General features: G+C 38.2%; 2 protein-coding genes and 1 pseudogene across 2 annotated transcripts in view; 2 read left to right on the forward strand and 1 right to left on the reverse strand.

Moving 5' to 3' along the window:
- Positions 1 to 8,189, reverse strand: part of CNGA1 (cyclic nucleotide gated channel subunit alpha 1) — a 14,161-nt gene extending 5,972 nt beyond the window's left edge. Inside the window, exons 1-5 of the mRNA XM_058546382.1 lie at positions 8,074 to 8,189; positions 7,202 to 7,318; positions 6,172 to 6,234; positions 648 to 689; positions 447 to 557 (exon numbers count right to left, since the gene is read on the reverse strand). Coding sequence (XP_058402365.1) covers positions 447 to 557; positions 648 to 689; positions 6,172 to 6,234; positions 7,202 to 7,318; positions 8,074 to 8,180 — 440 coding nt within the window. The 5' untranslated portion in view covers positions 8,181 to 8,189. The remainder of the gene's footprint in view (positions 1 to 446; positions 558 to 647; positions 690 to 6,171; positions 6,235 to 7,201; positions 7,319 to 8,073) is intronic.
- Positions 8,190 to 8,222: 33 nt separating this feature from the next.
- LOC131409223 (glutathione peroxidase 1-like) lies at positions 8,223 to 9,164 on the forward strand (annotated as a pseudogene).
- Positions 9,165 to 36,712: 27,548 nt separating this feature from the next.
- NIPAL1 (NIPA like domain containing 1) lies at positions 36,713 to 59,633 on the forward strand. The gene is made up of 6 exons (XM_058547006.1): positions 36,713 to 36,831; positions 46,021 to 46,287; positions 49,183 to 49,239; positions 52,023 to 52,113; positions 54,524 to 54,684; positions 55,214 to 59,633. The coding sequence occupies exons 1-6, from the start codon at positions 36,786 to 36,788 to the stop codon at positions 55,819 to 55,821; spliced, it is 1,230 nt and encodes a 409-aa protein (XP_058402989.1). The 5' UTR covers positions 36,713 to 36,785; the 3' UTR covers positions 55,822 to 59,633.
- Positions 59,634 to 60,948: the final 1,315 nt, after the last annotated feature.

The following is a 60,948-nucleotide window of genomic DNA, read 5'->3' on the forward strand; positions in this document are numbered from 1 at the left end:
GTCAAGCCATGCTGTGGCAGTGTCCCATATAAAGTAGAGGAAGATGGGCACGGATGTTGGCCCAGGGCCAATCTTCCTCAGCAAAAAAGAGGAGGATTAGCAACAGATTTTAGCTAAGGGCTAATCTTCCTCACAAAAATTAAAAAATAAGAAACTGATAGTAAGATCCTAGGAACCCAATTCTCCTTGGAGCCTAAATATCTCCCAGTGGTAAGCTTATCTTCACCAGTGCTTGGTGAAAGTGAAAATTCTTGATGAAAAAGCTAAGAAGAAGGCTACCATTGCTCATTTTAAGAAAATTAGAAAAAAGTTTTAATTCACATTTGATAACAATTTGTTTAGTCTTTACACAAGGCCTCTTTACTATAAAGTTTCAGGAAATTATCCCTACATCCAAAACCTACCACAAATTCATTTCTAATCTTAATGTCAATAAAAATACTTACTCTCCTTTCTTATCTTGGCCTTTCTCCTCTTTCTTTTTCTTCTCTTTGTCCTTTTCTTTCTTCTTTTTCTTCTCTGGGTCCTTTTTATTTTCATTCTTATCATCTGACTTGCTGAAAAAGTGAGAGATGTAGTTAGTAGTAAAATACAAAAATGTTGTGAGCAGAAAAATGTGGGGTCACTCATGCCAAAGTCTAACTTACCTCTTCTTTTCTTTTTTCTTTTTCTTTTTTTCTTTTGGTTCTCTAAAGAAGAAACAATATCTCTGTCACATAACCAAGTTACATTCTGACTTCCATTCTTATCTACTTTCCTCTCCGTTGAGCAAGAATTCTCAGCCTTGAGTTCAAAGACCTTGCCCCGTGCTCAGAAACCAGAAATCCGATCTCCTAATGGAGAGTTCTACAAAAAATGGACATGCATCCAGATAATAAAACAGACAAACATTCCTGGATTAATGCATGTGGAAAATTGAAGAAAATGGAGGGGGATAAAGGTGTAAACGTAAGGAGGTAAATTTTTGAAACAATAGCCCCCAAAAAAGTGCACCTTTGAAGTCTCAATGTATACAAAAAACTAGTTTCTATAATTTAAGCTTCTTTGATATTATTTATATTTATCCTTGAATAAGAGCTTCGAGAATTTCAAGAAAATGCCATCAATTTTCTTTAGAGGAGTAATCCTGACTGAAGCAATATTTTACAAGTAGTTAAAAAGCTCTGTGGTAACACAGTGAAATCCTTAATCTTAGAATCATTCATTGGATTTGAGATCACCTTTTTTCGATATACAATTTCTTCTTGAATGGAGATTATATGATTAGAGGCTTCTTTCTACAACTGGCTTTCTCTATCAGCAGAGGAATGGATTCTGGGGTCAGACAGGCCTAAGGTCATAGCAGACTCCCATTGTTGGCTCAGATGTCTTGGGAAAATTTATTATTCAGACATGAAAGAACAGGCATCACTCTGACTATCACTAGGATTGTCAGAGAAGGCTGTTAGGCAGGTAGGTCTAAACCTAGGCCTCAAAGTATGGGTAAGAATTGGAGAAGTTGAGAAGAAGAGGGAGGATGCTAAAGGGAGGGAAATTTTTAGGTGCAAATGTACAAATGCACTTCATCTGGGTATGAATGACCCAGCAGAAGTGGAAAGCTGTTACTGAGGAGAAATGGGAGATAAAATTGACAGTGAGGTGAGGGTTGGCATCTAAACTTGTCATGTACAAACAGGAACAGAACATAAAGTTGAATGAGGGAGAATTGATCGCTATGGGAGCACATTCCTGTGATACAGGATTTAACACCCTAGCATAGATCCTGGGAGATGGTGCCGACACGCTGTTTGGATGGTTCTTGGAAGCTCAGAAAAGGTGATGGCCCACACTAAGTGAAATAGAAATTACAAAATGCCATGACAGATGATGGAGGAAGGTATCAAAAAGACTCAGAGAAGTGGTACACTAAAGTGGATATACTATGTAAAGAAGATAGACCACCAGCTGATTATGTTCCCCAAGAGGGCTCAGAAGATGCAAAAGTGATAAGGAATGTGCTGGTGACAGAGGCACCAGCATTACTGAGAAGTGGTGCTGTCCTCTGTAGGCCGGGGCTAATAGTGGGAGAGCTGGTACAGAACTGGATTCCCTGAGAGCAATAGGGATGACAGGATCTAGAAATAACAGAGACCAGTGGCATGCTTCCCCATCAGAAGAGAGATGGGTCCCGTAATTGTAATTTGCAGTAAGGTGAGCATGGTAGTAAGGGTAGGGGTCTTAACCCGTAGAGAGCTATGGAAGAGGTTAGAAGAATATTGTATTTCTAGACAGATGGGCATCCAGTTGGCTTGTTAGGGTATTATTTAACATACAATCAAAACAAATCAGGAACGGATGATCAGGAGGTTGAGAGCAACTTACCCAATAAAAAGTCACAACCCCTTGAACAGTTTCTAAACCTGAGCCAGTTCTCAGAAATGAGACCACTGACTGGAAGAGAAGCCATGCCCCTGTGAAGAAGGACACTGCAACACCATTACAAGTATATTCAGTAATAATTTCCCTGATCTTTCCCCCAAAGAAAACCTATGGTCATTTACTTGGATAACTGTACCTTGAGGAAAAAAGAATACCTAGATACATTAAAGACTTTTTGGTACAGGACCCAAGTTGATATTGAGACCCAAGGATTGAAGCATCATCATGCCCCCTTATTAAAGTGAGGGGTGAAGGGTAGCCTGGTAATAATAGCCTGTATGATATACAACTTTTGGGGCTTCCACTGGGTCTACAGACCTTGTGGTCATTTCTCCAGTTCCTCAAAGTAAAAGTATATATTTAGTCATCGGCAGAACCCTCATCCTCACTATTTGTTTGGCTTGTGAAGCAAGAGTTATCATAATAGGGAGGACCAAGTGAAATGCCTAAAACTGCCTCTTACTTGCTGGCCAAAAATAATATTGCATCCTGGACAGGAAAGGAAATGCAATCCTTAAACACCTAATGCACACAAGGGTCATGGTCCCCCATCATATCCCCATTTAATTCAATGTCTGGTCCCTACAAAAACTAGAAGGATTTTGGTGGATGGCAGTAGACCACTGCAAAATCAACCACGTAGTAGCCCCAACTGCAGCTGCTGTGCCGGATGTGGAAAATGATGCACTCACCAGAACTATACTATATACCTAAGGTTCTGGGCCAGTCATGCTGAATGTGTCATTTTTCATCACTGTCAGGGAAGAGGATCAGAAACTATTTGTATTCACATGGCATGGAAAACAGTACACATTTACAGTCTTTTCCAGGGCTGAGTAACTCTCCAACGTCATGACACAGTCTAGAGGGGCCTGGACCATCTAGACATTCCTCCTCACATTGGTCCACCATATCCATATCAATGATATTATGTTAATTGGGTACTGAAAGAGGATCATCTAACCATAGGACAGAAAATGACTGCCTACCACGAGCTGGAATCTGTCAGAACTACCAAGTCATAAGGTTAGACAGCAATCTACCATACGATGTAGTGTTATATCTGGGATTGAGCATGAACTAGAGGGCATAAGTAAGCTGCCCACGCAGGTGGCTCAGCACTCTCTCTCCACGTCATCTACCACTGTTGCATCAGCACCTATCCCTCAACTCCCACCTATGCCCATATGTGGGTCTTTTAGGAACAACTGATGGAGCATGGTCTATAGATGGATCTGCTTGGCATCTGCATGCAAGCCAAAATGGGCTGTGTTTACACCATAGCCCCACTTAGGGGTAGCCTTCACAGACAGTGGTGAGGTTAATTTTCCCAACGGCACAGCTTCAAGCAATGCATAGTTATCTGCTTTGTGTGGAAAAAGAAACAGCCCAAATTAAGAACATACAAGGACTCATGGGTAGTCCCAATGCCTTGGCTGGTTGGCCAGGCTATGGAAAGAGATTGAAAGATCAGGAAAAATAGTTCTGGAGCATAGGCAGACTCAATGGACTTACAGGCATGAGCACAAAATTTGAAAATCTTTGTATCCCATGTTAATGCCCATCAAATAGCATGCACCATGAAGAAGGCACAAAACAACCAAGTAGACAGAATGACTCAGCCAGCTGACGAAGCCAGTTTCTGTCATTGGCATCCCCAGTACTGGCACAATGTGAATATTAATGGGGCAACCATGGTGGCAGGGATGGAGGCTATGTATGGGCCCAACCCATGAGTTCCCATTCATCAGGGTGATCTAGCTGCTGTTGCTGAATGTCCAGCCTGCCAATTATGGAGACCAATGCTAAAACTCCAATATAGCACCATTGCTTGAGGAAAGCAGTCAGTTACTTGATGGCAAGTTAATTACATTGGATCCCTTCCACCATGGAAAGGGCATTAAATATCTTGATTTGAATCAATATATGTCGTGGGTATTAATTTGCTATTTTTGCCACAGGGCTTTGACCAGTGCCACTAGCCAGGAGCTTACAGAGTGTGATGCACTAACACAGAAAACTGCATAACATCACTTTGGGACCACAACATCACCAAGGGACTCACTTTATAGCAAAGGAGATGTGGCATTGGACACTGATTGTGGGATCCAATGGCCTTATCATATGCTGCACCACTCAGAAGCTGCTGATCTGATAGAGTTATGGAGTGGCCTTTTGAAGGCACAGCTGAGGTGCTGATAGATTTGATACCCAAGGAAGATGAGGTGCTATCCTCCAGGATACTGTATATATGCTAAATCAATGACCATTATATGGTGCTCTAGACCTATACAGAATGCAGTGGTTAGGAGCCAAGGAGTGTCTAAGTAGGAGTGACTCACATAGGGAATGTGTGCTTCCCATCCCAGCAACTTTAGGCTCTGCGGATCTAGAGGCCCTGGTTTCCAGAGGGGTCATGCCTCTGCCAGGGAACATAGTTAGAGTCCAATTAAATATTAAGCTATGACTACTCCCCAACCACTTTGAGCCCCTCATGCCATAAAACCAATAGGCGGGGAAGGGAGTCACCATATTGGCAAAGGTAATTGACCTTGATCATCAGTAGTAGATAGTGCTGCTGTTACACAATGAGGGGAAGGAAAATACATCTGGCACCCAGGTGATCCATTGTGGTGTCTTTTGGTATCCCCCCAGCCCTGTTTTAGTGGTAAATGGATAAGTACCATAGCTATGACTTGAGAAAGGCATGGTAACCTCAAATCCTTCAGGGATGAGGCTCTGTATCATTCATTCCACCAGGTAAGTCATCTAGACCAGCAGAAGTGCTGGCCAAGGGTGAGAGGACTCTAGAATGACTAGGAAAGGACGGGAAAAGGAGTTTCAGTTGAAGCCTCAAGACCAGCTGCAGCTATCAAGGATCCTGTTAATTAACCTTCCTCTTATAAGCTTCCCTAGGAAAGAAGAACAACAAGAATCTTGGAGTGAGTATTCCCAAATGGCGTGAATTTTCTATAGGAAGAAAGTGGATCTGAGCAGTGCAAGAGGTGTGCTGTATCAATGCAGTGGTGCGTAGGACTTGAGCACTCATTCCCCACCTCCCAAGAGCACTGGTTGCTGACAGCTCACAGTTTCCCTCTTCCTTGGCTGGCCTTGGCTGAAGGAAGCCGCTATGTTCAAAGTTACACCCCTAGGTGCAGCCCTTATCCAATGACCGTGCATGGGTACAGGCCCAGTCCTATTGCCCAACTATGGGATAACTCTGAAGGATGATCCCTGCTCCAGAGCTCCTCAAGGGATCACATGACATATCAACTCTCTCTATTCTCTGAAGTTCAACTCTCCCCTCTGCCCAGTCCTGCTCCCCTAACTCCCTTCTAGGTATTGTTCCTGAGAGCACTCCCAATAAACCTCTGCACACAAACCTCCATCTCAGAGACTGTCTCCTGGGAAACTTGACATAAGACGCATTGGCTCAGAATGGAAAGGATTAATAATGTTTCATTTATGTTTCTCAGCCACCCTATCCACAAGGAGGAGCAATTGTATGTACACCACAGACATGGTTTTTCTACATGTATTCAAATAAGTGAATAAATAAATACTACTTTTAATATGGGTAGCTACATTTTTCAGAAATAAATAACCAAACAAAAAATTAATAGAATATCAGTGCCATTGTATTAGAATTTATCTAGCAAATATCTGCTCTCTAACAGATTCAAATATATTCCTACCTTTTGACTGCTTTTCTTTAAAAACAAAGCTTTGATTTTCTATTGTAAATGTACTTACTGGTCCTTATTGCTGCTGTTGTTAATGTTGAAAAGCGCAATGGCACCAGGCAGGTACTGATCCCTGGGAAATGAAAAAGTACAGTGAAATCATAATAGTCGCCATCTGTATAATGTCCGTGGTAAGCAAACAGTTTTAAAGAACAAATTCTTTTCAGTTTCTACTCATTACTAATGATTGCCCAGACAGCTTTCGAAAAGATAGAGCCTCCATGAAGCATGAGTTGACAAATATCAGTGCCATGAACCAAAGTGATTAGAAAATGCCTACTGATCAATGTTCACACCAAGAACTAGCATCCTTCTTGGCCTTGAGTGAGCCAACTTGGATGCCACTAACTCTCAGCAAGAGACCTAAGACTTAGATTGTCAGGGAAGCCAGGAAGAGAATAAAAGACAAATAAAAATGGTGGAAAAGCTGGAGGTGGTCAGTGGGAAGAGAAATAGGAGGAGAAAAAGGAGGGAGAAAAAGTAAACATGTCCCATAGGATGGGAACCCCCGATCCACACCAACACCACACTGCTTCCACACCCTCATGGTTGTGTGTTTGAAGTTTCCATGACTCTTTATTTCCTACTAAGGATTTTGAGCTTTTCTCGTCTACTCACCCTCCAGTGCTCTACTTCCCTGAAAGTAGGGTCAGATGGGACAGAGCATTTTAGAGAACGACAGCCAACCCCTCTCACATACAATTGCTTCAGGACCCTGGAAGAAGGATCAGAAAGGAGGAAAACAGAGAAGACTGGGGCATGAGGTTTCTTAAGAGACAGACGCGGGTCTCAAGGAAAATGATCAGCAAGAGTGTTTATGAGTTGGAGCCCCATGGCCATGAATCATCATGAGGCAGTGGCAGTTTCCCAAGAGAGGAAAAGGAGAAGGAACAGAAGTAGCAAGTTACTCCCGAGATCCTCCACAGTGGCTGGGTAGCAGGAGCATTGGCCAAGCCCACTAAATGGAGGAATACAATATCTTTCTTTCATCTAAATAATAGTTTATAAACAGATAGGGAGGGATAGATTATACTGCTCACCTCTGTGATGGTTGTCCCCTTTTGTGTGAATTTTTTCTAAAGGAATGCCTTGCATGGGGGTTTTCACTCTCTGATTCTTCAACCATAGAGGCACTGTCATCATCATCAGAAAAGGAGCTTATGGTCCAACAGGAGGCAGGGATGAATTAGATCATTGTTTTAAACCATTGCGGAGGAAGAACATTTCTCATTAGGGGGACCATTGCCTCATCTCTTCTCCTTCCCTCTCAAACTAACACATATAACAAATTTTAATTAGAGTGAAATGAGAACTGTACAAAATACATAGTATTAGACAGAGTATATGCACAACTCAGTAAAATGCGTGTAATTAAGAAACTACTTTCTAGGTCTTTCATATTTCATTTGTTTGATGAATTGGTTAATGTTAATATTTATCAAGTAGAAAGTATGCTACTTGTGCTTTAGGTCATATCATACAGTTGTATGAACTAACTTGTGATAACATTCCCTTCCACTAAAAATAAGTCAACCACATTTATACATGTTCTATTCATTTATAGGGTAACCACTTTAAATTATACTTTTAAAACATGCTAGCATTTCACCCTCAGTATTTTTTTTCACATTTATCTACGGCAATGTTATCCCTTTAAGATGTGAAATGTCCCATGAAGAAAGGTCTTGCCAGTGAATAAGTAAGTATTTGGCATAGATGCTTCTAAATAATGACCACAATAAATATCTATGTTCATTTCGTTATGTTGTTCCAAAGTATAAACAAATTCACTAAATTAAATAAATTACAAAGTTCAAGGTTATAAATAAAAAGTTAAACAGAAATTAAACCTAGTTAAATTTAAGAACTGTGGCTGGTATTAAAAATGGATGAAAAAAATGCATGGATTTACCTGCATGCTCCATTTTCCATCCTTCTTATTTCCTTTTCAATATCTGGTACAATCACATTGGGAATGTTTACAAAAGAGTGCTGTGTATTGATAATATTTTTCTTCATGGTTAGTTTAATATCTGGGGACAAAGAAGTCTTATTAGTAGGATGATTTTTTATATATTTACCTATATAATCAAAAGTTTCACTCAACCATTCTGCTAAGACTGTATTAACAATTTTATTTCTAGTTATATGTAGGAATTATTCTTTAATAGAATACAGTCTTGGTCTAAGCCCTTAATTACCACTAGTTAGTTTTTTCTATACTTTTTTAAATTCAAGAATATACTAGAGGTGTAGATTTTTTTTTTTTTTTTTTTTGGATTTACCCTGACTTTGAAATATTCATGTAATGTAAGTGTAGAACAAAAGTATAGGGACCTCACACACACATCAAACAATCAAGTAACAATAAAAAAGTAGTAAAATAAAATACTAAAACGAGTGTAATCAGCTGTGAATTTCTAAGGCATTCAGAAAAAAAGGGTCAAGCTTTGGAGTGAATAAGGAAGCCCTTGATCCACATTTTTAGCAAGTCATTTTTAGCAAGTTCCCTAAATTATTCTGAACCATATAGTGCTCGGCTTCCCGTGCAACCAGTTCGGGCATCAGGAGAACCAAGAACGGAGAGATCCTAAATTCTCCCAAGGACGTCCGACCCGGAGGCGGGTTCGAGCCCAACTTCATGCTCTTAGAGAAGTTCAAGGCGAATGGCGCGCTGGCGCACCGGCTCTTCGCCTTCCTGCGGGAGGCTCCGCCCGCGCCCCGCGATGGCGCCGCTGCTCTCATGACCCACTCCAGGTTCATCACCTGGTCACCGGTGTGCCGCAACGACGTCACCCGGAACTTGGAGAAGTTCCTAGTGGGCCCGGACCGTGTGCCTGCGCGCAGGTACAGCCGCCGCTTTTGACCTTCAACATCGAGCACGACATCAAAGCCCTGCTGTCCCAGGAGCCCAGCTGTGCCCAGGGCGCCCCTCCACCCCCGCTGCTTGGCAGTCATAGCGCTGCCCTCTGGGATTTCATCCATGGAGGTGTTTTCCTCTAAACCTGCACGGAGGAAACGCCTGATATCCAGGAAAATCCCCCGAGGTGGGCGCTGGGTGTCCATCCCAACCTCCCCTCTCCCAGACCAAGGCTCCTCACTAATAAAGTGCCGGGTGTCAGCAAAATAGACAAACAAACAAACAAAAACAGTATCTGGTTACGGGTTCCAAGAGCAGTGCCATGGTTTACCAGCGCTTGTACTGAAGGTCCCGTGCCATGGTCGTGCTGGTGACGACCCAAAGAAGAACAACGTGCTGAGAGGGTGACCTGAGGATGCTGGACAACTTCAACACGTCCCATACCTCCACCTTACCCTGGATCGCTGCTCATCTATCCATCCCTCCCCCTCCCCCACAACACCCACACCTAGCCTGCGCTCCCAGGTTTTTATTACATGGCTTGGGGATTTTTCCTTTGTTATTTTTCTCCCACTCATTTCTGGATTTCCGCGGGAAACTTGCCTTTGTTATTAATAAAATAGAAAAGCAAAAACCAAAAAAAGAAAGAAAAAGAGGAAATCCTTTGGTGTGGGAAAACGTGTAAAATACATTTCATTCCTTATAGTAAAATAATGAATGACTCACATTTCGTAAAATATTAAATCTCCAAGTGAGGATAGCAATAAATAGTGCTCTTTATTTCACTCTAGTATTCAAACAACTAAGGAAAATAACTAGCAGCCAGTAGTTAGCAAATAGTAAATAGAGAATTCTTGTGATGTTTGTTAATGAAAGTGTACGTGTATTTTAAAATATAATTAAAGCAATTTCTACTAAGAAATAACAGCTTTTTAAGATGAGAGTTGCTTCATTGGCTCCTTTTTAGCATCAGAATGTGGCTATTCTGGTTATATTTACAGAATGCCAATTTCCTATTGTCATCAATAAACACTCTCTCTGAAAGACTTCTTGCCTTATGACTAGGAAAGGGAGAATATATGATTATTTCATCCATCACAACATAGAAAAAATTGTGTAAGTAACAGATTAAATAAGCACAGAAAATATTATCCAATATTTAAGAACAAGCCAAACCTGGCTTTGCTTGGACCTGAAGAAAAAAAAGAGTCACTTCCTTTCACCTATAATTTCTTATTGGCCTAAGTGTTCTACATAGGAAAAAAACTTTTTTTTTATTACACTCACTTTTTTCATACATAACCACTCTAGGGAAAAAACCAGAAAGTATAAATAGAAAAATAAAGATACTCAAAATTCCACTCCAGACTTTCTAATTATTTATGGACATATTTTCCCCACTGCTTTTATGGTTCTCTTTTTCACATTTAAATTTTAATCTACCTCAAATTTATTTTGGTGTAAGGTGTGAGGTGGGAATTAACTTTCTATTTTCTGAATGGCTAGCCAATATTCTAAATAGCACTTAATCAATACTCAATAGTCCATCTTTTCCCTACTGATTTAAAATGTCATCATCCTATACTTGCCTTGTCAGCCATAGAGATTTTGATAGAGTTTGCATTAATATCATAGAATAAGTTGGGAAATTATTTTCCTTTATGTTTTTGAAAAAGTTTTTACATTTAGGTCTTGCATTTTTACTAATTCCTAGATGATTTATATTTTTGTTTCTATTGTCATTAGGGTAGTTTTCTCCTGATATATTTTAACTCATTACTTTTGCTATGTCAGAAAATTACTTTTCTTTATTTTGAGACCAGCCACCTTAACTGGCCTTTAGAAAAATTATTTTTAATAGTTTTTCTGTTAAATAATTTGTTTTCAGTAATACAGTAATATTACTTGCACAAAATTATTATTTTCTTTCCTCTTTTTTGAGAAGTATTTAGCTTTGATGTCTAGTTACCTTGACTAAAAATTCCAGAAAATAATAAGTAACAGTGTTGTTATTCCAATATCAAAACTGTCTTAACAGATACCTTGTGTAGTTCTTGGCTTTATGAGAATGTTTTTAGAGTTTCACTCTTAAGCGTAGTGTTGACTGTTGGTTTGAGGGAGATGCTTGATTCATGTTGAGGAAGTCTCCATTTATTCCTATTTTACCAATTTTTTTAAATTGGAATTAATTTTGATTTTGATTAATGGCTTTCTTGCTTTTGTAGAAATAATCATATTTTTCCTTTTAATTTTTCCTCTTAATATGATGAGCTATATTTGTAAATTAATAGTTATGGAATAAACTCTTTTTGATTATGGTAAGTTTTTCATTTCATATGCTATTGGATCCTATCTGCTAATATTTTATTTTGAATTTTTACATTAAAAATGTTTGCATTGTATTAAAAGGTAAAATTAGTCTGTAGTTTGAGAAAGAGATTTTAATAGTAATTGTTTATTTTTTTCATATAATTTTCAACTCTTTTGGTATCGTAGGATTGTTAACAAGACATCGGAAAAGAACCAAAAGATTCTTCTTTTAAAGAATTCATTGCTTTGCTGGTTTTTCCAAACATGAATATTTAATCGAAATTTATGGATCAAAGAGAAACAATTGCTTTTAGAAAGTAAGTTACAGCTTTCATTTTTAGCTGAATCACAAAGCCGATCACTTAAGTGAGGATGTAAAAAACTGCACAAAAATAAAGCAAAGCAAATGACTGAGAAAACCTTATGGGTAATTCAGGCAAAATTAATTTGGAACATGAACTATGAACGCCCAGGAAGCAGTCTATTCTATTGCTTGACATCAGGCTCTGACTTGGGTTCTAAACTTGGCTCTACCACTTAATAGTTGAATGAACTCAAGTGAGTTTTTTAACCTTATTGAACCTCGGTTGTCACATCTGTAAAATCAGAATAATAATATCTCTTTCATATCAAATAGCAGAAAAGATATGCTGTGCATTCCCACACACACAAACCCATACATACAAACATAATTAACTATGTAGCAGTGGTTCTCTAAAGTTAGTATGAATGATACCTGGGAAGCTTGTTTAAAATGCATATTCCAGGTCTCTGCACTCGGAGTATGAATGAAGTATGATGTGGGACACATGGATCCACAATTTTATCAAGCCCCATAAGTAATTCTGCTTCAAGTGATTCCCGAATCACACTTAACGAAACATTACTTTATGCTATTGGCCTTTGTGCATTACCTCAATCATATCTGTTTTTCTGAATACAGTAGTGGGAGAGATAAAATAATGCTCAGGAAAAGCTTCGAGGTTGCTGTTACCTCTCCAACATTTCAGATCTACAAATCTGAAAACTTTAGGATCAATTCTGGAAGACAAAACTCACAAATGGCTATGATAACAAAAAAGTCAATTTCATAACGAGAAATGTAGATTTAAATTGAAAAACAATCAATGAAATTCACTATATTAATAGAAAAAAAGATGAGAAAAATCATATGATCATTTCAACAGATGTAGAAAAAGCATTTGACAAAATTCAACACCTATTCATAATAAAAAACCCTTAGCGAATGAGGAATAGAAGGGAACTTCCTCAACCTGATAACAAACATGTACAAAAAACCTACAGCTAACATCATAAGAACAAGGCAGGGCAATTCTAGAGTACATGCAACATTTCAATGTTATACTGGAGGTCCTAGCCCTTGCAGTAAGACAAAAAAAAAGAAAGAAAGAAAGAAATAAAAGGCATCCATATTGGAAAGAAGTACAACTATCTTTATTTGCAGATAACATGATAGTATATGTAGACAACACTAAAGAATCTATTAAAAAAAATGTTAGAACAAATAAGTGAACTCAGCAAGTTCACAGGACAAAAAGTCAATGTAAAAAATTAATTTTATTTCTGTATATTTGCAATGAATAATTAGAAAATCAAATGAAAATGAAAGCTATACACACCAAGCGATTAATGTCTAAGTCCAGTTCAGTAAAAAAAATACCATGTACAAAGTTCTCTGCCAGATGCTGTGAGAAAGAAGCCCAAATATGACTCTGGCCCTAAAGAGCTTACAGCTAGTAGTGGGGAATAAGACAAAAGCACCACACTGAACACTGAATGGCTTGGGACTTATAAAGGCAACTAAAAAAAGGACTTGTAATTGTCAATCACCTCTTCCATTTCCAAGAGTATCTTTTCTTTGTTTCAAAATTAGTGGACATTGTAATAGTGTTATATTATGAGAAAAATATGATAGCTGGAATAACAGATATTTTTACAATTCTAGGGGAGTTTTAAAAAAGAAAAGAAAAAAAATTCTTTTTCAGCTAGATAATGAAGAGAGGTTCATGAGGAAGACGGCACAGTATAGAAGCATGGTCTATAATCAGGGTTCAATCAGAAAAATGGCCAAATCAGATGGTTCAATAAAGACAATTTAATACAGAGAATTAATAACAAAGGTGCTGGAAAAACCAACACAGGGAAAGTGAAAAAACCCAGGGATGAGCAATAACAGGGCATTGCCACCACCCGTAGAGAGGAGAGATAGAGGGCAGAGGAAACTTACTAGAGCCTACAGCCGGGGCTGCCAGGCTGGAAGATGGAACCACTGTGGGAGATGCCTCCAGAAGCAAAGAATAAGTGGAAGAAATGACTTCACCACTCCTCTGCCCTCCATCTTCCACTAGTGCCTCCCAGTGACTGAACCTAGAACAAAGCACTGGAGCCTGGGAAGCATAGGTTGCAGAGAAGAGTGGGCAAGGATCTAACGGCGAACAGAAAATGCAGGGGTAGGGTTTAACAAGTGGAAATGGGCTAGGGAAAAGACCTTTCTTTCTAGGTAAAGGGGAATTCCTGAGAAAAGTCATGGAGGTGAGAGAGGAAGCCTGCCAGGAGAATAGAGAGTCATCTGGTTTAACTAGAGGACACAGAGAAGTTGTGGGATATAGGTATGGGAAAGTAAGAGGATTTTGTCAAAATAGGTGCTCACTCTTCCTTCCACAGGAAATAGGAATTGAAGATTTTAAGGCGTGAGAAAAACATTATCCCAATATACTTTAGGAAGATTAAACTGGTAGCCAAGTACAGAAGAAATTGGATTAGATGCATTGTAAATTCTTTCTATGGAGTCTCAGCTTGGCCCTTAATATTGCTCACCCTCTTCTTATATCCACAGAAGCTATTCCAAGCCTCCTCCATTAGTCTAAAGCCCTACTTCCAACCCCACCGCCAAGAGACATCCCCTACTTTACTAAACTCCAGCCACACTGGTCCATTCACTGATTAAAAATTGCTAGAAGACGGGGCTGGCCCGGTGGTGTAGTGGTTAAGTTCACGTGCTCTGAATTGGCAGCCCAGGGTTGGCAAATTTGGATCCCAGGTGCAGACCTACGCACCACTTATCAAGCCATCTGTGGTAGGCATCCCACATAAAACAGAGGAAGGTGGGCACAGATGTTAGCCCAGGGCCAATCTTCCTCAGCAAAAAGAGGAGGATTGGCAACAGTTGTGAGCTCAGAGCTAATCTTCCTCACACACACAAAAAGAATTGCTAGAAGAATGAACCAAGTCTTACTTACCAGCCGGCATCCCACAGCACCTAGTGAAAAGGTTTTGCACAAAGCCGGCACACAGAAAACGACTACTGAATTGACTTAAGAGTCTGGAGGAAGAGTCTGAGGCTGTCAGAAAACTAAATTAAGACAAGAAAACTGCTTGGTGACTATAGTCCTTCCATCCTTTTGTCGTTCCTTTCATTCTCCCTTCCCTCTTACCAAAAACATTTATTCAACACCTACTAGCAGCAAGAACTGTGCTAAGTGCTATGAATACAGAGATTAACAAAAATATATGATACATGCCTTCAAAAATGCATATTATAGTTAATAAAACAGATAAGATATTTAATAGATAAGTAACACTTTTGAAGGAGGTTATCTTTAGAGTTAAACAACAGAAAACAAAGGCACACTCAAAATGGGGTAATTCCATAAGAGGTTTTTTCATGGACTATTTACAAAAGTGTTAGTGTAAGGGAACCACAAAGCATAGTGCAGTAACCTGGGGATGGTAACAGCCAGTCAGTTACCACCCATCCCTAGGCTCTAACTAAAAGCAGAGGAAGTGGTCACCAGCCCTGGAAGAGTAACTGCCCGTGAGGCAGTGACTTAGCACTGAAGGACACAGCCAGCAGAGGACAAGCCCACAGAAGGATGCCACTAGGGCACTCATTACACTGACCTCATGTCTCCCTACTGCCCCCCAGTCTCCTGCTGGAGTTCTACACTGGATGACCTCAGAGAGCATGTGGATGCTTCCATAAGGGGCAGTTCTCTCCTCTAGAATACAGAATGGACAAGGGGTGTGTTATGGATTGAATTGTGCCCTCCAAAAATGATATCTTGAAGTCCTAACCCTAACCCCCAGTACCATAGAAGGTGACCTTATTTGGAAACTGGGTCTTTCTAGAGGTAATCAGTTTAAAATGAGGTCTTTAGGATGGACCCTAATCCAGTATGACAGATGTCCTTATAAAAAAGGGAAACTTGGACACACACACACAGAGGGAAGACTATGTGGCGATACACAGAGAGAACACTGTGTGAAGATGGAAGATTGGAGTGATGCATCTACAAGTCAAGGAATGCCTGTGGCTACCAGAAGCAAGAAAAGAGGTGGGAAATAGATTCTTCCCTAGTGCCTTCAGAGGGAGCAGGGCCCTACCTATACCTTGATATGGTACTTCTGGCTTCTAGAACTGAGACAACAAATTTCTGTTGTTTTAAGCCACCAAGTTTTGGTTAGTTTGTTATAGCAATCCTAGGAAATAATACACGATGGAAAGGGATCCAGAGAGTCAAATATCCAATATCCAGCATGTAGAGGTAGGTCAGGGCCAGAGGTGCCGTGGGATCCAGGAGGAGATGCACCTAATCCTCTGCAGGGGGCTTGAGATAAAACTTCCTGAAAAGGCAAGGCTAGAGCCATCTTGGACAAAGAGCAGACACCTGCCAAGCATACTATGATGTGAAACAGGATTCTAGGTAGAAGCAGTAGCAAGCACAAAAAGACAAACACGTGAGAGAGCCCGGAGCCTTCAGATAACCGTAGCAAATCAAATCATGGAGAATAGGTTTAGGTGAGTAAATGACAAGAAAAGACGTGAGAGGAAGAGAGGTGTTAATTCCCTAGAGGCGTTGAATGCTCTGTTATCCTGATGAGGATGAGGAGTCACTGGAGGATTCTAAGTGGAGACACTCCGAGTTTTCCAAATGGGTGAGAATTTAGGGAGAGTGGAACAGGCATGCACTAGCCACTGCAGGCAACAGGAGGGAGCTGCGGGGTAGGTATTTGTGGAAGCATTACAGGGTATCCCCGGCATCCCAACTGGTGCAGTAGTGCACACAGTACTCTGATTTTCTCTCACCGTGCCCAGTAGTTAGTTCAGGTGGAAAGAGCCAAAAAAGCAGATATCTGGAATGGTCCAAGATTGGGGTCAGCAGCTGGGGAGGAGGAACAAGGGGGCAACAGAGGGAAGGAGGTTGTGAGAGACTCATGTAAATGACAAATCACATGTCTTAGGCTGAAGGGAGAAGAGGGAGACGCTGGGAAGGGAGGATACATTAGGAAATTGAGGGTCAAGGAGACAAATGTCTCAGTAAGGCTGAAGAACGGGTCTAGTGGGAAAGAGCGTAAGAGCTGGAAGCAGAGGCGGCTGCCGTTAGGAAATAAGACACCGTACCAAAGGTTACGATCGTGGAGGTGAAGCAGCTCAGACAGCCAAGGACTCCGGTGACCACAGTGGAGAAGAGGAAGAAGAGGTCACCAGCGTTGTGGGAGACAAGAACCTGCGAAGCTAGGAACTCAGATGCCTCGGATGCATTGTGTTTCACAGCTGTGGAGGTTGCGCAGAATGACAGTGAGACTCAGTAGGAAAGGGGTATCTGTACAGTAGGCGCCAAATTATTGATGAATGTGGAACAGCAACAAGGAGGTCAGTAGACACCCAAGACAAGCTTCAGTGGAAAAAGAGAAGAGTGTAGTGAAGAGTTTAGAAGTGGCCATTGGGAGGTAGGGAAATGTCAGCCTGTTTCTAAGTAGACCAGGTGCTTCTAGTCTGTGCATCGACAGAATCTGTCCAAATTCTAAACAGTTCTTCAGACTTTAAGTGAAACATTTATCATTGCTTCCGTGAGAACGCCTCTAGGAAGTGTTAATGACTCCTTCACACCTTGGTGTGACAGATTTAAGCGGTATGAGAACAGGCAAGTGAGAAAGAACTTCTCTGTGTTGCCATTCTTTGCATCAGTCGACCTCTTTCAGCCTCTCTACTCTCAGAGCATAGAGACAAAGAGAGAAAGGAAAGAAACCTTTATTGAGTGTCTGCTACAGGTCAGGCTTTATGTTAGGCTAGCACATTTAATCCACCTAAGAACCTGAGGCATGGCTTTATGCTCTTCATTTTACTGGGGAGATAGGAAGCTCAGAGAGGTTAAATGATTCGCTCAAGGTCATATGACTTTTATTGTAGAGCTGGTGTACAATAACAGGCTGCAAAGCTCAAACCCTTTCCATGCAGCTCAGAAAGGGCATGATATGGGAACTCAGTCACCAATTGCCCCAAGCGACACTTGTCCCTGCTTCATTCCTGTCACTGTGGCCTTCTCCAGGACAGCGTGCCTTTTGCATTCAGCCAGTTATTTACAATGCAGTGACATAAATTCACAAAGCATGTCTCAAAACATTGACCTAAGCAAAGTGGTGGCCTTGGGGATTTTAGCTTCCAATAATATCCTTTAGGATCCCCTGGCCACCTCCAAACAATACACTTTTTTAAAAAAAAAGTATATTTGGTAAATAAATGTAGCTTTAAAATTAAGTTCCTGGCCCCTACTTCTCACTAGATGGCTGTTCCGATGCCCCTACAATGTAGAAATTCTGAATCTACTACTGTCCTTAGGAAAAATACCAGAAGGGATGTTTCTATAATTTCACTAGGAGCTCCTTCAGGGAAGGAATCATTTTTGTTTGTGTTGTGTTTCACTCGTATATCCTTAGCATTTAGAGCTGTGCTTAGAACATAGCAAGTACCCCATGATGTTTGTGGAAAGAATGAATGCATAAATGAATAAATGAAGGCCAGAGGGAGCGGGGGTGAATGTGATGAGGGAATAAATCCCAATCATCTTTGCCTTGTTACCAATCCAAACTCTTTATTCAAGTCTCCTTCCCCACCTCCTCTGTTTATGACTTTCTCCCAATCCATCAAATCCTGGTATATCGAGTCAGGACTGTAAGGACATTTGAATTTGATGATCCTGTGGCCACTAGAAAGGTGGCATGGATGCGGCTATCACCTTTTCCTCAATCAACAATAAATTCTGGACTGCCGAAGCGCTTAAGAGTCAGAGCTCTGTGTCTCCAGCAATTTTTTCACTCTGTGTCCTTCCATCTGTAGTAGTACCACATATTTTATAGAATTAGTCGTATAGTCCCGCCTTCAGCATCCTGTGCTGCTGAGGAACAGAGGGACTCCTGCTTTCACTCATTTTCTTCCATAAAGTTCCAGCTTCACTTCTATGCACGGATCTCCCAGTTCCACATATCCAGTCCTGACCACCGTCCTTAGCTCCTATCCTACTTTTCATTCATTAATTCATTCCAAGCATTTTGAATGCCTCCTATTAGCCAAGCTACTTTCGTTGAATTTCTGAAGCATTCAGTTCAGAGCCCTGTGTCCAGCGTGCCCAAAAATGGACTTTCACTTCTTTCCCTAGCAAACCAGCTCTTCTTTCTGATTTTCTTATTTCTGTTCTCAGAATCACTGTTCTTTCATTCATTTAAATTCGCTGAGAACTTGGAGTTAGTTATCTTTGACCCTTTCCTTCCCACCCAGTCACTCTGTCAAGTTTTACATATACTATTTTGCAATTGCTCTTGCCTCCATTTCCACTTTTCCATTCTAATTATCACTAGGATTTGTCGGTGCTTGTTACCTCTCGTCTTTGACTAAGTCTTTTAACTGGTTTACTCCTCCCCAGTCTCTCTCTCCCACCAATTCATCCTGTAAAGCATTCCCAAATTAATCTTCTTAAAGAGCACCTACTATCATATTCCAGTTCTAGAACCTTCAAGATTTCATGTTGTCTACTGAATTATTACCCTTTCTTCTGCAACAGAGGCCCAACTTCCATTCCTCCCTCTCCCTTTTTCCTACCCTTTGTTCCTTCCAAAAAGATGTCCTGCAGGATGCAATGCTATGTAGTCATTAAAATAACAAGGCACTGTTAAATCAACGGGTATTGGAAGTCCTCAAAGATATAGTATACTGCCATGTGTAGGGAAAAAATTATACATATATTAGTGTGTGTGTGTGTGTGTGTGTGTGTGTGTGTGTGTGTGTGTGTGTGGAGAGAGAGAGAAAGACAGAGATGCAACAAGAAAGTGGCATCAGTGATCACCTGCCTCTGAAGAAGGGGAACGGTTGGGACTGGGCAATAGGAGTGGAAGGGGGGATATTTTGTACTTTTTAAATTTTGTATCATGTAAATTAATTACTTAGGGGGTATGCATAGTGACCCCCATTTCAAAATGTAAAACAAGATAAAAATTATATCATTCATATTTCTACCAACAGGAATTGACAATGTTAATTTTTGTCTTTTGTCAAATTTGCTTCCACACCTTTTAGGGCATGTGAAAAAAAACAAAACTTTGTACCTAAAGTTAAAGCCCTTTTAACAAACTGCCACCCCCAGTCCCATTCTTGTCTTGCCCCTTCCCTACCTCTCCAGAAGCAAGCACTACTGTAAATTTGGTGTGTATCCTTTCAGGCTGTTCTCCATTCTTTTACATACCTACATAAGCATCCATAACCAATGTATAGTTTTTGACATGTTTATTAAGTATATAAAGCAGTATCTTCTTCTATGTATAATTCTGCAACTTGCTTTTTTCACTCAATTATGTTTTGAAAATTATCTAAGCTAATATACACACAGCTATTTAATTTTATAATATTATTTGCTAATATTGTGGCATATATATATCATATTTTGTTCCTCTTTTCTATTTACATTTCCTCTATTAATGGAAAATTGGTACTTTCTAGTTCTGGGCTATTGTAAACAGTGCTGCAATAAAAGCCTTTGCATGTCTCCTTAGACACATGTGCAAGAGTGGTTCTTATGCATACATCCAGAAGTGGAATTGCTAGTTTTAGTTTCAGTTTATTAGAGCCAGCCAAACTGCTGCCCTACATTGTATATCATTTTATATTCTGCTAGCCCTATATAAGCATACCACTTCCCACACCCTAACCAACACTTAATATTTTCAAACCTTAAGGTTTTTCCCCAATTTGATGAGTGAAATTTATTTGCACCATGGTTTTTTATTTGCAATTACTAGTGAAGTTGGAAAAACTCTCGTGTATCTTAGTCATTTGGATTTCTTCCCTGTGAATTAGATGTTTACATACTTGGTCCATTTTTTTCAGTTGTGTTCTTTCATCCATTCAACATTTAACACATATTTAATAAATGCCTGCTACGTGTCAGACATTATTTTACCACCCTTGGTCCTCTGACTACCCATTGCACTTTAATTTTACCTTTCTGAAATAAGCATAAAATCCTGCCATCTACTAATGTCATTTGTGTACTTGACTAATTTGTAAATCCCTTAAATCATATAGCAACAAATATCTGTTTACCAGTATATGGTTTACAAAGCAATCTAACTTCTATAATCTTATGTAATTATCATTATAACTATGTTGCGATTCATAATAGGCTGTATTATGTCACCCAAGCAGTGAACTATTTCTGGGTAAAATTGAAAACTGAGTTGAGGAATTCAGTTTGTAAGGCAGGCAGAGTACACAGACTTCAAAGCATCGTCTCTGAACAAGGCCAGTTACATAACATGCAGCTCAGAGTACCCACACCACTTAACTAGTTGAAGATGGCCAAAGATGATGCACCATGTATAGGGATTCCTATATGTTGACACTTCTGGAGTGGAATTCTGTGTGAATGTCCCAAAATATTGTTATAAATGATGGATTTGTTACTTATACATTAGTTGTTATATTGACATGAATAGGTAAAACATGTACCTTCTTAAAACAAATGATGCTCTCTTTGCCATTAGTGCAAAGGTTTTCTAAAGAAGGTACTCAAATCTGCTGATGCAACCAGTAAAATTAAGGCCTCAAAAAAAGTGCAGAGCCATATGCACTAAACTGTAAACAAGAGTTACCTCTGGAGCATAGATCTCTGTATTGTTTAAATTTTATACACTGAGCACATATTAAGTTTGTAATAAAAGGACAAATTTTGATACTTTTTCTCAAAAGAACATTATTTAACAACTTGTAGAAATGTTCCTGATACAGTAGTAAGTGGCAAAAGCAGATAGTTAAGCAATATTTATAGTATCATCTCATTTTATTAAAAATTATGGATATGTGCATAGAAAGGATAAGCACTTGAATGTTAAACATGTTAAGTTTTTAGTAGTGGAATCATCAGTATTTTTGCTTTTTTCTTTGTGTTCTGTATTTTCTCCTAATTTTTTTTAATGAGAAAAAATGGAGTATTTTTAAATGGGGTTTTTTTAGTAGCAAAAATAATTTGTTTCAGCACTTTTTCTTTAAAATAATGTTTTCCAATCCTTGCCCAGTCTCAGGCTTCTGTTGCAGAGCTAAGGTTGTTTCTTAATATTTAATAATGCTCCCGGAGTGGTATAACCATCCAGCACAGGGTTTGCCGGCTCTGCAACAGAGAGGCAGCCAGTGCCTGAAAACAGCCCTCACCTGCTTGGCCAAGACTTGGATTCCAGCCCCCGCTCTTCACCAAATTGCCAGTGAGACCTCTGCAGAGATCTTTCTGAGCTTCAGTTTCCTCTTCTCTAAAATGGAGATGATGATACCTGCCCTGCCTGTTGTAATGATTCTCTACGGGGAGCTAATGAAAAAATATACAAAGCAATATTGAAGGCTGTGAAGAGTTATACAAACGCAAGTTGATGCTGTTATTATAAGATCCCCAAGCTCCGAGAGACAGACAACCATCAACTTTCTTACGAGACAAAGAGAGCTAAAATGATTAAAATAATTTCCCTTTAACCCCTCCCCACTCGAACTACCACTTCAACAAGTCAAATTTGTCAAAGCAACTATTAAAGAAAAATAATAATTATCTTTACAGGATCATAAGCAATTAATTCCCATGAAAAACTAAAACAGAGCTGACACAACACCATTGCTATGTATGCCCAAAGCAAGCACAGGGACCTGTCAGGCTTGTTAAGTCAATTGTTATCAATTTATGAAGAAAACACAATACTTCCTCGGGAAGAAACAACTTCAGCAAGCAGGTCATTATTATCATAACTATTATCATCACCTTCACAATCCACAAAAAATTTACGAAGCAGCCATCATAAAATAAAATCTTAATTAATCAAAAGCCAATTAACAAAAATCACCAAATAACCAAATATATTTTCCAGTACTTTTTTTAACCAAAACATTTTACAAGAAAACAAGAGGATATAACAGTGGTTTAAATGCCAGAAAATGTAAGCATCAGAAGAGCAGGAATTCTGTTTTGTTCACTACTTCATTCCAGTGACTAGAACTGGGAATATTTGTCAGAAAATATTTGTTAAATCAATATAAAGGGATTGATTATAACTATGAAGTCATATATATTAAGACCATGGGGCATCACAAGATCCTACATCTTCAAAGAAAGTTTTCTTTAAAATCAACATGTTACACTAATCAAGGGTGAGAATTAAGACTTTCCACGATGGTTGGAGGCCTTCATGTGTTATTCTTCTCACTTTATCTATTGAATTAGAAAGTATTCGGAATTCTAAAAATTGACTATAAAAATTAATACGTTCTGATTAACTGACAGTTTCCCTGCCTTTTTTGTTAGGGTACATCACCCCAATATCTGTTCCACAATGGAATTTCTCAGGAAATGCATGCTGATGATAGGTGTTCTGGGAAAGTCTAACTTAGGCTTCCATCTTTCATAAAACCTATTGTGATTCCACTATCCATTGTGTGCGTTGACTATATTTTAAATCATCTCTTTGTCCCCAAGCATGTACTCTCTGGTACATACATCTATGTTTGCACATGAATGTCCTACTTTCCAAATATTCTCTAAGCTTCTTAAGGCCATAGAACTTTCTTTTTCCCTTTATGTCCCCTAGGACAAAGCTAGTACAAACTTTTCATAGTAATAATAAAGGTGAATAAACACAGAAAAAGGCAAATAAATACTTAGAACTCAGCATTTAGGTTCCCTGGACTCTAATTACAGAGATTTTGTCAGTCACGATGAATATTTGAAATTTAGCACAATTTTTTTCCTGCTTTTCTTACAAATTTATACCTTCTCCCCAAAGGATCACACTAAGAGTATTGATATTTTTACTTGCAAATAATTTGCAGATTACATAATCCAATCTGTACTTAATTAATATTTTTGATTCTCAACATTTGCTGAGCATGTGTAGCTTGCTGAAGTGTGAAGGGGAGAAAGAAGAGAGGATAGAATGTTAAGATAGGCTTCTACCCCTAGAGAAGTTAAGAAATGTGTAAGTAAAAAAAATCCTATATGACAATTTTGTGGGTTCATAGGCCATTTCTGTTAGAGTTGGGAGATTCACAAAAAACTTTCCAAAGCGGGGGATATGTCACTGGGTTTTGAAGGATGAGTAGGAGTTTGCTACACAGTAGAGGAAATGAGCATTCTTGGCAGAGAAAACAGCACGGGAAAAGGTAAAGAACAAAGAAAAGAGCAAATATTTCCAATGGCTGGAATTAAGATGTGTGGGTGCTTGGGGCTCCCCCTCAGCACTCACATAATATGGAGCACTTGTCATCAGTGCACGGACCCATTATTTTATTATGACTCATTTATGTCAGTGTCTCTCCCACCAGACTTGAGGGCAGTACCAATGAGCTCTGATTTTTGTCTCCAGCACCTTACATAATGCCTGGCTCATAATAAACCACAACAATTTTCTTTTTAATTTTGTTATTTATTTTATTACACAAACAAGAGTGTACTATCAAAAAATAAATATCAACACTCCATCCTCATTTTAATAACTGCATTTAAATGACTATTTAAATGATAATATGTGTATTTATTATTTCCAATTACCTTTAGAATAATTTTATCAAGTTCCCAAGAAAACTCACAATATGCTTTAAAAAGAGATTTTACTAGATTTATGGATTAATTTTGAGAGAACTAACATGCTTAACATATTAAAAAATTTTTAATCACATGACAAGAGACGTTTTCTCATTTATTGATGGTTTTTAAAAAACTACTAAGTCTTTGTAATTTTCATTAAATAAGCTAGGCACATTTCTTATTAAATATATTCTATGGGGGCTGGCCCTGTGGCCTAGTGGTTAAGTTTGGCTTCACTTTGGCAGCCCGGGTTCAGTTCCTGGGTGTGGACCTACACCACTCATTGGCAGCCATGCTGTGGCAGCAACGCACACACAAAATAGAGGAAGACTGGCACAGATGTTAGTTCAGAGTGAATCTTCCTCAGCAAAAAAAAACAACAAATATATATATATATATATTCTATGTATTTAAATTTTTCATTTGTAAATAAGATCTTTGTTTAATATATTGTCTAACTGGTTATTCTGGTTTATAGGAAAGCTATTAATTTATATCTTTATTTTGTAGCCTGTCATCTTATTGACCAGCTGAATTTCTTATTAGTTGTAATAGTTTTTAAATTGATCCATTTAAGTTTTCAAGGTAGACAATCATGTTATCTACAGGTAATTATAATTTTATCTCTTCAAAATATATATCTTATTTCTTTTTCTTGTCTTATTGTGTTGGATAGAAGCTATAGAACAATTTTAATAATTGAAAAAGTATTTTCTATTTCTCCATTAGGGGATGTAGGAAAGTGCCAGCAGTGGAAAATCTGGTTAGTGCCACAGCCAAAGTTAAAATATGGCAGCCCAATTCTCACATGCTCTTGCCCAACATGAAAAGGTCTGGCATTATGTGGGTTTATTCCTTTGATCTATTGATGGGGACATGGTAGGTAACAAAACAAAGTTTCTGCCTAAAACAACGCTTGGCATATAGTAGGCATTAAATAAATATCTGATGAATAAATTAATAAATAAAAAATATTTGGAGTATAGTGGGTTTTTTGGAGATAGTTCTTGGACACTTTAATTTGTAGTCAATTTAATTTTTACTTCTTAATTTAAATTAGACATTTGTTTTGTAGAGAATAATCTACTTTATGCAGACTTTTTAGTTTTTAGCAAATATTAACTTCACAGCTTAGAAAACTGCTGCCCTAAAAAAGAGAAAGCTCTGAAATCACTATTTTCTTGTTATCTTGAATTAAAGAACTATTTGACGTTTCTTTTCCTTCCCTCTTCTTTTTATTTCTAAGAGATAGGGTCCTTAAGTTAAATTTTACTTATTAATTTCTAACTTTATTTGACTGTGGCCAGAGAATGTTGCCTATATACGTTTTTGCCTTATTGAGATTACTTGTGTGATCAATATTTATAAATATTCCAAGAGTAGAGGAAAGAGGACGCATTCTCTATGGGATGTAAAGTGCAATAGATAACTACTAGGCCTTTTATCTACAGTTACATCCTAATGCTTCACCACCCCCGTACTCTTTTGTTTGCCTGCTTGATCTAACATGATTTAACATGAGTGACATGAGTGAACAATGTTTATGGATGCTGGCTAAGTGAAAGAATGAATATAGTAGAACAAATTGATTAAGTGATATGTAAACCAAAAAGGTCAAAATGTAAAAAGCTAATTATAAGACATATCTTTATGAATAAAAATACCTTAAAATCTTTGTTTAATAATGTCTAACTTTCTAATATGGAAAGAAATCACAAATATTTAAAATCCTGTAATCTTGGTAGAACAAAAAATAAAGAGTATTTTCTAAATTCATAAAAATAAAACATGACAGTGATTAATAACAGCTTTTAAGCATCTAAATTAAAATACAGATGCCTATTATGGAGAATTAAAAGAGGCAAAGTGATGTAAATTCTGGGTCCCTCACACAATAGTAATATGTTGCCTTGAGTGAGCCACTTAATCTCTTTAGACCACTTATTCATCTCTAAGAGGGGGTGTGCAGGTTGTTATAATAATGCTTATAAAGTACCTAACACTTAAGAAGTTCTCATTGAGTCAGAGCTCATATTTTCAGGAGTTAATTCTTTATTAAGATTTATATGAATTTGATAGTGTTCTATCTTTAAATATTCTCAAGAGAAAGAAAGCCTAGTGTATACTTCCTCTGAGGAAAGACACATCTGCCAAAGTTATTGTTTTTGACTTCTAAAAATGAACTTGAAATTGGCAAAAAGCAGGTAGCATTTACTATGTTGTAATATTCAGATCAGCAGAATCATATTTCCAGGACTTTATTTCTATTTTTTAACTAAAATTGTATTTTAGTAGAATATTCATTTGTCAAAGATACAGAGAAGTCAATAGATATGCAATCATCAACTGTAACTAGAAAGCTTGTAACATGGAAAACAAAGCAAATGCTGATGCTTTAATCAATCAAAACAGAGGTGTAAGCAGATGTGAAAACACAATTGTAATTACCACTGGCTTCTTACCTTTGGCTGTTAATATATCTGTGTCTTCTATAAATGGAAGTCAGTGGTGTATCCAAAACAAACAGGAATATTGTGTAAATCTTGACATTGTCCAAATCCAGGTCCTAATTTTTTTAAGTAATAAATATGTTGATCTTTTTCCTTTCTTTAAACATGCACAAATGGCTAGTTTTCTTAATCATTCCCAGGGAAAGAAACAGTTCCGTGGCATTGACAAAGGAGGATTTTCATGAGTCAGTATTGGATTTGAGGATTTGTATATGGATGAAAATAACAGCAACCAAATCACCATTATCCTTCGCTTGAACCCAAGCTTATTAATATGCATGAGAGTTAGGGATAAAATGTAGTTTCTCAAAACTGTACCTCTTAATAAATTTGAGAATCAAGTTAACCCAAGGTAATATTGCCTGATGATTTGACTATTAGACTGTCAATTTCACCCAGGGTTAACATCTTGAAAGAATTGTCTAGATTTTTACAAAGTATAATGAAAATTTTAAATATAGTGCCATCATATTACAAACTATTAAAATATAAATAGGGTGCACTTATTTAGTCATTGATCTGCTTATTGTGTGTTTTGTGGAGGAATTGCATATTTGAAACACATCTGTCAAGAAATAAAATCGGGTGAAGCTGAGTTTGCCTGAAAGAATAATTCATACTCTAGACGCACAAAAAACACCAAGATATGCCAGTTAGTATCTACATGTTACTCTAATGACCTAAAAGTAAATTTCCCCCAGAATTTTTTATGAATCATTTGGCAGTCTACATACTCTACTGAACAAGACTGACCGTCTATATATAAAACTTTTGCTTAGGGCTGAAAATCAGAATGAAATACTGCCTCCATTTAGGAGACAGTATTTCTTTTCTATCTATCAGCTCCAAAAATGCATCGTTCTTTCTTCAGTACTTGCAATATTTTTCCTAATAAGTAATTAGCCATTGAACAACCCAGTAACATTTATTGCCACCATTAAATGTCTTTGGCTCCCAATGGGCTAGGAGGCTCTCAAAGAGGAGACTCCCCAAGACAACTGGAAAAGAAAATTAGTGGAGAACTGAGTACTTTTGGAAAACTGGCTTTTGGGTTTTAGAATTTTTAAAATAATATTTTATTTTTAATTATAAAATAAAACATGTTTCATAACATTTGGATATTACAGAAAGGACGAAAACAAAACAAACGTATTCTTACCATTCTGGGATAATTAATATTAACATTTTGGTATATGTATTTTTAATAAAATCATTCTGATTTTATTTAATATTATATTATTATTTTTATATTACTGTAGATCTAAAGTATTCTTCTTAAGATTACATAACATTCTATCATATTCCATTATTCCATAATTCATTTATTGATTTTCCTGTCACTGGACATTTTTCATCTCTTCTAAAATATTTCAAGATGAATGTTATTATTCTTAAATCTTTATGTACACCTGTGATTATTTAGTATTTTCTTAGAAATGAGATTACTAGATTAAAGTGTATTACCGTTTTTATTACTTTAAATTTGTATTGCCAATATAATTTCCAGAAAATCTGTGTTTACCTGTTGGACTTTATTAAGTTAAATAAATGACTATCATTTGTAATTTATTGACTTCTTTTCATTTTTCACTGATCAATCAATATTTTGCAAATATACTATTTTGACTTACTCTGTTGGATCTTGTACTTAAACACATACCATTTAACGTACTTGTATGCATGTTTTTTATAAATCCATTCCTGTTACAAACTTTCCCCAAACTAACAAATATAGCCTCTTATACCATAATTTAATTTATGCTCAAATGTGATTGTGTCAGTCTCTTTATATCATGCTTCTCTTTAAGTAGAGTTACATAATCTACTTAGGAAAATAAGCCCCTTGCTTTGAATAACATGGCCATATCTTAAGCCCATCTCTATGAAATTAGTTGTGAATGTTTCAAAAAGCATGAAATGGTAATAAATGCTAAAATCACAGGTATAAAATAAAATAAGTAATGAATAGACACACAAAGAGAAATTCTCAAGATGGGAAGGAATTGAACTGCTCTCAGCACTAAATAAATGTTTTAAATCCTAAAACAATGCTGTGAAGTAAGTACTGTATCTACTTCATCTTAGAGAGAAGGAAATGAAGGCTGGGAGATGAGGTAATTTGCCCAGCGTCACAATGGTTACTATTGTATCAGAGTTAGCTGGGAATCACATCCAGATAGGCTAGCTAGATTTAGCAAATAAAAATACGGTATAAGTATGCCCCAAATATTGCACGAGACAAATGCATACTAAAAAATTATTTGATGTTTATCTGAAATTTAAATTTAACTGGGTGTTCTGTTTTTTATCTGGCAACCCTATGTAGGCCTATCTGATTCTACACTGCCTTAGTTATCTGGAAGGAAGGAGCACGAAAAATCAGGTCAGGTCACCCATGTCAACAATGTGTCTCTAACAGCGACAGCAAAGGGACACAAAGACAGTAGGAAAACACTGTTGTCTTTCACCAAAGGTAATTCCATTTCCTCAGCTAGAAATTGGATGCACCTGTAAACCCCTTAGCTCATTACCTGCACATAAGTGCTCAAAAATGATAGTTGCTATTATTACTTCTTTTGGGGGGGGGGGGAAGATTAGCCCTGAGCTAACATCTGTTGCCAATCCTCCTCTTTTTTGCTGAGGAAGATTGGCCCTGGGCTAACATCTGTGCCCATCTTCCTCTACTTTACGTGGGACGCCCGCCACAGCATGGCTTGATGTGAGGTGCATATGTCCAAGCCCTGGATCTGAATCTGCAAACCCCGGGCCGCCAGAAGCGGAGCATGTGCACTTAACCAGTACGCCACCAGGCCGGCCCCTATTATTACTTTTTATGCTATTGTCATTGTGTTTTCACATCTAAGAAATTTTCGCCTTGAAATATTTTAAATATTTCTTAATCATCCAATTTGGATCTATCATTCATGAAAATACTCAGACCCTCTCTAGACCTCCTTAACATTTTCAGCTGGATACTACTTGTTGGGATTAAGGGTTTTCAGAAAATTACTACTTGATGTCTAATATGGAAGACCCTTCTGTTCTTAAATCCAGTGTTCACTTTGCCTCTGTCTCTCTTATGCCAACTATTGCCACCCACTTTTTGGTGGAGGTGGTGCTGTGACACCATGCCAGGTTTAAATGCAGAGGTTTTGGAGTCACAGGGCCGAGTTTGAATCTCAGCTCCACTATTTACTGGCTCTGGGATTTGGAGCACTGCCATGAACCTTCAGTTTCCATGGAATGGGCGTGATCATATCTTGCAGATTTGTTGTGAGGATTAAAATGAGATATAGTAATTTGAAGAATTTATTATAGGTCCTAAAGCATAGTAAACTCTTGATAAGTGGCGATTATTATAATTTCTAGACAAACAGAAGAGTTAAGCTTTATTTTGCAATAATTAGTTTGTTGTCATAAATTTGCCTGGTTTCTTTTAAAAGTTGAAAGTACCTCTTCTGGTTAGGAAATATTTTAGGGTATATTTAGATATATTAGGGTATATTTAAGTATAGTTAGAGCAATCTTTTTCTAGTCCTTCCCCCAACACAAAAGATGTAACTAAAAAAAAATACCTAAAAATAAAACAAGATGACAAGATTGGTAATTTGCTCCCATAAATGGCCATGGAATGTTCATTTTCTCGTGGTTTGCTTGTTATTTAAAATTTTCTTAACTGATTTAATGAATTAAATAAAATAGCCAGAGCAATGATTCTAATAAACTTTTCTTCCTCCTGCCAGTTTAACTCCTGAATGATATCATGAAATTTCATAGATCTCATTATAAAGCAGCTCTTCCCCAATGAATCATACATACACACACACACACACACACACACGAAATTCTTTACCTCTTTGGAATGACTCATTTGTTTAATCTCAAATACACCTCCCTTCACCAGCTCTCACACATCCCTCATGCACCTTTTTCCCTCCAAAACTAAAATTAACGATGAACTGAATATTATCGATTCTTGGGATAATGCGTATTAGTTGTGTAGTCTTGAGAAAATAGCTTAACCTTTCTGAGGCTCAATTTCCTTATCTCTAAAATGGAAATATAATACCTACCTCATTAGGTTTTTGTGAAGATAAATGGAGCAAGATTACAGCATATCACTCACTGTTGGTATACAAGAGGACACTTAATAAATGTGCTCTCTCTTCCTTTCCCTTTTCTCTAAGCTCTTGGACGGCACCCAAACCGAGCTTTGCAGCATATTGCTTAGACTTCACCTGTACTCAAAATGTTGCAATGGGACTTTTGATAGCCAGGTACATGTGCTTATTAAATAACTAACTTAGGTAAATATACAGAACCATTATTTATACCTCATTTCTAAATAATTTATTATATAATTCTACCAAAATGTGACCAAATGAGATAATTCATTTCCATTTTTTTAATGAAATCTGTGTTTTATGTGTGTAGAGTACTTAAAAATGCAAAATAATAATCTTTCATAAAGGCATAGAATTCATTCAAGCGTTTGTTCGTTCATTCAACATATAAATCCTGAGGACCTACACTGTGCTGGGCACTGCTCTAAGGTCTGGGAGCACACACAAGCTCTTTCCTTAGAGACTGTACAGTGGAGGAAGACAGGTAAAGAAGAGATGCTTACAACACAGGGTGATCAAGAGCTGAGGAAGCATGTACAAGAAGCCCTAAGATTTTGGAAGGAACTAGACTAGAAGACTTCTGGGGGGAAATTTATCTCTGCTGAAATTAAAGGTAAGTAGGAATTGTGTTTTCATATACAAAACATACATACCAGGATGTTTTTCCGATTTACCCAAGTTTAAAAAGGTTTTACTCGTTTTGTTTTCCCCTCCAGAGTGTGATTAGCTTGATCCAGTCTATCTATCAATGGATTTCTTTTCCTGGGACCTGCAGTAACCTTGACTGGTGGAAAGAACATAGCCACATTGGATTATCTGTTTAGTAGGCTACTTTTAATCTGGTTCCCAGTCTTGCTTTGTCAGCTCCCTTTAAATCTCTATAATCCTATTTAAACTGCCTCTAACTATAGAGGCTCATTTGCGTGACATTGACTCTTTCGTATTTTCACTTCAAAAATTATGTGATACAAGGGATTTTGGCTCTTGGTCCTAAATTATTAAATATTTGATAGTCTGTCTTCCAACACACCAAGAGCTTCAGCCAGAGTGGTCAATGATGTCTCCTCCTTAGTTATTATAACCATAATAACTAAATGTCATTTTATGTAGTGTGTTCTTTCCTGAGATGATCTATGATTTCTATCAATTTGCCTCCCCCAAATCGCTAACATGTATCAATATAGTCATTTAATATATGCTTATTAAGTACCTATTAGCTCTTCTTTGTTTGAGAAGTCGAAGTCCAAAATATGTAAATTGTGTAAGATTGAGAAAATGCTATTATTCTTATTCAGTTAAAAAATATTGGATAGTATCACATGCTAGGCCCTGGGCTAGGGAGTGTCCATAAGATCACCCACTATGACAGGAAGTTTAGCTTAACAGCCAGGAATGTCAGCTTTGCACATTAGACACACTTTGGTTCAAATCCCAGTTCTTGCACTTGCTAGCTGTGTGACCTAGCGTGAGTTATATCATTTCTCAATTTCTTAGTTAAATGATGTATCTAATGTGGTAAACTGTCTTCCACAAATGAGGTGCTTGATATACGGCTAGATTTCTGCTAATGATCAAACCACCTTTGATTATAATTTAGCTTCTCAGGTAGATTTGTTTACAGGGAGAAAATTCACTAATTACAGAACATGAGTATCCAATCTGTAAAACCAGACCACTGAATGAACAACTAAAATAGAATTTTAGATCCTACAGAGTGACAGTCCTACCCCTGGGAGTTGTGCACCTACCAAAGTACCATCATTCTGTGATAACTGAAATTACCAGGCCCCTCATAAATGATTATGCAATTTAAAATATTTTATTTATAGGGCCAGCCCAATGGTGTAGAGGTTAAGTTCGTGCACTCCACTTCAGCGGTCCAGGGTTCCCTGCTTCGGATCCTGGGAGCAGATCTACGCACCGTTCATCAAGCCATGCTGTGGGATGTCCCACATAGAGCAACTAGAAGGATGTACAACTATGATACACAACTATACTGGGGCTTTGGGGAGAAAAAAAAAGGAGAAGAGGAAGATTGGCAACAGATGTTAGCTGAGGGCCACTCTTCATCAAAAATAAAATAAAATAAAATATTTTATTTATTTTATCTAAATAAATCTAACTTGGGCCAGCCCCAGTGGCCTAGTGGTTAAGTTTGGCATGCTCTACTTTGGCAGCCCAGGTTTGGTTCCCGGGCACAGACCTACACCACTGGTCTATCAGTGGCCATGCTGTGACAGCAGTTCACATACAAAATAGAGGAAGATTGGTAACAGATGTTAGCTCCGGGCAAATCTTCCTCAGCAAAATAACTAACTAACTAAATAAATAATCCATCTAACTTATTAAGTTTTAACTTCCCTAAGCCTCTGTTTTTTCCATCAGTATAATGGGAGGAATCCTTTTTATCAGGTTATGATAATTAGAGGTACTCTACATAAAACTCTTTCCACAGTGTCTGGCACAAATCACATTCACCAAGGTAGTACATATGCTGGGCCATAAACCAAATCTCAATAAAATTCAAAGGACTGTTATTATACAGAATATGTTCTGTGTCCAAAACAGAATTAAATTTAAAATCAATAACAGAAAGATATCTGGAAAATCTGCAAATATTTGGAAATCAAGCAACACATTCCTAAATAACCCATGGGACAAAGAAGAAATCACAGGGAACATTTTAAAATATTTTGAACTAAATAATAATAAAAATACAACATATCAAAATTTGTGGAATGCAGCTAAAGCAGTATTTGGAGGCAAATGTTAGCTTTAAATGTTTGTATTAGGGCCGGCCCCATGGCTTAGAGGTTAAGTGCGCGTGTTCTGCTACTGGCGGCCCAGGTTCGGATCCTGGGCACGCACCGACGGACCGCTTTTCTGGCCATGCTGAGGCCATGTCTCACATACAGCAACTAGAAGGATGTGCAACTATGACATACAACTATCTACTGGGGCTTTGGGGAAGAAAAAAAAAAAAGGGAGGAAGATTGGCAATAGATCTTAGCTCAGAGCCGGTCTTCCTCAGCAAAAAGAGGAGGATTAGCACAGATGTTAGCTCAGGGCTGATCTCCCTCACCAAAAAAAAAAAAAAAAAAAAAAAAAAAAGCTGAAAAAAAAATGTTTGTATTAGAAGAAATAATGGTTTAAAATCAATGATCTATGTTTCTACCTTAGAAAATAGAAGAAAAAAAGCAAATTAAACTCAACGTAGAAAGAAAGAAATCATAAAAATAGTAGCAGAAGTCAATGAAATTTTAAAAATCAGTAAAGAAAATCAATAAAGGTAAGAGTTGGTTCTTGGAAAAACTAATAAAATTGATAACCTCCTAGCTAGAATGATTGAGAAAAAAATAAGGAATCACGAATTCTCAACAGTAGACTTGGTATAGTGCTAGGCAGGACTATAACATTTCTGCAAATATCTCAAGCCCCTTCCCCAATTGCCATCCCTCCTTCCTAGTCACCCCATCCTCTGCCCCAGGAACCTCAGACCTCACCACAATCTAGCAACTGAGGGATTAAAGCTTCACAATAGGGTCCCTCTCAGACTCAGTGCTGCTCAAAGAACCTGTGGCCTTGTGTCTCCAGCCCTTAAGGCTCCGTTGATTGTTCCTATTGTGACCCTCACTAATGGGTCTAGGTGACCTCACGCAAAGACCAATAAGACAGGAGCTGACATTTTAGAGGATCTTATTTGTTATCACATCCTAAGTTTTGAGTCAGAGAAGGAATTTTCCCAGAGTTGTGGAGTGGGCTAGTTGGAGATTTTTGAGTGTTCTTCTTTTGGTTAAACACCATGCTTTTTGTTGGTATAAAAATCGCCAAAATTAATGTCACTTATGACAAGCTATGGTGCTGTCACTGCATAATATCCAAAGTCATCTAGAAATAGGCAGTTAAGGAAAATACATTACTATGAAGTTCTGCTAGGCAACATTTAAACTGGGAAAACAGTGATCTTAAGTTTAAATATTTTTTTCTGAGTGTTTTTCTCTTTATTTTTGGAACTGAAAAACACGAATTACAACAAAGTGCCTCCTACCTAAAATAGACCTTACTAAGAAACTGGAACTCGATTTTTATAAAGAATCATCTCAAAGTTACATTTTTAGAGTTTTTTTTTTTATTTTATTTCTCCCCAAAGCCCCCCAAGCATAGTTGTATATCCTTGTTGTAAGTCCTTCTAGTTTTTTTATGTGAGCCACTGCCAAGGCATGGCAACTGACCGACGGGTGGTGTGGTTCCACAACTGGGAAGCAAACCCAGGCTGCCAAAGTGCAGAGCTGGGAACTTGAACTAGGTTTTTTTAAAATATCCAATTAGCGAAGGGGTTAAGAGCACAGATTCTGAAGCCAGACTTCCTTAGTTAGCACCCCAGCTTCACCACTTACTAGCTATGTGTCCGTAGGCAAGCTACTAAATCTCTACTTGCCTCCATTTCCTCATCTGTAAAGTGGGGATTAACTATATTATCTATCTATTATGAGGATTTCAAAAGCAAATATTTATAAAGTGCTTAGAATAGTGCTTGCCCACATAAATGCTATATAAGTATCAGTTAAATAAGTAATAAATAATACTTTAGATAACATTTACTATCATCACCAATCTTCGACAAAGGCAAAATTTTCAAGTCTGCCATCCAAACAAAACGTTGAAATAGAAATCTAAGTTTGAAGGCTTGTTATCTAAATTGGGCATAAATCTCCCTCCCTTCCAATTTTCACCTATTCCCCTCCCCACGCCATTCCTTCTCCACTAAGCCAACCATATGTGGAAGTGTGTGACTTGTATTGTGATGTTAACTGATTGCTCTTAACTCTTCTCTCATCAGCCCAAGAACAAGAAAAGCAAGATTGAGGTCTCTGCTATGAAACTCTTATGTAACAAGGTTAATAGCACTGTTCATGACCACGCAGCAAAGGTAAGGTGAGCAGACAAGTGTATTTTCTTCAGTGCGGAAATCCCAGAGCACAAAGGCACCCCATTCCTGTGGTGAGGGTTTTAGCAGGAATTGTACCCATTTCGTGTTGCATGATGACCTGCTACCAAGCCTTCCACGGACTAGTTGGTTGAGTTGCTTAACCTCACTCTGCTTCTGATCTCTCATCTGTAAACTAGGGGTTAATAGCCTATGTTGTGAGATATAATGAGTTAATAAATATAAAGTGCCTACATATATAATGGTAAAGCAAGAATATCATAAATGTTAGCTATTTTTATTTTGTAGGAATAAGTCGTTTCGGTTTGAGCATTGCCTTTCCTTTAGAGTTTATTGCAAATAACTACATGACTTAGAAAAAGGGGGTTGGAATGGGCGGGAGTTTGAAGCCAGGGCACCGCGAGAGAAGATGATAATAGCACAGACGGGCAAAGCCTGTTCTAAAGCCCCCAGAATAAACTTTAGCAGGGTAATCAGAGAAGAATCCCGGTAGCCAGCAACTTCCGTACAAAGCCGCTAACACTCGATGCAGGGCTGAATCCAGGGGCATTCAGAAACATGTCGACCCAGGAGGAGCCATAACAGGGCCTCAGCACAGTCTTTACTCCCCTAAATTCCCGGAGAGTTGGCTCGGCGGCCTCCACGCTACGCGAGACGCCTTCACCCTGCGGGCTGTGTCTGGGCTTCTCCGCTGCGCGGCTCCAGCGGCCCTCCGGAGGCGCAGTCACACAAGCGAGCCGCAGCTGCCGCGGCCAGCCGCGCGCTCCGAATCAGCACCCAATCTCCGACCTCGGGGGCGTGGCTCGCGCGGAGGCCCCACCCAGCCACCCCCTTGGGGGGCGGGGTCAGCGCGCGCCAGTCCGAGACTCCTCAGCTCCACCCGAACGCGGGGCCATGGGGAGGAGGAGAAGCCCAGGCGGGTGAGGAGCGAGCGCCTGGTCCGGGGAAGCCCCGTCTGGGGGCCATGGGGGGCCAGGTGAGGCTGCCGCCCGGAGAGCCCTGCCGAGAAGGTGAGTGTCGGCCCGGAGCCGGGGGACGTGGCATCTGGGTGGAGATGAGACCGGGTGGGCGGTCCCGGGTACTGGTAGAGAAGAGTAAGTGATACACCGACTCTTAACGCATTCGTTCATGCATTTATTCAGTCAGCCAGCCAGCCGGTCGACTAATATTTATTGGTGCCTACAATATGCCAGGCCCTGTGGGAAAGCCTGAGTCCAACGAGACATACTATATGGCTCCCACTCGGGTCCGGAGGGCAGACCCACGTAAATTACAGGGTGCTGAGTATCGTGACCGGGAAATTCAGTGTGCTGTGGGCAGAGGCCCAAGTCTCGTCTGAGAAAGACGTTTCCTCTGACTGAAGACTTACATCCAGAGTCCGCGGTCGACATCACCCAGTGGGCAGAGGGCGTGCCCGGGGACCAGGCGGGAGTCTCGTGTGCGCCGTGCTCTGGCTCCGCGAGGCTCAGACACCGTGCAACGGCAGGCGCCCTGGCCCCCGGGGTAGCGCGCTGGACCCCCCTAGGCCGCCCACGTCTCTCCTCTTCCTTGGAGATGAAAACATCTCCCACCCCACTAGCCTCGCGTCTGACGCGCTGTGCAGTCACAAGCGCCAGAAGAGGAGAGGGGGAACTGGGCGTAGTCATTTGTAGGTTTCTCACTGCTTGCTGGGCTATTTTCAGTTCCCGCCCAAGTCCTGTAAAATCGCTGGGTGCGGCCAGGAAGTTACAACACTGGCAGGGTTTCTACAGTCTCAAAACAAAAGGCGCTTGTGAGCCGGGATAAAATAGGGACCAGGGGGCAGGTGCGGGAGTGGTGTGCGGACAGGATTGAAATGACGGTTTTCACCGTGTCAAGGGAAAAGTCGATTTCTAATTTACCTGGTAATGACGTAAAGAGGGAGGGAGCGGTGACAGGCGTGGCAAGAACTATACTTTTCCAATTGCTGGCAACTTCCCCGGTTTTCTCTCCTCCTGGCTCTTCCAGCTTATTCCTTGATGTGGAAAGTTAAGGAAAAAAAAAAAGACAATGAACTAGTCAAAACTATGGGGGGGGGTGGCGAAGAGGACACGCGAAGAAAGAAAAAGCTTGTATAATTCACAAACTATTCAAAAGGTGAGATTTTGGAAGTGGTTACTAAGGCAGCTGGATCTAGAATTATTTCCTAGTCAGGTTGTCTATCTTAGACCTTTGTCTAAGTAATTCCTAAACCAGGAAGTCAGACTGTTACTAACCCATCCACCCTTGTTTACCTAAGGATCTGTAAGTAAGGGGGATGTGTGAATTATACCGCTTATTTGAACTTCCGGATATTTTCTCTGCTTTGCTCGTGCATTTAGTTCAAACAAAAAATATTCAAGCTCACTCCTTAATACCTGTGACTAATTGGGTAATTAATTGTGTGGGAGACTGGTAGGGAAGACAAGAGAAATCAGAATCCACTTTTTGTTGTTGTTGAGGAAGATTCGCCCCGAGCTAACCTCTGTGCCAGTCTTCCTCTCTTTCGTATGTGGGTCACTGCCACAGCATGGCTGAGGAGCGGTGTAGGTCTGTGCCTGGGATCCGGGCAGCCAGGTGGACTGCGGAAGTGGAGCGTGCCCAACTTAACCACTATGCCAGGGGCCAGCCCCAGAATCCACTTTATCAGTCATGGTGGGAATAGCTTAGTCTTTGGCATCAGATTTCATGGCATTCAGTCTTCTCAGCTATGATTTAGCCTCCTTGAGTCTTTCTTCATCTATAAATTGGGAATAATTCCTACAGTTGATAGTTGTGAGGAATAGATGGAGGTGGGATTACATATGAAGCACATGGTTCAGAGCCTGACATGGAGTAAAGGCTCAATTTTTCATTTATTTATTCATTCAAATAACAAGAGTCCCATTTGCCTAGTGCTGGTGTAGAGGGATTTGCAAGACAGTCTGGTCCTAGACTCTAGGACCAGGTACCTGCTTCCATGCAGCTTACTGTCTAGATGGCAGATAACATGCAAGAAACAAATGAATAAACAAGGACATTACAAGAGTGGTGAGTGCATGGATAATGTATTGAGAGAATTGGGATGTTCGGATTGGGCGCTCAGGGAAGGCCCCTTAGAGAAAGTGACATATGAGCTGGGACCCAAATGACAAGGAGTCTATCATGAGACCTGAGGGTAGAGCGTTCCAATTGGACTTGCATGAAGAAAAAGTTAACCCCATACTTTGGTGGTTTACTTTTAAAACCATGGATGCTTCAAAAGGCTTCTAATCCAAAATTATCTCAAAAAAATTTAAACACATATGAAGGGTTTTTTTTTCCCATTTAAGTTTTTAATATTGTGTCACATATTCTGTAGATCTCAATTTGAGTCCAAAACCCAATAGAGCTTTCTTAACATGAAAATATGACACCATGAAAATAGAATGTAAGAAATATACCCACCACCTCTGAAGTACCAACTGCATGAAAATTATGTGCCAGGGGACTGTAGAGGGTTAGGAACGAAACACGACAGGAAGACTGGGCTGTAAGGAGGACTAACATGTATATTCTGGTGCATCTTCTTGAGAGTTCTGACCTGGTTTGGCGGTAGGGAAAGTAAGTTGGAGGTAGAGAGGGATTCAGTGGTTTTCAAAGTTTTCTTTGACTGTGTGGGTCACTTTTCCAGGGTGCAGCCAGCTAGCAGAGTGAAAAATGATACAGGTGGTATTTAGAGCTGCTTCAGCCTGTCTTCATGGTTTTGAGAGGAGGACATTGAGAAACTGCACTCTTTAAGAACTGGCTGGCTGTCTCTTGTACTGATTAGGGCAGGTCCCATATTCATGTATATAATATTCTTAAAATTTTCGAAAGGCTCACATAAATATGTATGTTTATCCTAGTACATAATTAAATTCCATGAGTTTTATTAGGTGCTCATTATCTCCTTTTTATAGATATAGAAACCAAGGCTCAGAGAATTGAATAAGGTTTCATAATTAGTGATGAAACCAAGCACAAAACAATTTGGGCCTTTGTTTTTTTTTTCCTGTAGATTCCCATTCCCCGTTCTCTGGCTTCTTGGATGCAATGGTATACATTTTAATGATTCTGAGATTTTACTCTTAAAAAACATCCATATCATAAACATTTCTCAAAATTCCACCAAATGAAAACAACTTTTGTTATCAGGACAAGCTGCATTTTCTGTGTAAAATATAGCTGCTTATATGCTGAACTAAAAAAGATTTCCTCCAGATTTTTAAAAGAAGATTAAAAGCACAAGTTGTTTTTCCAACCTTCTATAGATTTCCTAAGTGCCAAAATTCAAAAGTACTTAAAAGTAATAAAAATTCTCCACTAAAGGTTGTTCAGAAAACAATATGATATTAATTATCTAATATTTAATATGAACTGTACTTGATTGTTTTTAAAAACCTTGATATAAATGCATGCTTATTGACATATTATTCCTTAGGTTCCTTTCCTGCATTTTCATTCTTTCAACGTTTTTTTAGTTTCAAGAGGATTTTATCTTTAATGATTTAGTAACTTATATAGATTGTAAAGTGTGAAAACAGCAGTGGTTTATGTGAGAGATCTGATGGTTAACAGTCCTCCTAGAGTACTTGGCTTCTAAACACATTGAGAGTGGGAAGATAGTGTTTAGAGATACAGATTTTTAACTTTTTAAAAAATCAACAGGGGACAGGCCCCTCGGCGTAGCCATTAAGTTCAGTGTGCTTCACTTCGGTGGCCCAGGGTTCCCGGGATTGGATCCTGGACGCCAACCTGCACATCGCTCATCGTGCCATGCTGTGGCGGCGTCCCATATACAAAGTAGAGAAAGATGGGCACAGATGTTAGCTCTGGGACAGTTTTCCTCACACACACACACACAAAAATCGAAAAAAAAAATCGACAGTATCTCTTGAATTTTATTTTGGTTAATTGAAATAGTGGGCTTCTTACCCAACCCTATCACAGTTTATGTGTAGATATGTCTGCTATGACTTGATTTCAAAATTTGTTTAAAATTATTTCTCATTCTTTTTCTGCTCCAAATTTGCTTTATTTTTCATTCCTATTCTGCTCCCCTTATTCCTATTTGTTTGTTAGTTCCCTCACTAAAATCGTCGGCTCCATGAGAACAGAGAACTGTTTACCTGTCTTGTCCGTCACTATCCTGCCAGTTTTTAGAACAGGGCCTGGCACCCAGGTAATGCTCAATAAGAGTTTGCGAAGTGTTGAACAAATGACTACCTAACATAGTGCTTTGCATGGTAGGTGTTCAACAACTATTTTATTGAGTGAATAAATGAAATAGCTATATGGATATAAATGCTGTTATAAAGCCATAATTAAGCTATAAGAGGAAGTTTGTTTGATTGGCAGTATTAAATAGGGCAATATGATGAAAAGTGACTGAGAATTTCCTTTAGATTGGGAAGGCCGATAAGACCTTTCTAAGGAGGTGACATTTTAAGTGAGAGCTCAGTGACTGGAAGGAGCTACTATGGTGGCCACTACTCAGACTAAGTAAGGGCTACTTAAAGCTTTGAGGTGAGAAGGAACTTAGCCTATGAAAGGAACAGAAACAAACAAACAAAAAAACAATAGTAGGGAACCAGGTTAGGGAGATAGCTGGAGGCAGGATTCTGTAGGTCCTTGTAGACTGCAGTGGGGATTTCGGATTTTTTCTGAATGAGAAGGGAAGCCGCTGTAGAATTTTGGAAGGAGAAAGGGCAAGATTGGACCTACTTATCTAAAGGCTCATTTGACCTGATCTTGCCCCCTGATACTCTTCGACCTCATCTCATACCATCTCCCTTTGCTCACCCCAGCCAGCCTGACTGGTTGCAGTTCCTTGCACCCCTCAAGCAAATTCCCCCGTCAGGGTTTTTCCATTTAATCTGTTTTTTTAAAAAGTATCCCTTTATGCTGGTTTTACTGCTTTCCATAGCACTCCATATATTATGTAGTTATTAGTTCACTGGTTTATTTCCCCCCATTACAATGAATACAAGAGAGCAAGAATTTTCTTTTATTCATCATTCTATCCCCAGCTTCTAGAAAATGCCTGACAGATAACAGATACTCAAAAAATATTTGTTGACTCAATAAGTAAAAAGACGACTAGTGTTGTTTCAGAGAATGAGTGAGAGGGAGAGAGAGAGAGAAATGCAATTTAATGTCAGAGGTGTGCAAGCTTCATACATGTAAAGCTTTAAAAAAGTCCAGGATTAGGAGTTTAAATTTTTTTTTAATAATTTTTTACATAATTGCAATGAAAAGTCATGGGGGTGGATTAATCAGGGGAGTGACATAATCTGGTTCACACTGGCTGATATTTGGAGATTAAATTGAACATAAAGAGACTTCATTCATTCTTTCCTTTGCTAATATGAATAGGCAGGTGTATCAGTCCACTATTGCCACATAACACACAATCCAAAACTCAATGGCTAAAAACAACGGTCACATATTCTTGCTTATATGTCTGTAGTTCAGCTGATGATTGACTGACGTAGTATGGGTTCACCTGGGTTTGGATCCTTTCTGTGGGATGAGCTCAGATCTGCTCCATGTGTCTTTATTCTGGCGCCCAGACTGAAGGGGCAGTAGCTCCTCAGGGAAGCTCTATTCCTGACAAATACAAAGATGCAAGAGAGTAAACCTAAACACATAAGTGCATTTGGAGCCTCTCCACGTGTCACCTCTGCTGATGTCCCATTGACCACCAATTCACTTCCAGCCCAGCATCAGGGGAAGAATACTCTGTCCACATCGTGAGAGGTAAGGGAAAGAATATCTGCTGAATGATAATCCAAACTAACACATAGAGCAGATCGTGAGACAATGATTTCCGCAAACTGGAAATATCTTGCAGTGATTAAAAATGTAGTTTTATGCAATCACTGACTTCTTAGGAACCAGATATTCTACTCCATGTAACAAACTGAACAATTTAAATTATTATTTTCTGGAGGCAAATTATACTTGAAAAAATTATTCAAAGCATTTCATCTTTGTGTAAACATTAATAATAATTTTCAACAGGGTTTGTTTGTACTTTATGTTTCAACTTTTCTGAAATACAAAGAATATGGCCTGGGAATTGGACTACTTGGCTCTGGTTTTGGAAGTTACATAACTTTGGCAAGTCACTTAATATCTTGGCATCAGTTTCTTTAAAATGTCTTCCAACTACAAGTGCCTGTGAGTTTAGAGCCAGTCCCTCAGCAACATTTATGAGCTACCAGGATTGTAAGTAAATTACTCTGGGAACAAAGATAGCTTATGATGGAACCACAAAATTATAGATGGCATCTTCAGAATCATTGAGTCAAACTCCTTCATTTTAGAAATGAGGAAACTGAAGCCAAGAGTGATTATTCAGCTTGCTCCTGATTATAGATAGTTAGTAACAGAGCTTAAGATGGGGAAAGGCATATCATCCAATAGAAATTTTAACTTTGTTTTAAAATTTTTAAGGTGTGTATGTAAGTAAACTTTCACACCTGAACATAGAAGATAATATTAAGTTGAACCATATGAAACTGCTGTTTTGTAGGGTCAGAAATTGTCAAATATCATCAATTACATATGGTTCAGCATAACTGAGAACATTGGCAGTGCTATTTGTAAGACCAAAAACACTGTAAATTACCCAAATGTCCACCAGCTATAAAATAGAAAAATTAATTGTGAGAGAGTCATACAATGGAATTCTATAGAACAGTGGGGCGAAAAAAAAAACTCTACAGCCACATGCATCTACGTTGATAAATCTCAAAACAAGCAAGTCACCAAAGAATACGTACTGTATGATTACATTTTGACATGTGCAAAAAGAGGCAAAACTAAACAATTTATTATTTGAAGATATAATCATATAGAGGAAATAATAAAGCAAAAGAATGTTAAGCAGAAATTCAGGATAGTCGTTACCTCTGAGGGGCAATGTTTTATTTCTTAAATTGGATGGTTGATACATTGGTGTGTACTGAATTATTTTTCTTTAAAATTGACACATATTTCCTAAGTATTAATTACTCGATATATAGGAAAATAAATAATATAAAAGAAGTAGTACATGATTCCTACTGGCAGGAGTATAAATTGGTACAGTCACTTTAGAGGGCTGTGCCAGTGTCTATTAAAATGAAAAATACTGAATGTAATAGATTTTCTCTTTCTATGTTGAGTAAAGTCTGGGTTAAACTCCCTGGATAATTACTTTGCTTGCTCAAATCTTAAGAAGCCAGCTCTGATTTTGAGATCTCTCTGATTCCTTGGAAACACTCCGAAGTCCCTGCCCACACATCCAGCTTCACCCATCTCTCCCCTTCTGCTCTACACCACTCCACACCCACCAACCCACCATTCACTTCCTTACTCCGTCACTCTCTCCGTCAGTCACATCTGCTGTAGGCTGTCTTCTTAGCATGCTCTCAAGCCATAAAACAATTTAAGTTCTAAGGTCAGTAGCCAGACAAGATTTTATTATTTTTCCTCCCTTAAAACTTGCAGCATTAATGTCTGCTGCATACAATGAGAACTTACAAAATGCAACGAAGATTACTTGCTCTCCCTTATCACCCTCTGCCTCTACACCCCCTAAAATGTTGGAAACATTTTGCTACATCAACAGCTTAGAAAGAATATTGTTTCACTGGAATGAGATCTACCCACACTGTTTTCAGAGATAAAGTTTTGGAATGGTTATGTTAACTACATAGTAAGGGATGCTAATGCAGCCATGGAATTCACTGGAAAGTCAAGTCAGATGTTTTCTCAGGAATTAATGTAGCCAAAATTCTTACTATCAAAAATTACTTTCCGTTCTTGGGGTTTAGGTGAGATGAACAGTGCCCAGAACAAGGTTGCTAAGGGCTAACTTGTTTGAAAATTCCTTGATGTTATAGAAACTCCCTGAAGTAATATAATTCTCCTTGGACTATTTAGAAGTTTTGTCTCAGAAAAGCTGGTTCATTTTCAAGTTGCAGAGATAAATGAAATAATAATCATGAAAAGCTTGAATTCAAATATTTTACCTTTTCTGGACCTGAACTTTATGGTTGTTTCTTAAGTTTGTATGTGCTAAAATTCAGATGACCTCATAATGTTTTGCCAAGGAGGCATAGATCCAATTATTAAAGTTTTGTTGCTAAGATATCATTTGGTCAAACTGTCTTTTGTTGTTTTGTTTTATTTTGTTTTTGTTTTGTTATACCTTCTTAAGATTTTTGAGATGTAAAACTGATTTTTTTCATTGAATTCTGAAATGGTACTTGATTAATTTTTCTTTGCCCTTTTTTGTTTAGGGTAATTCATAATGGGAAAATATGCCTTTTAAAAGGAAAAAAAAGTTGAGGAGGTGATGAGAAAATCTAGTCACAACGTCACATTGTTGACAGCTTTTCGAGTGGAGAACAGATTATACAAAGTTTCTTATATAGTGTAAAATGTTTTCATTTTGTACTTTAGTTTTGCCTCAGAATTCCAAGGTACTTATAATAATGGGTCTGGTTCAGTGGATTTACATACTCATTTGAATCCTATTCTAAAAAATGCCTACTCATGTTTAATTCATTTTTCTATTAGATTGCATTTTATTTAGGAGAAGGTGAATTAATAGGCCTGAAAAATCATGCTTTTCAGGGAAAGTGGTATAGAAAACTAAACCCACTTTTAAATATGTTTTCTGAAATGCATAATTCATACTCCACCAAATAGGTTAGCTCAGTTTCCTGTAGCGTGGTGATTTCTAGACCAGTGGAGTTGCTGTGCCCTTTCCCTACATCACAAACACTGCTTTCCAGGAGACAGGCCGATAATATGAAGGAGTGAAGTGGATGTGGGGGAACTGTGTTGAGTTGTTGAGCAGAAGCCAGGTCTAAACAGCTATACGCTGCTTCAGCAGGATGGTCTTTCGCTGGAACAAAGAACCAAGTATTGCCAGATTTTCCAATTTGTAAGAGGAATCCAGACTTACATGAGAAATTTCTCCTTTTAAATGATGACAACTAAACAATTTTTAAAACATTTTTAAGAACCTGCGTGAGCCAAACTCAACTTGGCCACAGGCCTGTGGACCACCTGCTGGGACTTCCCTTCCTTCCACAAAAACAGTGTTTCAGTACCATCCACTCAACTGTTTATTTCTTGCAGAAAGGGAGTAAACGTTAATGCATCTCCCTTTCGTTTGTTGACATTTCTTTCTTTCCTTTTTCCAGGCTACGTGCTGTCTCTGGTCTGTCCGAACTCCTCCCAGGCTTGGTGTGAGATCACAAATGTGTCACAGCTGCTGGCTTCTCCTCTGCTCTACAGGGACCTGAATTCCAGCATAACCAACTTGAGCATTTCTGCAAATGTAGACAACAAATACAATCTTTATGTAGGTCTGGTACTGGCCATGAGTTCCAGTGTTTTTATTGGCTCCAGCTTCATATTGAAAAAGAAGGGCCTCTTGCAACTGGCCAACAAGGGCGTTACTAGAGCTGGTAAGAAATGGATGCACCTAACGAAGTCAAGTTTTTAACAGCAGAATTAATCCTATTGTAAGACCATAATGCTATAGTAATAATATTTTACTGTCTCTATTTATCTTAGCCTCTATCTTCCTTCTTAGCAATTCTCTTATCAGCAGTTTCCAGGACTGAGCCAGCTATGTCTCCTTTAAAGTGAGACTAAAATTCTTGCTTCAAGAGGGTTAGAGTGGTGTGGGTTCTTCCGTCATAGCTTTAGACTGCAGTTTCAGTATTCAAAGTCAGATCATGCTACTCCCTTGCTTAAAACACACCAGTCGCTTTTCTTTGCACTCAGAATAAAATCCAAACATCTTTCCACAGACTCTGACCTCTTGCATAAAATGGCCCCTGCTACCTCTCCAACTTCGTCTTCTGCTACCCTCCCAATTATCGACTTTTCTCTGGTACCTGGAGTATACCAAGTTCTTTCCCAACTCCAGGTCTTTTCCCTTTGCCTGGAACTCTCTTCTCTCTCCACTTCATTTGGCTGACTCATCCTTCAGACTTCAGCTTAAATATCACTGCCCTAGAAAGACCTTCCTTGACGTTTCTCTTAGGAGAGGTCTCCCTGACCACCACCCCTGTTATTCATTGCACTAATGGTTTCCCTCATTGTACCTAGAATAAGTCATCATTTTACATTTATTGTTTATTTACTTATTGTCAACAGGTTCGCTTGTTTATTGATAGTAGGTTCATAAGAGCAGGAACCTTCCCTAGCATAGTGTTTGACACCCAGTAAATGTTTGTCAAATCAATAGAAGGGTAGCAGTAGAATTAGGTTGCTATTTATAGTTGCACTTCATGTGCTGGGTAGTTGTGCTTGACTGTCCTTCATTAACCATGAATTTTCTATTCATTCTCATCAAGAATAATGTCATAAAAGAGCTAACTAGTATTCTAAGGCTCACATGGAAAAATAAACAACTATGAATTGTACAAACATTTATAATATGAGTACTATTGAGGAGAGCTTTACACTGTTGGAAAATAAAACATACTATAATGCTATATTAATTAAAACAGTTTGGTACTGACATTAAAAAAATAGACAAATAATAAAAGATAACTGAAAACTTGTAAGAGGACTTAAGTACATATAACAATTTAATATATGATTTTTAAAAGTGGTATTTCATTCCACTGGAGAAAGGATGAATTATTCAATCAAAAGTATTGAGACAATTGGCAAAAATTAGAGGAGAAAAACTATAAGAGTTCTACTTTGTACCATTCAGCAAAATTAATTCCACATAGTTCAAAATTAAATTTAAAATGAAATAATTTTTTTAAAAACCTAAAAGAAGGCCTTTTTAAGCATAAAGATAAAGGAAGACTCTATTCTATTAAAAGAAGAGATTACCTGGATTGACAAAAAAATTAAAAATTCTATAGGGAAGGACCCTTAACTGAAACTAAAAAGGAAATGACATTTGGGGAAAAATTTTTCAAAATATATGAAAAAGGGTAGTTAAGATTCACAATATATAAAGAGTGACTACAGTCAATAAGGAAAGGATTAGTACCGTAACGGAAAATAGGCAAAGCACATAAATAAGAAACTCACAAAATAAATATACATAAGTAAATGTTATTTCACTAGTACCCAAAGAGATATCAACTATATAACAATGAGCTTCTGGGTTGTTGCCTACCATTTTAATAAGACTTTTTGTGTTTTTTGTTTTTAAGATAATGTCTTATGTTGGTAAGGGACTTTGGGAAATAAATAGCCCTCCAAAACATTGCTGGAGGTGGTATAAATGGGTACAAACTTTCTTGAGGGCAATTTGGGAAAGTTTAAAAATGTTAATGTGTTAAAACCTAATAATTCTACTTCTGGGAATTTTTCTTAAGGATTGAACAAGCATGCCAATTAGATTTATGTACCAGGATATTTATTTAAGGGTCTTATATAATGAGAACAAAACTAGAAACAGTATATATATATAGTCTCATATAGGTTAAGTAAATAATGATATGCCAGATTTTGGAATATTCAACCATTAATTAAGGACATGAGAAAATATTTGTGATATATTATTAAGTTTTTTACAGACATTATGAAATCATATTGTAATATGATTCCAATTTAGTCATTTGCAAATTATGTAAGGAGAAAATCCTGAATAAACATAGTTAACTACCTTGCAAGATAATCTTCACAGCTAATATATCCTGATTAGTTTAACTATAACAAAATCAGGTAGGTCAAATTCCCAAGGTTAAGTATATTAAAATTGATGAGAAAATTCCATTTTCTATAGCAAACATAACAATGACTAAGGTCACAGATTACAGTAGTGGGAGGATAAGTTTTTGAATACCATAGGAAAGCTTTTTGTCCCTTTCAGTAGACCAGACACAAATTCAGTTTCATGATGCCAAGGTAGAGAATAGGTAGAGTCCAGCTGGCGAATGCTCGTTAGTCTCTGGTTGACTATCCAAAATCTCAAAAGCTCTTATGTCAATCATCTTCTTCTCTTTAAGGTCCTCGTTAGGTACCAATGTAATTTATGATTTCTGGTTTGCTGTCTTGAATATTAACTGTGACTGAAAAAAAGTATTTAGGGCCTATGGTACTCTATTCACAACTCTGAATGGCATAAAAATAGTAAATCTGATGATTAAATAAAATTTTCCTGCAAATGGAAAAAGTTACTTTCTGTAGAAAGCAAAGATGACATGATAGAAAGTGCTAGAAGATCTTTGGAAATGATCAAGTAAATAAGCTAAAAGACTAGATATGCTAACTTGGCCTTAAGTCTTGCCTCTCCAACCACATTCCAGTACCTTTCCTAGAAGTCAGTTCTTCAAACTTTCCTCCTCTACTTTAGCGCTCAATTTTTATTTTTATTATTTTCCTAGGACAAGGTGGGTATTCTTACCTCAAGGAATGGCTCTGGTGGGCAGGATTACTCTCAAGTAAGTCTTTAATACTGAGAATAGTGTTTGCTTATAAAATTATAAATATATTATATGGAATTGTTCAAAATTGATTATCTTTCTGGTAAGGATGGCATATAAATCTAGAAATTTTTGTGCAGGTATAATATATTGTCTTATATATCAAATAAATCATATGTATTTAGAATTGATTTTTACTCTTCCCTCCCCCCACCCCTATGTTCTGAATTCTGTCTTGGAATGCAAGGAAAAAAGTTAACATTTGAAATCTTATATATACATATATATATATATATATATATTTTTTTTTTTTTGGTGAGGAAGATTAGCCCTGAGCTAACATCTGTTGGCAATCCTCCTCTTTTTGCTGAGGAAGATTGGCCCTGGGCTAACATCCATGCCCATCTTCCTCCACTTTATACGTGGGATGCCTGCCACAGCATGGCTTGATAAGCCGTGCATAGGTCCACGCCTGGGATCAGAACCTGCGAGCCCCAGGCTGCCGAAGTGCAGTGTGTGAACTTAACCACGACGCCCCCAGGCTGGCTCCTGAAAGCTTATATTTTATCACAAACTTTTCCCTCTCATATTTTATTCCCCATAACAATGGAGGAAAATGCTTTCCTCCCACATTTTACCAGCTCCTAATTCGAATTTGTGACTATTTTAGCTGCATGTTTTCTAAGGAATGGGTTCACTTTCCTGGCCAGGACCAAAACATGGATCAATTAAACTCCCCTCTGCCTGTTCAGCACTGAACAAACGGAGAGAAGATGAAGGTTGTCGGCACTCTCCTTCCTTGCAGACTGCCCTGAGGATTAAATGAGACCCTGTAGGACAGGAAAGCACTTTTTAAATGCTAATGTCATGTCCACATAGAAGGCAGTGTTATCTCCCTCAGGCGCTTTTTCAGATTTCTATCTCCCTCCTAACTTCTCTGAACTTGATTAAATCCCAAACCTAAAACTTCCAAAGAAAGGACCTCCTAAACTGTATGAAGCTAGTCATCTCCTTCTGCAACCAGAAGCCTTAAAACTTCCATTTATTTTCCCATATAAAGTAGTACATTTCAGTATTTGTGAGATCCTGTGAAAAGAAAGAATTGGATAACTTTTCTTTAACAAATGGTGGAATCTAAAAGGATGACAAATAAAAATAATTTAAATTTGTATAGCCCTTTCAGTTTTTACGGTGTTTTCACATCTCTTTTCTTACTTCATTTGAATAAAAGTTGACAAGGACTGTTCTGGGAAGATTCCAGAGAGATATTTGGAGGATTCTTTCTCCTTTTCTCTCTCTCTCACTTGCATCTCCTCACCCTCCAGTTACACAATAGAATGAAAATATAGGGAGAATATTATATGGCTACATACACAGTGTTATTCTCATCATGTACAAAGTTTATGCCAGTGTTGAAGAGAGAAAAGCATAAATCTTCAACATTAGAGATTTTTATCTATTGACAAACATACAGTACTTTAATCATCAAATTAATATTTTCCTGGAAAGATGTCAATAAAGATAAAAATATAAATAATATGAAGTATTATCTAAGTAAACCTTAATATTCTAAGAAAACTGCCATGGCTCTTCTTATGAGAGCAATCTCCTAATTGTTCTGTAAGTTTCAATTTGTTTTATGAGGTTTTCCTAAAGCTGAGTACTCCTGTAGATTTGGGGTTTGGGGGGAAGTAGAACATAACAGCCAGAGGGAAAAAGAAAGAGTGTACTGGTGTCTTTTGTCTGTTCCAGAAGCTCTTTCTACAATAAGTGTTTGTTTGGCGTAGTTTGCCAGCATGAAATACTACGTTCTGTGGGCAAGCATTCCGTTGTGACACGTGAGAATAATTTGGCCCCAATACAAGAGCCCAGCTCTTAGAGGGATTTTCCCTCACTCTAGAAGTTATTTGCATCACAGTATCTCATGGAAGTCTAGAGTTCCTCAGATAAGAAAAAGATTGCAGCAGCACATTGTTATGACTTTAAAACGGCTACTTGGATCTCCTTGCTACTAAGATAACTATTACATGCTTGTAGATCGTTGGCAATTCAGCAATGCTTGGCCACATGGGCCTCGGCATTTCTGGCCATCCGCTGCCTAGATGCTAGATCTCTACAAAACATTCTAACTTCACAAGTTGTTTCTTTGTTAATTTGCCTAACAGTAGGTATTCTTAAACAGAATAATTCTCTGCTTACTCCAAAGCTATGTCTACTAGATTTCATCAGAGTAACTAAATATGTTTTTGGTACTGAAGTAGCTAAAATCTCTATTGAAAGTCGTTGAAAATGGGTATTCACCTGTCACTACTTTTTGCATTAGTTGAGTTTGTATCACCAGGTAATTACAGTTTATCTACATCCCTTAATACCGCTCCTCTCCCACCCTCCATAAAATAAGTTAAATCGTAGCCAGCCCTGATGGTCTAGTGGTTAAAATTAGGTGCCCTCGCCACTTCGGTGGCCAGGTTCGTTTCCCAGTCACAGAACCACACCACCCGTCTGTCAGTAGCCATGCTGTGGCGGCGGCTCACATAGAAAAGCTAGAAGGACTTACAACTAGGATATACAACCAGGTACTGGGGCTTTGGGGAGGAAGAAAAAAAAGAGGAAGATTGGCAACAGATGTTAGCTCAGGGCGAATCCTTCCCTGCAAAAAAAAAAAAGTTAACTCATTCCTTCTCACTAGATCTATCAGTGTCTTTGGGATAAAAGTCTACTACTTTGCATGTATCATTTGTTTTTCTCGTCTGATAAATAAGTCCACTTTTTTAATATTAATACTGCTGGTTGCTTTCCAGTGGGAGCGGGAGAAGCTACAAATTTTGCAGCTTATGCTTTTGCACCTGCCACCTTGGTCACCCCACTGGGCGCTCTGAGTGTTCTCATAAGGTACGTGAGCAGTAAGGAGCTTGGCTTCTCTAGGGATTTCAATACTGTGATGAACTTAAGTCAAAAAATATATTGCTAAGCATATCTCAAAACAAAATAAAAAGTCTCAGGGCCAGCCCAGTGGCGCAAGTGGTTAAGTGCACAAGTGGTTAAGTGTGTGTGTTCCGCTGCAGCGGCCCAGGGTTCGCCGGTTCGGATCCCAGGCACGCACCGACACACCACTTGGCAGGCCACACTGTGGCGGCGTCCCATATAAAGTGGAGGAAGATGGGCATGGATGTTAGCCCAGGGCCAGTCTTCCTCAGCAAAAAGAGGAAGATTGGCAAATGTTAGCTCAGGGCTGATCTTCCTCACAAAAAAATAAATAAACAAATAAATAAATAAATAAAAAGTCTCAAAACTAATTTGAGAAGACTACACAATAAATATCGGTGGAAATAGGAATTCAATAGATTGTTTTATTTAGAAAACCTATGAGAGTGTGAGTTGGTTTCCTGCTAACATAAAGTAATGGCATGTTATATTTGTGACGATTCAACAAAGCCTAGCAGATTTTTTTTTTCTCACATAAACAAATTGCCAAGCCCTTTCAATCTTTTCTGTTGTCGTCGTGGTTAATGACCATAGTTATTAGAGGACTTTAAAAAGCATAGCTTTTTTCTGTTGTTTTTCTTGCTTTTTATTGAAGTGTAGTTGACATACAATATTATGTTAGTTTCAGATGTACAACATAGTGATTTGACATTTATATACGCTACCACCATAAGTCTAGTAACCATCTGAGTTTCACTTATATGTGGAATCTAAAAAACAAAACAAACAAACCAAACGAAACAGAAACAGTCTCATAGATACAGAGAACAAACTGGTGGTTGCCAGAGGGGAGGGGGTTGGAGGGTTGGGTAAAATAGGTGAAGGGGATTAATAGGTACAAACTTGCAGTTGTAAGATAAATAAGTCACAGGGATGTAATAAACAGCATAGGGACTATAGTCAATAATCTGTAAAAAGCCTAGAGTTTGGGTTAAATTTCAACTTTCACTAAAAGTCTTATACTATCTGCTAGGTACTTGTGTTTGGAGACCTCTTAGTTTCTTTTAGTACTTGGAAACAGAAATAATTTTCCCATTCATAGAATGTGGATCTAATTTTTCTGAGTTGGTCTTTTTATGATCCCAGATGAATGTGTTCAATGAGCCCATGAAGTCTTTTATTTTGTAGCTAAGCAACTGTTTTGTTTGTTGTCTTTTTCTTTTCCCCTTATCTCCATTCATCATCAAGCTCATTCATCATCAACCTCTAGTGGAAAGCTTATGACTAGGCCTACCCCCTTCTTTTCCTCTTCTTTGTAGGATTGTTGTGAGAATTAAATGAGTTAATACACATAAATATATGTAAAGCAATGAATGATAGCTATTAGTAGTAGTGGTGTTGTCACTGAGGCTGCAGTCCTCACAAGTGGCCACCCGAGGGGGACTCTAGGAAAGCACCTTGTAATTGACCACAGTTGTGGGGGCAAATGGGTACTGATAATGCTGTGGTGGGAGTGCCAGGGTTTCAGGGGAAGGAGGCTGGTGTGCAGGAGCTGCAGCAGACCTACAGATGGGGCAGTGGGATGACATATTCTGGTGTCCATGGTGGTGCCAATTTGAAACTTCCTGAGGCCATGGCAACTAAAGCAATGGGAGCATTAGATGATGAGAATATCAAGGCAGTAGCAGCTGGTAAGGAAATATTTCAATATTTTGACAACCCATATGGTTGTACTTGTGTGTATAGTCGTCCCTCTATATCCATGGCGGATTGGTTCCAGAATCACCCAGGCATACCAAAATCTGCAGATGTTCAAGTCCCTTAGTAGGCCCTCTGTATCCACGGGTTCTGCATCCACAGATTCAACCAACTGCAGGTTGTAAACCTAGTATGTGATCTGCGCTTGGTTGAATCCGCAGCTGCGGAACCCGTGGATACTGAGGGCCAACAGTACTAGCTAAATATCAGCCCTGAGCAGAGTAATTCTTTAGGCATGTATCTTTCTTGAAGCATTCATGAGCATACATATTCTTAATGTGTCATGCCTGTAAGGTGTAAAAGATCTTCCATTTTGTTTGGCTTCACAGGAAAAGATGGAGAAATCGAAAAAGAATTGAGTGGGACCTCTTGGAAGGTCATGGGAAGATTACAGGGGTGTAGAATGTCTATGATAACTCTTTAGATATAAAAGCAATGAAGCAAATTTGATTGACCATCATCTCTGAGTTTTAAAATTAACCAGATTTTTCAGTGTCACGTAGCACATTCAAATCAGTTAATGGGGATACAGTGGCACGTTCCACAGTGTGACTTCTGAGCTGCTATGGAATCAAAAGGTAATTGAACAAGAGTGATTTTTTTTTTCTTCTCCCAACAGTGCAATATTGTCTTCCTATTTTTTAAATGAGCACTTGAACATTCATGGGAAAATAGGCTGCATATTAAGTATATTGGGATCAACTGTGATGGTTATCCATGCTCCGAAAGAAGAGGAAGTCGCATCTTTGCATGAAATGGAAATGAAACTGAGAGACCCAGGTCTGTGATTCAATGGAAAGAAACACTCATATTCTGTTCCACTTTCTCTCCTCATCAAATGATATTTGTAATAATATTTAATAGGCTTCCTACAAGCCTAGTCGTGGTTTGTGAGATATAGTAAGGTTTGACTGAGTACGATAAGTCTTCTGAAAAAGTGGCACAACTTATTTTTTGGTTTGTGCTTCCCCTTTACAAAATAAAATGAAGAGATGGGGATAGGAGAGGCAAAGGACTTATACTGTAACCCAAACTTTGGCTAGTTTCTCCCTCTGAAAATAAAAAGTCAGTCAGACAATACCTGCCATACTTTATAGTGTTATCTGTGAGATTCAAATGATATGTTTGTGAAAGTTCATTGTAACATATTAAGAGCCGTGCAGTAAAATGTTATTGTTGTTGTTGTTTAATTTAATCTCACTTCTCTTTCTAAAACACCTATTATCTTAAACTCATGACTAACAGGATTTCACAAAGGCATGATCCTATAAGCATTTTCTGAAGTCTAATTCTTTTCTCCTCCTAACAGGATTTATTTCCTTTGCTGTGATTGTAACTGTGATAGCCTTGGTGCTGATTTTGATCGTGGCTCCCAAGAAAGGACAGACCAATATATTGGTCTACATTTCAATCTGTTCATTGATTGGAGCATTTTCAGTTTCTTCCGTCAAGGGCCTGGGAATTGCCATTAAGGAACTATTGGAATGGAAGCCAGTTTACAAACATCCCCTGGTCTTTGTTTTGCTGGCTGTACTTGTGCTTTCAGTGACAACACAGATTAACTATCTCAACAAAGCATTGGACACCTTTAATACGTCTCTTGTGACTCCCATTTATTATGTGTTCTTCACATCCATGGTAGTGACTTGCTCCGCCATCTTATTCCAAGAATGGTATGGCATGAAAGCTGGAGATGTCATCGGGACCTTGAGTGGGTTCTTCACCATTATCAATGGCATCTTCCTTCTACATGCTTTTAAAAACACTGACATCACCTGGAGTGAGCTGACATCCACTAAGAAAGAAGTCTTCTCTCTGAATGGCCGTGAAGACAAATACGCCTTATTAGAGAACATAGAATGTTCAACCTCAGAATACAATGATGACATTACCTTGTTTACCAGGACTAATGATTAAAGTATCTAGAAACCCCGAACTTTAATCAATCTGAAACACTTGGAGAGGAGAAGGAATACCTAATTCTTGGAAGAACTGTTAGGAAAGCTGACTTTTTTGTGTGTGTGAAGCAGTTGCTTGGTTTTTTTTTTTTTCAGGGAAAGATTCACCCTGAGCTAACATCTGTTGCCAATCTTCCTCTTTTTTTTTTTCCTCCCCAAAGACCCAGTACATGGTTGTATATCTAGTTGTTAAGTCATTCTAGTTCTTCTGTGTGAGCAGCTGCCACAGCATGGCAACTGACAGACGGGTGGTGTGGTTCCACGACCAGGAGACGTACCCAGGCCGCCGAAGCAGTGAGAGCTCCGAACTTTAACCACTAGACCATCAGGGCTGGCTCAAAGCTGGCATTTTTAAAGTTCTAACTAGTATTTAGATGTGAGGCCAAATAAAAATGCCTTCATTTTTGGCTGTCAAATTTGAAAATCAAGGTTTTCATCCTCCCCCAGAAGACTCCTGCTGTTGTTCATTTCTGCACACTTGAAATATTCCCTATGCATAAAAGAAATCAAAGAGTTAGGTGAGTCTCAGAATCATCTCTTTCTTCTGGTCATAATATATTTGGCCCTGCCGGGTGGCTCTTAGTTTCTTTCGCTGCTATTCTTAGCCTCGCAGTAATTCCTAGATAAACTTCACTGTGTGCTGATAAGCAGCGTATCAGTCATCATTCTCTGATGAGTCGTAGTTCCAAATTATTAAAACTGAGACGTGAATCACTTCTGCTTTTCCTCCCCTCCCACAACTTCCTTCTTTCTAAGCCAGACAGCGGAAGGGTAGAGGGTTAAAGAGAAAAATAGGCCTGCTTTGGAAATCTGTCCCTTGGTGAGCTAGAATGCACAAGACACACGTACCAATGAAAGGCTTATGAATTGTTAATTTATTGATATATCATAGAATATTATTACTAATTAAAAAGGGGAGAATGGAGGAGGGAGAAAAATATTTTATACTTTAGGTAAATGAAACACGTTTTTTTTTTTTTCCTTTCCACGAAAACAAAAACAAACACAAATACTTGTCTTCACTTGTTCTTTTAACTCAGACCTGGACAACATAAGACAAAATTGAGTTTCTGGAGAAGTCCAAGCAAATTCACTCTTGGAGTTATTTATCTTCCTTTTGTTCCTTTCTTTCACTATTATACCAAAGGTCATTTTTTGTTGTTGTTGACATATAGACTTTTGTAAAGTAATTGCTATATTATTTTAGGATTATATTGTACACTTCAACTTTTCTCAAATGTTTGATCCTCAAAGGGTGGGTTTTCCACAGACTGTTTGAAAACAGCTAGAAAAATCTTTGTGAAAAACCTAAATGAGTTATCATAATTGTTCTCTTGAAATTTGACACTTTCACCCTTATTAAGGAAATTATAATTAGCTACTAACCTTTTTTTAAATGTATACATCCTACCACAATAAGTGGTAGATTGTCTTTTTCTGTTGAATTTCATCCCGACCATGTTTTCCATACTTTTTTTTAGGTGTTTTGGGAGAATAGGAAGGGAAGTTAACTTCCTAGAAAACAAAATATTCAGACCTCAGGGACTACTACAGGAAAATACATTTTGCGTATTAAAACTTACATAAAGTTTTTCTGTCTCCCTCCAAGGGCATGGCAGGAATAATATTTTTAGTGGTCTTTAATGTTTATGGACAGATTTCTCATCGCTCATTGATTTAATGGAAAAGAAATTAACCTTATTTCTAGACTAATCTTACGTCTCTCAAAACAAAACAAAAATCCTAACCAAAAAGTTGTGTCATTTAAAAAAAAACCAACAAAAACCCTTCAGGGTGAGTGGGTTTTTCTGCTCTAACATCAAATGTTATTAGTTTTGTTTGTTTGTTTGTAATCTAGTTCAAATCTATCCAGGGTAATAATAATTGTAAATTCTATTATTCAGAATTCTATCAAACTGACCTCGGCATCTTTCCAGTTCTATTGAACTATGATTGATGTTCACAGTGACGACCTGAGGTGACTGCATTATAGTTTCTTCAGAATAGTTTAGTATTAAGTGCAATTCAGTGCATTCTAAATTTTTGAAAATTGATAATCCATGGAAGATACATGGGTTGATACCTCAGGTCAAATATGTGTTTACTCTTTTGATTGCTATTTCGCTTTAATTGTATATCAGATATATAAGCTATGAACACAAGTTTGTAGGAAAAGTATTTTCTGAAAAGGTAGTGTTTGAAAATTGTAGAAATTCTTTTAAAGTTTTTCTTTTTTCTATTGAGAACTCTGTTGGTTTCTCTGGACCATCTTGGTGAGGAAATTAATGGCATCCAACCTGAGGCTGTGGTTGTTCTCCACACTGGTGAATTTTAGTGTCAGATATTTCTTAAATGTCACCTGTTACAAAGCTTTGCCCTTGGTATATTGCACCCAGGTTGAAGGCTCTTGGAACCCAAAAACCGGTGTGTACCCTGGATTGAAAAATGAACTAGTGTTGACATATATGCCCGAGAGAAGGACTGAGAAAGATTCAATGAGTTGAAACATGTTGAGAAACAATGAAATATTTGAAAAATTCTGAAAATCCCTGGTGGGCATATGCATTGAAAAACCAAAATGTTATTGCAAATCTAAAACTAAGAATTAATTTTTCCAAATGGGAAGATACTGTTTAAGGAAGTATAAAATGCTGGATCCAGATATTCAGATTAACTACGTTAGTCTTAACTGATAGTTTCATATATGTATATATTTTAATATTTATACTTTACTTGTCTCATATAGATATCTTCTTAAGATTTATTATGTGAATATCTGCACATATGTCATTAAGGATTACAAAGTTGTGCCCACACAGCCAAGTTGAAAACTCTTCCTAATTATGTAAACATAATAGCTTCATTTTATTTTTTGACTTATAATTTTATTCTTAGGCCAATGGTTAATGATTTTTATTTTTAGTTCAGATTGCAGAATGTTTGTAAAACCCTTTAGATTTAGCAGCATGAAATTAAATTAACACCTATGTTTTAAGAGTACTAAATCAAATACCATGTGTCATGCCTGATATATAATAGGCATTTAATAAAATTTAGTTCTCTTTGAATTAATATGTTAATTCCTATGGAGTTATTACTGGATAGGTGAGGACCATTGGTCGCCACTTTTCATACATTCCTCATCTTTTCTCAATTTGTGTTCCATTAGCTCATTTTAAATAATCCAAGTGAAAATAAATTCCAGCATTATACTATCTCAGCATCAGCACAAAATGATTCCGGCAAAAATGTTTTCTTTTTCTTAATAAAACCAGTTAAACTGAACTAAATGCAATCTTCACATTCCAACAAAACTTTGTGGAAAAGTAATTTATGTGAATATACGTGAACTGTTCTCAAATATTTTGAATAAACTCTATGGTCGTGAAATTTTCTATTTTTCAAATGTTTATAAATACTGTTTGTTTTAGAAAGTTTACAAATTTTAAATTAATGTTTCTGTATATTTTTCATTTGCATTAAAATAGCGTGGTTTAATTATGCTTGTTGGAGTTCAGTTTTCAGTTTATTGAAGTTAAGTATATGTAATGGCAAAAATATCCCCATTTAGTTTTGAGATTAAAAAGAAAGTTTTGAGGGCCAGCCCCATGGTGTAGTGATTCAGTTCAGTGGCGCGTTTCACTTTGGTGGCCTGGGTTCTCGGGTTCAGATCCCTGGTGCAGACCTATACCACTCGTCAGCCACGCTGTGGCAGTGACCCACATATAAAGTAGAGGAAGATGGGCACAGATGTTAGCTCAGGGCTAATCTTCCTCAAGCAAAAAATGAGGAAGATTCTCAACAGATGTTAGCTCAGGGCTAATCTTCCTCAGCGGAAAAAAAAAAAAAGTTTTGAGGTTTAAAAAAGGTCTGCACTTAGGTTCATTTTGCTTTGTCATATTTCTTAAAATTGAAATCTATTTTTTAGAAGAAATCTCCCCACAAAACTATCTCTTATATAACTGATTTGGCACCTGAACAAAAGGTAGGAGAAACTGTCTTATCCTTCAATCATTTTATTGAACAAGATAGAAGTTCAAGTCAGTATAACGAAATCTCCCCTCTGTTCAAATATTTAAAAGCAGAAGGAGAAGAAAGCATTATAAAAATACTTTGTAGCATTGCATTACATTAAATTTACATTTACAAACTCTCAGCAAATTGAAGAAGCAGAGAGAGAGGGAGAAAGCATTATATAAATATTTGGTAGCATTGCATGACATTAAAATTTGCATTTATAAACCCTCAGTGAATTTCCTTCTAGCCCCTGTGGAACTAGACCTTCGTTTCATGTATTGACCACATCACCATGACTTCATCTGTTTTCCCTGTTTTGATTTGAGCTCATGTTTGAGAACAACTCTCTCAGTTGTTTCTATGGAAATGAATTATCTAGGGTACAAAAGGCCTCTCTCTTACCTGTGTCTCACGCGCCCTCTTTTCTGCCATTACACAAATGAAGAAACAGAAATATTATGCAATTCCCAAAATCACAGGGTTACTTACAGCCAGAATGAGGGTCAAAATCCAAGCCCCCCAACACCCCAAACTACTCAATCCATGGAATGTAGGCATTTCTAAGAAGGGCCTGGTGGAGTCAGCTGTGCGCAGAAACAACGCCTCCCAGCAGAGTTAGAACAAACTGCAATTTTCCCCAGCAAGCTGTGTTTGTGTAGACCGAATGTTCCAGCACCCCTGGCTGTAGTGTACAGGACGCCTCTAAGAGGTAAGCTCAGGTCACAGAGGGTCTTAAATTTTATTTATAACAATAAGCAACATATTTTTCCCAACTGAAAGCTTTGATTGGCTGCAAAAAAAACAAAACAAAAAGCTTTTTGAAAGAGTTGACTACCTGAGCCACCCTCTCCCCCTTCAGTTACAAATCATGAAAAACCTTTCTTCTTGAGGGAAAGCTGACTCTCTAGAAACATCATTAGTATAGGAGAAAACCTTTGCCTTAGAAGTCACTTTAGTTTTCATATGCAGAACTTGGGGATGAAGGAGGTCGGGAATCTCAGCAGGCCAAGTTGTCCCAGCCTCAGGAGCTGGTCCAGCCCTCAGGCAACAAGGCATCACACCAGTTTTC

This window comes from Diceros bicornis, chromosome 8 (genome assembly GCF_020826845.1).
Source record: "Diceros bicornis minor isolate mBicDic1 chromosome 8, mDicBic1.mat.cur, whole genome shotgun sequence".
Taxonomy (NCBI): domain Eukaryota; kingdom Metazoa; phylum Chordata; class Mammalia; order Perissodactyla; family Rhinocerotidae; genus Diceros; species Diceros bicornis.

What these genes read in the sequence shown, in the direction of transcription:
- NIPAL1 (XM_058547006.1), top strand. Translation starts at nt 36,786, where the DNA reads ATGGGGGGCCAGGTGAGGCTGCCGCCCGGAGAGCCCTGCCGAGAAG. An exon ending in CGGAGAGCCCTGCCGAGAAG is followed by an intron (nt 36,832 to 46,020) that starts GTGAGTGTCGGC and finishes TCCTTTTTCCAG; the next exon opens with GCTACGTGCTGTCTCTGGTC. An exon ending in CAAGGGCGTTACTAGAGCTG is followed by an intron (nt 46,288 to 49,182) that starts GTAAGAAATGGA and finishes TTATTTTCCTAG; the next exon opens with GACAAGGTGGGTATTCTTAC.